Below are 72,089 nucleotides of genomic sequence, written 5' to 3'. Positions count from 1 at the left end.
AAAACGGAGAGCTGGCCCACAACCCTCTGGGGCAGTCGAGGTGCTCAGAGCATCCTTCCACCCCTGACAGCTGGGCAGAACGTAAAGGGGGACCTCGGGGCCTGGGCAGGAGGATAATTCTCACTGCATGCAAGTTGGAGGACCTCCAAGACAGGTCTTTTTATCACCAAATATCTATCATTCTGTAATATCTCTTCATCTGTCTTCCCCAAGCTCACATGCGCGTTCTAGGTCTTCCCTGGCAGTCCTGTGGTAAAGAATCCACCTGCCACATGGACACACTGCTGTATTTAAGATGGATAACCAGGGCCTTCCCTAGTGGTCCAGGGGTTAGAACTTCACCTTCCAATTCTGGGCTTCCCTTGTGGCTCAGCTGGTAAAGAATCTGCCTGCAGTGCGGGAGACCTGGGTTCAATCCCTGGGTTGGGAAGATTCCCCCGGAGAAGGGAATGGCTACCCACTCCAGTATTCTGGCCCATAGAATTCCCTGGACTGTATAGTCCATGGGGTCACAAAGTGTCAGACATGACTAAGCGACTTTCACTTCACTTCCAATGCAGGGGGTGCTGGTTCAATCCCTGATCGGGAAGCCAGGCTCCCATATACCTCAGGGCCAAATATCCAAAAAACATAAAACAAAGGACTATGGTAACAAATTTAATAAAGTCTTTAAAAACAAAAAAGATTTTAGAGAAGGAAATGGCAACCCACTCCAGTATTCTTGCCTGGGAAATCCCATGGAGAGAGGAGCCTGGTGGGCTACAGTGCGTGGGGTTGCAAAGGGGTAAAACACAGCTTAGCAACCAAACAACAAGGGAGCCACCATCTCATGAGCCAGTGAACACCCACATTGGAACCTGACATTTTGCAAGAGTTATCTCTTGAGAAATGTACAAGTTAATCCTTTTTGAGCTCTTTTGTTTTTTCCATTGACTCTTTATCCTGGTGTTTAATAAGATTTTGTTTTTATAAGATTTAACTTGAAGGCTAAAAAAAGAAGGCTTTAAAAAAATAAAAAAATGGATAACCAACAAGGACCTACTGTATAGCACAGAGAACTATGGGGCAGCCTAGATGGGAGGGGAGTTTGGGAGACATTGGATACATGTTTATGGATGGCTGAGTCTCTTTGCTCTCCATCTGAAACTATCACAACATTGTGAATACAAATAGAAAGTTTAAAACAAAAAAAGAATCCGCCTGCCAATGCAGGGGATATGGGTTCGATCCCTAGTCCGGGAAGATCCCACGTGCCACGGAGCAACTAAGCCATGAGCCACAACAACTTAGCCTGTGCTCTGGGGCCCATGCTTCATGACAAGAGAAACCTGTACCCAGAAACTAGGGGGGAACCGCCACTCGAGGCAACTAGGAAAAGCCTGTGCACAGCAACAAAGGCCCAGCCCTGCCAAAAATCAAATAAGCAAATGTTAATAAATGCAAAATGTGTGCTCCAGAGGGTGACCACTCAGCCTACCGTGCTCAGGACCTCGTTCCTGCGAGGACAGAACCGCAGCACCAAAGCAGGGTGGTGCACGGCACACATGGGACAGGCGGCCGTCCAGCTGCGGGAAAGCAGCGAGCTGGTCCGCTGTGTTCACGGCCGTATCCCCAGGGCTGCCGCGGCCGACACACAGCAGACCCTGAATCAGTATTAACTGAAAACACGAATGGGCACAGGAATGAATGAGATGATGAATGAATGAATTCCTCCCGAGCTCTAATCCCACAAAGAAAGCAATGCAAGAGCCTGGAACATATGGTTTCATGCTTGGTTTTCCCTTTATGCAGACACACACATATGAGCACACATACATTAATAACGGTAGTATTAAGGAACTGTTGATTGAAACCATCTGCCTCGGCCAGGCCCGCTTGCCTGAGTTGTCTCAATAAAGAACATGGTGTTGCAGCCAAAAACTAACCAGAAGTCAAGAGGGGCCAAAAGAGGGAGGAGACAACCAACCTCCCAGAGGCCTTCTCGCCGGAACTGATCTTGGCTGAGAGATGCGCCACCAGGAAGGACCCTGGGTCAGACTACGGGCCAAGCAAGGTGATTGGCCAGAGACAACCCAGAAACTAACTCCATCTCCATAAACCCTGAGTCTGTGAGCCACGAGGCAGAGCAGCTCTGGGTTTCCTTACCCTCCTGCCCTCTGCCCAGGTGCCCCTTCCCAGTAAAGTCTCTTGCTCTAACGTGTGTCTCCTTGGACAGTTCATTTCTGAGTGTTAGCCCCCGGCAGGGGTCCTCAAAAAAAAAAAAAGAATCACATCACAGGCACAAATCGGCAGTTTGCTTTTTCACTTAATAATATATAGTACCTCTCTCTCCAGATCAATACATATACACCTACTTCTTTTCAACGGTTTGTCATGTTCTGTAATATTGAATGTGCCGTAATTTATTCTATTATTCAATTATTGGAAAAGTTATGTTTCCAATTTTTTGCAGGCAAGCAATGCATCAGTAAATACCTTTGTGCACATATCCTGGTTTCCCAGGTGGCTCAGTGGTATAAAGAATCTGCTTAACAATGCAGGAGACGCAGGGGACTCGGGTTCGAGTCCCGGGCAGGGAAAATCCCACATCCAGTGTTCTTGCCTGGAAAAATCCTATGGACAGAGGAGCCTGGTGGGCAGCAGTCCATGGGGTCGCAGAGAGTCAGACATGACTGAACACACAGGCACACAGCACACACACGTCTTACGTGAAAGTGCAAGTCTCTCAGTGGTGTCCGACTCTTTGCAATCCCTCGGACTGTAGTCCATGGAATTCTCCAGGCCAGAATACTGGAGTGGGTAGCTTTTCCCTTCTCCAGGGGATTTTCCCAACCCAGGGATTGAACCCAGGTCTCCCACATTGCAGGCAGATTCTTTACCAGCTGAGCCACCAGGGAAGCCTTAACATGCTGGCAATATTTATTTATTTTTTTGGTATCATGATAGATTCCTACAGGTCAAGGGGACCTTTAAATTTAAACAGACATCAGGGCTGACCTAGCTTAAGACGAAGCAGAGAAAGGTCACCCCAGTCTGGCCCCAGCAAGACTGTGAGATAGGAAACCCAGTAAGTAAACCTCTTGGATGTTCTCTCCCTCAGCTCTCGCTCAGGGCTGAGGCATGTGTGAGGCACTGATAATGCCCTGTTGTCGCTGTTTGTTGTTTAGTTGCTCAGGCGTGTCCCACTCTTTGTGACCCCGTGGACTGTAGCCCGCCAGACTCCTCTGTCCACGGGATTCTCCAGGCAAGAATACTGGAGCGGGTTGCCATGCTCTCCTCCCAGGAATCTTCCCGACCCAGGGATCGAACCCACGTCTCTTATGTCTCCTGCACCAGGAGGCAGGTTCTAGCGCCACCTGGGAAGCCTGTGCATCAGTTTACACTTCAACAAAATTGGTTTTAAAAAACCCGCAGGTGCTGGTTTCAGCCCTAGGGGGCCTGATGTCATGGGTCTTGACTGTGGTTCCCAATTGCTGCTACTGCTGCTGCTGCTAAGTCGCTTCAGTCGTGTCTGACTCTGTGCGACCCCATAGATGGCAGCCCACCAGGCTCCCCCGTCCCTGAGATTCTCCTGGAAAGAACACTGGAGTGGGTTGCCATTTCCTTCTCCAATACATGAAAGTGAAAAGTGAAAGTGAAGTCACTCAGTCGTGTCCGACCCTCAGCGACCCCATGGACTGCAGCCTACGAGGCTCCTCCGTCCATGGGATTTTCCAGGCAAGAGTAATGGAGTGGGTTGCCATTGTCTTCTCCGGGGTCCCACTTGAAGGCTTTAAAAAGTCAGGTGATTGATTCCAACTTGCGGCCAAGGCTGAAAACAGCTACAGGACACCAATGGTTCGCACACTGGTGGGGCGTGCATCACACCCATCTGGAGTGCTGGTTAGAGGCCAATTGCAACCTCCAACCCCAGTGAATGATTCAGGGGTCGGGCCCCAGAATATGCATTTCTTAGAAGCCCCCAGGCGATGCTGCTAGTCTGAGGCCCATGGATGGAAACACTGCCCTCCACCATGGACCAATCTGTGATGTTTCTCCATCCCAGCTTCACAGATGGAATCACCACCGACCAGGACACCACAGGTAGCCGCTGGAGGCTGCCATACAGTCTCACCTCGAAGCTTTCTTTGTGGTTTTAAAGGCGAAGAGAGTGTCATTTGTAGGTCCTTGGTGCCCAGTCCCGGCTCTATCTTAACCATTTTCCTTCTGCCTAGTGTTTGTCTTGTGCTTAATGAGCCCACTTTTAATTAAAGAGAGCCCTGACTTCTTCTTTGCCATTAACTCCTCTATAAGCGCATACGTTCTAACCGAAAGGAATGATAAAGTGAGCACGCTGAGACTCCAGGATGACAGCCACCCGCAACAAGAGGAAGATTTTCCTTTTATTCCATCTCCAGGGAAAGGGGGCTGCTGCCAGCTAGTTCCAGGCAGCTCATCTTTAAATGTCTCCCTCTGAAAAAAAAAGAGCTTGAGATTCGCTGGGCAGAAAAGATGTTCGGAGGTCATTCGGTCCATCTCTTGTCCATCTCTGGTCCATCTCCTGGAGGCCTCCACGGTACCGCTTCCCGCCGCCCAGACACCCAGAGGAAAGCGGTCCCCTTGCGCCCCCTGCTGGCTGAGCTGGGAATGGCTGCCCAGCCGAATTCAACAGAGACTTCCAAGGGTCTCGGTTACCCACACTCCGGCTCCCACTTCCTCGCGCCTCCTCTGCTGCTAAGTCACTTCAGTCGTGTCCGACTCTGTACGACCCCACAGACGGCAGCCCACGAGGCTCCACCATCCCTGGGATTCTCCAGGCAAGAACACTGGAGTGGGTTGCCATTTCTTTCCCCAGTGCATCCTCTGGTAGGATGCAAATTCCCATTGAAGGGGCTTCATTCTTTCCAAACTTGACTTGAGTACCTGCAATATGCATGCCTGATCACATACCTATTCACAGCCATTTCCCACAATTGTATCTCACTGGGGGCTGCACAGGTCCAGTAAAGCACAGAGAATATAGAGGAAACTACACACCCTTTGGAGACACTCACTGTCTAACACAGGGGTCGGCAAACCACAGCCAACTGCCCACATCCAGCCTGTTGTGTTTTTGTGCAATCCACAAGAAACAAAGGTTTTTATATCTTAAATTTGTTTTTTTTTAAAATCAAAAGAATATTTTGTGACGTGAAAATGATTGGAAACTCAGATTTCCCCAGTGGTCCAGAGGTTAAGAACCCACCTACCAACGCATGGGACATGGGTTCGATCCCTGGTCCAGGAAGATTCCAAGTGCCTTAGAGTAAGTCCATGCACCGCAACTAGAGAGTAGCCACCGCTCGCTGCAACTAGAGAAAGCCTGTGCACAGCAATGAAGGCCCAGCCCAGCCAAAAGCAAAATAAGAAAGTGATCAGAAATTCAACTCTCAAAGTGCACACTGTTGAATCGGATGAACACAGCACAGTCATTTGTTTGCACACTGTCTGTGGCTGCCTGCCTGCTGCAGGCGCAGAGCTGGACAGTTATGAAAGAGACTATATGGCCCGCAGAGCTTACAATATTTATTCTCTGTCCCTTTCCAGAAAAAGTGTGCTGATCCCTAGCACACTAGAAGGAAAGGAGCGTTAAGAGAGAACCAGGTTTAGGTGAACACGCGCTGTATGTCAATTTCTGGACAAGGCTCTCTACAGACATGATCTTCTGAATCCCCAGTATAACCAAGCAGGACTCTAAGAAGCCCTCCAAGAATAGAACTCCACCCAAGCCCTCTGCTTGCTTTTTCGTCTGTAGCAAAACTTTACTTAAAGAATAAATTTAATCGGAGAAGTAAGAAAACATAGAAAGGAGAACAGTCAAGCAAGACAAAATAATAATACTTCAGCCATTAAACAAAGTCAAGTCAAAGTCTTCAGTTCCTCCTCAAGGACTGCAGATAATATTCGGAGCCATATCCTTGAGCGGCCTTGCAGATACTGAAACCCCCACCAGGTGGGAGAAGTTGCATACTGCCCACAAGCACGTAGACCCCAGACCATTGAAACCAGAAGGTTGATGATGCTGACTCCTGATGACCTCGCCACCAACCAATCAGAAGCATGTCCACCAGCTGATCACAGCCTGAACATATAAGACTCCTCACTACCCCCTCCAGAGCGGGACAAGCAGCCTTGAAGGCATGAGCCCTCTGCAGCCCCCTTTGCCTGGCAAAGCAATAAAGCTATTTCTACCTCCCTCAGAATTCTGTCTCTGAGATTTAATCCGGCACCGTACAGAGGCTGAATTTCAGCCACACCAGGACAGCCCAAGGAGGCTGCCTTGATTTCCCCCACATGTTACAGGTAAGGAAACTGAATGAAGCTCAGAGAGGCTGCTCCAGGTACCCAGGGCCACACAGCTAAGAGGCGGGTGCATACACAGGTCTGTCTGACCCCTGAACTCACATTTATTCTACTCTGCTAAGCCGCCTCCCAGCTCACAAATCTTAACATCGATTCCCACGTTGCAGATGAGATTTCTGTGGCTCACAGAGGTCAGGGAACATGCTCACAGGACATTCAGCTTCTGGTGGAGGAGGACCTTGAACCCCGACATCTGACTACAATCCAGAGTTCCATCCTAGACTGCGTCTCCAAACATATGATTGGGAATCCGTGCAAGAGGCCAAGTCTCTGTAATAATGAAACCTTGAAACATATGAGTAGTTTACCAAAGGACTTCCCTGGCGGCCCAGTGGCTAAGACTCCATGCTCCCAATGTAGGGGGCCTGGGTCCGATCCCTGGTCAGGGAACGAGGTCCCACATGCTGCAACTAAGAGTTCACACGCCACAGCTAAAGCTCCCGAGTGCCACAACTGAGACCCGGGTCAGCCAAATAAACGATAAATATGTTTTAAATTTTTTAAAAAAAAAAATGAAGGGACAGATGGGATTGCAAAGTGTGGAAAAGGCCCAGAGTGTCCACGCAGCAGCCAGGGCTGCGAATGCCCAGAGCCAGGTCCAGCGTGGATGCCCTGATGCTCAGCTTGCCGGGGGCCCAGACTTAGGTGAACGGGATTTATCACCACAGTCAGCAAGGTAATTGGAGAGAAGCAGGCTGTCAGAAGCAGGTCCCCAAGACAGTATTTCAGCCGCAACTCCCCTGCCCAAGTCCTCCACGCTCCATGAGTTATTGCCCCTCACCCCGGCCCCCACCCTCCATCCGAGGTCGTGCAGAGGTGGGTGTTCATTTTTATGAAGGGTATTTCAAGGTCACATGTCTGAGCAGCCTGCCCTGGTCACTCTCTCCGGGGGACGCTGCTGCCGCTGGGGCCTCCGGCTCACCCACACCCCGGGCAGATCTGATTGAAAGGATTTGGGGGTGACACAGCTTTTCCCAGGACCCCAGCTCCAGATCTGCGCAAAGTCCTCTCCATCTCCCTTGCTAGGCTCCCCTCCACCCCGAACCCCCTCCCCAGCCCCCTCCTCTGACCTCTCCATTTTCCATCCTCTCCCTCCCCAGGGGAGAGCCCACCCCCTCAGGCCTCCAGTTTGCAACCCCGGGTCCCCAGCATCACTGGACTCGGACGGCCCCTCTGAGAAGCTTCTTCATCCGGGCCCTTTGCCCTGATGGGCCACTGAGTCGTGAGGCGGGGATCAGGAAGGGAGGGGGGCCCTCATGTCCACCTGGAACCTCAGAATCTGACCTTATTTGGAAACAGCATCTTTACCAATGCGATAGCTAAAGGAGGAGTCGTATCAGGTTGGGGAAGGGGGTGGCCCTCAACCCAAGGATTGGGTTTTTTATAAGAAGAAGGAAACGTGGACACGGAACCCAGGGAGAGAACCACGTGAAGACAGAGGCAGAAATGGAGCGAGACCGCTACCAGCCCAGGAGCACCCCGGGGACGGCACCCCCGGACGCCAGGCACTGCGAGCCAGGCGAAGGTCTGATGCTCCGTCGGAGACTCCGAAAAGAACCAACCCTGTGCGCACCCCGATCCGGGTTTTCTGGCCTCTAGAACTGTGAGAGAATGAATTCCTGTTGTGTTAAGCCCTGAGCTGTGTGGTCTGTTTTTTACAACAGTCCCAGGAAACTGATACAGGGCCCAAGACCTCAAACAAAGCCGACCTCAGTCTTTGACAACCGAGGGGTGGGAAGAGGCCGGGACAAACTGCCTGCGCGGTACCAAGTGGGAGGTACTAGGGCCCCCCACCCGTTCAAAGACATAATTCAGGGGAGTCCTGAGGTCCAAACGTGGGGCCCAGAAGGACGTGGCAGCTGCTGGGGTCACGGGGGGCGGGGGGGGGGGGCGGTTGCATGAGATCCAGACGCTCACTCAGCCTCAGGTGTTCCTCCCTGAATCGGGGCGTGGGCATCGGCCCCCCAGGCTCTGGCGAGGACGGCAGGCAGTTGAGCACAAATATGACGCCTGGCACCCGGAGCATGATGTTAGATGCAGCTCTGGGACCAGGGAGGAGGAGCTGAGAGGACAGTGTCAGAATTTCATTCAGTATTAAATTACTCCAGGACACAGGAGCCCTGTGCACCCAGAGCGTCACCCCAGCCCATCTTTAAATACCCAACGGTTCCATTACTGTCTGTAGCAGGCAGAGGTGGAATTTACTTTGAGGATTTTAATAAAAAGGGGATCGTACATGAGCTTCCACTGATATCCCCAAAGCAGAAGGCTCAGAGCAACATGGATTACTCGGAAAATTGCATAGAAAAAGAGTATCAAGTTTTGTCCTTCAGTCACTCAGTCATGTCTGACTCTTTGTGACCCAGTGGACTGCAGCACGCCAGGCTTCCCTGTCCTTCACTGTCCATCGAGTCGGTGATGCCATCCAACCATCTCATCTTCTGTTGACCCCTTCTCCTCCCACCTTCAATCTTTCCCAGCATCAGGGTCTTTTCAAATGAGTCAGTTCTTTGCAAGTATTGGAGTTTCAGCTTTAGCATCAGTCCTTCCAATGAATATTCAGGACTGATTTCCTTTAGAATTGAAGTTTGATTGCTGACAATTCCATATTACTTGGCCCTTTGGAGAAGAGTTTCAGAGAAGACACAGTGATTTATGCCTGAATGAGGTCAAAGCCCAAGATTAAAAAAATTCCTAAGTGGGAGGAGGAGACCTGTCAGCAGAAAGAGAGCATCGGCCCAGATCAATCATCAGCTGGGGCATCAGTTGTGTATCAGAGCCTGTGACGGAGCTGGAGAGCATGCTGGGTTCTTCCCATATTTGAACTCTGATCCTCATCCACAGCCCGGGGGGCGGTGGGAGCGGCCGCCCTGGAGCCGTCAGTAAGAGGCTCCATCTCATCAATACAGAACTGAAGCCAGGAATGAAATCGACCACAAGTTGGGCTGTTTTTCATCCTCACCATCAAAATACTCTCCCCCCAAAAGTATATTCCATTGGTCTAAGTTCTGAACAGTTGCTGCAGGGACTTTCCTGGTGGTCCAGGGGTTCGGACTCCATGCATCCACTTCAGGAGACATGAGTTCACTCCCTGGTCAGGGAACTGAGATTCCACAAGTTGTACAGGACGGCCAAAAAAAAAAAAAAATTACCATTGAGTTTTCATAATATATGGGCTTCTCAGATAGCACAGCGGAGAAGAATCTGCCTGCCATTGCAGGAGACCCAGGTTCGATTTCTGGGTCAGGAAGATCCCCTGGAGGAGGAAATGGCAACCCATTCCAGTATTCTTCCCTGGAGAATCCCATGGACAGAGGAGCCTGCGGGTCACAAGGAGTTGGACACAATTGAGCGCACACACACTTTCATAATATACACATCAACTTCAAATCAGCACGTTTTCTTTATTCCTTATCCCTTAATAAACATTGTGTTCTAGACAACAGTTCGTTCTGAGAACACCTGGCCACAGAGCCTAACAGACTCAGCTCCCCAAGTTTGTTTTGGGAGCAAATTCCTAGATGCTGGGCATCACCCTTGCCAGGTGCAAGCTGAGTTGCCCACGCCCTCTGGTGCTTAGCACCCCTGGGTGCACAGAGTCCATGCATCAAGGGGGACTGTGACGAGGACAACGAGCTGGAGTTACCACCTACAATTCTACCATTTTGATCCGTGTAGACTGCTGTGTTTTGTCTTTGTTTTCAGCCGCGTGGCGCAGCAATGTGGGTTCCAGCGATGGAACCCAGGCCCCCACATTGGGAGCTCAGAGCCTTAACCACTGGGCAACCAGGGCAGTCCCTGTGCAGACACTTTAGGACAGTGTAACAGAGAAATCCTCACGATGTCCTATTTTTGTTCGAGCAAGTGCAAATTCTGTTCACACATGAAACCTCTTCCTGAATTCAGATAACATATTTAAAAATGAAACATGGTTCTCTTTTAGTCATTAATAGCTTGTTTTAAAATGAAAACTTGACCCTGAAGACGATGATTGTTAACAACATCATAGAAGATCATCATTCTGTCATAAAGAGGAGGTGCTAATGTCATTAAGGCCAGTTAAAAATGATGAAAACGGTGCATTTTGTGCAATATATATTTTACCACAATTTTTGAAATTAATATGCCAAAAAACATTGAATTGTCCTTCCAGCAGGTGAGTTACATGGGATGTGAATTACATCCAAATAAAGGTATCTCTAAAAAGGTAGGGGGAAGGAGTGTTTGGTTTTTTAATGACCTGCTCTAGGCATCATCTACTGGCGGAGGGCGTGGCAACCCACTCCAGTATTCTTGCCTGGAGAATCCTATGGATAGAGAAGTCTGGGAGGCTACAGTCCAAGGGGTCACAAAGAGTTGGACACCACTGAAGCGACTTACCACGCACACACGCACAGCCATCATGTAAGCTAAATTCGCCACTAGGTGGTGCTATTGCTATTTTATACAAGAGGAAACAGCGGCTCAGAGAGGTCAAGCGACTTGCTCAAAGACACAAAGCTATAGAGGTCCGCAGCAGCCGGATTCCAGTTCATGCAGGTGGCCGAAGGTTTTCCTTTGCAACAAGGTGGCCGTGGGGCCTCCCAGGCAAAGCCAGGATCTTGCTCTGTCCCTGGACCTGGGCAGGTTCCTTGCCATGGGCCTGCTCACCTGGAAAGAGGGCCGTCTGGACTCTTCAAAAATCCTTTGACGGGACTTCCCTTGTGGTCCCGTGGCTAAGACTCCACACTCCCAATGCAGGGGGCCTGAGTTCTATCCCTGGTCAGGGAACTAGGTCCCACACGTCACAACTGAGAGTTTGCATGCCACAAATAAAGATCCCAAGTGCCTCAACTAAGACCTGGAGCAGCCAAATAGATGAATAAATGTAAATAAATGTTTTTTAAAAAAGATGCAAGCCAAGGTGTCTGATCACAAGCGCCCTGCAGATCATAACTTATTAGATTTTATTCTTGCCTCATCAAGCACATTAAAAGGATTTGGTACCTGTCCTTCAGGGAAGGGCCACTAAATCCATAGATTGGCCTAAAGAAAAATAATCAGACATAATTTAACAAGAATAAGAGAGATGACAAATAGGAATGTACCTTCACGCAACTTAATTTTAAGAAAAGAATGGTTATCTCAATAAATGAAGCTAAATTTTCTTCTGGACCCCAGAACTCAATCCATGTTTATACGTATCAGCTATCCTTTAGGTTAAATGGACCTGTTAGGCGAGCTTGGGAAATGTTAACATTTTACTATTTTCTATAGAGAAAATAGCTTCAAATTTGCCTACCAAACAACTGATGAGCTGTTAAAGTACAACCAACGCTTTTTTAAATTGAAATTAAATGCAACTATACAGCAGTTTTATTAAAGTTCTATATAAAATATTTTCTCTTTCTGTAAAATTCAGTTAATATATAAAATACTGCTTTATGCCATTATAAAAATATTAGTACTTAATTTTTTTATTATATCAGTGTAAAGTAGTAACTGTAGTAAAGTAGAGAAGAGTGACACTGTAGAGCAGATAGTTAGCAGCATCACCAACTCAACGGACATGAGTTTGAGCAAACTCCAGGAGACACTGAAGGACAGGGAAGCCTGTCGTGTTGCAGTCCATGGGGCTGCAAAGAGTCACACATGACTGAGGGATGGAAAAACAGAGTAGTAACAGGCTTTATCTCACCCCTAAATGTTATATTAAATTTTATATTTATTTATATTTAATAAGTCAATATTGTTAATTTTGAGGGTTTTTTTACATTAAAGAGCAACCATCTTGATATTTATCTTTTCTCTCCTTTCATCCATTGATAACAAACCTTGTAACAATTTTCTTTCTTCAATTTTACTCTCCTTGAACTCTGTGATTCAGTGGTTAAGAATCTGCCTGCCAATATTGGGGACACATGTTCGGTCCCTGGTCTGAGAAGATCCTGTATGCTTTGGACAACTAAGCCTGTGGGCCAAAACCACTGAGTCCACGTGCTCCAGAGCCCACGCTCTGCAACAAGAGAGGCCACCACGATGAGAAGCCCAGGCGCAGCAACTGGAGAAAGCCCGCTCGCCGCAACCGGAGAAAGCCCCCTCTCACTGCAACCAGAGAAAGCCCCCTCTCACTGCAACCAGAGAAAGCCCGCTCGCCGCAACCACAGAAAGCCTACTCACTGAAACCAGAGAAAGCCCGCTCACTACAAGAAAGACACAGTGCAGTCAAAAATAAATAAATGAATAAAAATTTTACTGTCCTTGTGCTTTTTCCCTTGGGATTCCTTAGGAATCACTATTTTGCAGAATCAAAGAATGTGAAAGCCAAACGGGATCTCAGAAGCAACTAAGTCAAACAAATGCTCATTGGACACAGAAGTAGCTATCACTGAATATTTGATACATAGGCCACCCATAGGTTACAAAGGACAAAGTTGAAATAGGGTCACTGACTCTGGGAAAGCATTCCAACATGTTGTCTAAAACAGAGAAAGCCAACAAGAAGAATGCATCTAAATTATTTTGAAAGGCTGGGTTTCAAATGTGGGAACAACTGAGCTATATGCTTGTAAACAGCTATTTCAAAGAATGTATGACTTATCTTCCAACTGAAATGCCATGCAAAATGGTCAAGCTGAGCTTTGTCAGCTAGAACAGTTAAACAAAAGAGCTCAACTGAAATCCTTTCTAGTTGAATTTGTTTTTTTACGATGATACTGTTGTTTTGGTTTTTGTTTTTTTTGGTGGATCTTAATTCCCTGAGCCAGGATCGAGAACAATAGTGAAAGTACAGTGTCCTAACCCCTGGACCACCAGGGAATTCCCAGATACTGTTTATTGTTTGGAACTAACACAATCTTGATCATGTTTCTTTCCAGGACTTTAGAGCTCTTGCTGGGACTAAGGGACTGCTATTACAGTTAGAAGTAGAGAGCCTACAATAAGCGGCAGCCATTTACTGAGTGTTGTAATGTGCTAGCTCTTGCAACAGGCAAGTTGTGCATAATAACTCATTCCGTCTCTCCAAGAACTCTACGTGGTCATGCATTTCTTAGGGCTAAGTTCAGTTACAAGTAACAGATCCAAAATGTCAATGACCTAAATAAGATAGAAGTTAGAATCCGCCTGCAGTGCAGGAGCCCCGGGTTTGATCCCTGAGTCGAGAAGATCCCCTGGAGAAGGAAACGGCAATCCACTCCAGTATTCTTGCCCGAAAAATCCCATGGACAGAGGAGCCTGGCAGGCTACACTTCATGAGGTAACAAAAAGTCTGACACTATAACTGAGCAACTATCAGTAACACTTACTTTTCCATGACGTAAAAATCTGTGATGAAGTGGTCCAGGGCTGAGGTGGCAATTCCACACTGTCCATTCTCCATTCCTAAAACGATCTCATGTTCCAGAAGGCTGCTCCATCTCCAGCCATTACACCTGCTCAGGGTAAGGAGAAAGGGGCGGAGAAGGGCAACAGCCCCTCCCAGAAGTTCCCCGCATCATTTTTATCTATGCCCTATAGGCCAGAACTCGGTCACATGACTACACATAGCTGCAAAGGAAGCTGGGGAAAGTAGGCTTCATTTGGCATTGCCATTGTTTGTTTAGTCGATTAGTGTCTGACTCTTTTCGACCCTGCGGACTGTAGTCCACCAGGTTCCATCCTTGGGATTTTCCAGGCAAGAATACTGGCGTGGGTAACCATTCCCTTCTCCAGGGGATCTTCCCAACCCAGGGATCAAACCCTTGTCTCCTGCATTGGCAGGCGGATTCTTTATCACTGAGCTGCCAAGGAAGCCCCTCATTTGGCACAGCCCCAGCTAAAATTCAGGGGAGATAGGATCTTGGGGGGAAATGAGGAGTCTTTGCCACAGCTAAGATACTACTGTTAATCCTCTTTCACAAAGGAGAAAGCTTAGAAGTTAGTATCTTGACCAAGGTCACAGCCTTAATAGGTGAGGAGCTAGAATTTGCAAAATGCTATTTTGTGACACTTTTTCTCATGTACCTGGCAATGGTAAGGTATTGGCTACTAATTCTCCTATGTTGCTCAGAAGAGAAAAATTATACAAAAACAATATATTTATAATTTTACTCTATTATACTCAAACCGGAGAAGGCAATGGCACCCCACTCCAGTACTCTTGCCTGGAAAATTCCATGGACAGAGGACCTGGAAGGCTGCAGTTCATGGGGTCGCTGAGTGTCAGACACGACTTCACTTTGACTTTTCACTTTCATGCATTGGAGAAGGAAATGGCAACCCACTCCAGTGTTCTTGCCTGGAGAATCCCAGGGACGGGGGAGCCTGGTGGGCTGCCATCTCTGGGGTCGCACAGAGTCGGACACGACTGAAGCGACTTAGCAGCAGCACACTCAAATTGCTATTTTATCAACCAGAAATATTTCAGAGTGCAGCTATCCCTGTGACAGAGAATACTGAGTAGATGAACAGAAAACAGGGTTTCCCCTTTGCCAGGGAATGTGGGCAAATGAGCCAGCACCGCTCATGTCCCAGATGGCTTTGAGCAGCAGGTCAGCCTTCTCCCTCTCCAGGACTCACTGTGGCTATGGTTGCAGCATCTTACACCCTTCACAGAGATTAACCCCAAATGGATTACACCCCTAAATGTAAAATGTGAAACTATAAAACCCCTAGAAACTAACACAGGAGAAAACCCAAGTCCATGATGTTGGGCATAGTAATGACTTTTTAGATATAACACCCAAGGCACAATCCATTTAAGAAATATTTGATGAGCTGGACTTCGTTAAAATTAAAAAAAAAAAAAAACTTCTGCTCTATGAAAGACAATGTCAATAGAATCTGAAGACTGGCAAACGATACATGTGATGAAGGTCCGCTACCCAAAACATACCAAGAACTCTTAAAACTCAACGAAAAGGATATAAACAATCTGATTTAAAAATGGGTCAACACCTCCCAGAATATTGGAAATAAAAGCAAAAATAAACAAATGGGGCCTAATTAAAAGCTTCTGCACAACAAAGGAAACTATAAGCAAGGTGAAAAGACAGGCTTCAGAATGGGAGAAAATTATAGCAAATGAAGCAACTGACAAAGAACTAATCTCAAAAATGGACAAGCAACTCCTGCAGCTCAATTCCAGAAAAATAAATGACCCAATCAAAAAATGGGCAAAAGAACTAAACAGACATTTCTCCAAAGAAGACAGATGGCTAACAAACACATGAAAAGATGCTCAACATCACTCATTATCAGAGAAATGCAAATCAAAACCACAGTGAGGTACCATTTCACGCCAGTCAGAATGGCTGCGATCCAAAAGTCTACAAGCAATAAGTGCTGGAGAGGGTGTGGAGAAAAGGGAACTCTCTTACACTGTTGGTGGGAATGCAAACTAGTACAGCCACTATGGAGAACAGTGTGGAGATTCCTTAAAAAACTGGAAATAGAACTGCCATATGACCCAGCAATCCCACTGGTGGGCATACACACAGAGAAAACCAGAATTGGAAGAGACACATGTACCCCAATGTTCATCACAGCACTGTTTATAATAGCCAGGACATGGAAGCAACCTAGATGTCCATCAGCAGATGAATGGATAAGAAAGCTGTGGTACGTATACACAATGGAGTATTACTCAGCCATCAAAAAGAATACATTTGAATCAGTTCTAATGAGGTGGATGAAACTGGAGCCGATTATACAGAGTGAAGTAAGCCAGAAAGAAAAACACCAATACAGTATACTAACACATATATATGCAATTTAAAAAGATGGTAATGATAACCCTGTATGTGAGACAGCAAAAGAGACATAGATGTATAGAACAGTCTTTTGGACCCTGTGGGAGAGGGAGAGGGTCGGATGATTAGGCAGAATGCCATTGAAACATGTATAATATCATATGTGAAACAAATCGCCAGTCCAGGTTCGATGCAGGATACAGGATGCTCGGGGCTGGTGCACTGGGACGACCCAGAGGGATGGTACAGGGAGGGAGGAGGGAGGGGGGTTCAGGATGGGGAATACATGTACACCCGTGGCGGATTCATTTTGATGTACGGCAAAACCAATACAATACTGTAAAGTAATTAGCCTCCAATTAAAATAAATAAATTTAAATTTTTAAAAACTATTAAAATAAATAAATAAAGGGGTCAAAGACCTTAAGAGACACCTCACCCAAGAAGATACACAGATGGCAAATCAGCATATGGAAACATGCTCTGCATCATATGTTATCCGGGAAATGCCAATTACAACAACAGTGAATAGCATTACATGCTTATTTAAAAGGCCAGGATGTGAAACAGCATCATCAATTGTCGGTGAGGACGTGGAACAACAGGAACTCTGATGCACCGTTGGTGGGAATGTGAAATGGTCTAGCTACTTTGGAAGACAGTCTGGTGGTTTCTTTTCTTTAATATTTTATTTATTTATGTACTTATTTGTCTGCACCAGGTCTTAGCCGCAGCCTGTGGGATCTAGTTCCCCAACCAGGATGGAACCCAGGCCCCCTGCATTGGGAGCGTGGAGTCAGCCGCTGGGCCACCAGGAAGTCCTAGTCTGGCGGTTTCTTACAAAACTAAACACATTCTTACCATAGGATCCAGCAAGCTCACTCCTTGGTGTTTACCCAAAGGAGTTGAACACTTTGGTCCCCGCAAAATACCTGCACGTGGATGTTTACAGTAGCTTTATTCATAAGCCGTGGTACATCCAGACAACAGAATATTATTCAACACTAAAAAGAAATGAGCTATCAAACCATGAAAAGGATGGAGACATCTTAAACACACATTATTAGGTGAAAAGAGCCAGTGTGGGAAAGCTATGTACTTTTCACACTATGTGGTGAGATGAGCCTAACTGTATGACATTTTAGAAAAATCAACAGTAGAGTCACACTAAGATCAGTGGTTTCCAGGGGTTGGGGTTGTGGTCGGGGGCTAAGAATCAATAGGAGGAGCACAGGGGGGTTGGGGGAGGCGCAGCGAATCACTGTGTGATACCTAATGACGGATCCATGTCATGATATTAATACTATGTCCAAACCCGCAGCATGTACACCACCAGATGAGCCTTGACACAGACTTCAGGTGATTTAGGATGTGTCAGGATAAGTTCATCACACGTACCACTCCGGGGGGGATGTTGACCATGGGAAAGGCTCTGGTAAGGAGGTGGGGGCGGAAGGTATATGAGAAACCCCTGTACCTCCTCTCAATCTTGCTTTGAACCTGAAACTGCCCTTTTTGTCCTATTTAGCTTATTTATTTATTTTGCTGCACGGATCTTAGCTGTCGCATGCAGGAGGTTCACTTATGGCATGTGAACTAGGTTCAGCAATCAGGATCTGGTTTCTCAACCAGGGACCGAACCCAGGCCCACTGCATTGGGAGTGTGGAGTCTTACCCACTGGACCACCAGGGAAGTCCCTAAAACTGTTCTTTAAAAAAAAAATCTTACATTGGAGTCAAGGAACCTCCTAAAATAGATCTAGATGTATGTTACTAGGGAAAAGGCTAAAGGCTCTGTGCCAAGCCCCCCACTCCCATTAAATTATAAAATATTAGCAGTCTGGATCAATGGCTCTCAAACTCCAACATGTATCAGAATCACCCAGCGAGCATGTTAAAATTCGAGATTTTCAGCAGCCTTGCCCACCCCACCTCCAGCAAAGTCTGATTCAGGGAAGTTGGGGTGTACCCTGAATCTTTACTATTAAGTCTCCCAGCAGCGGCCAGCGGTGCAGGTTCAAGAACCACAGTTTAAGAAACATGGGCCCAAAGGATCTCTGTAAAGATCTTGACATAAAGAGTCTTGCAGGGTCTTTTCCAGCTCTGACCAAGCAGCGCCCCCAGCAGACAAGAGAGAACACCAGACACTGGAGCCCCATTGTTGGGTGGCTGCGGGGGTGGCGGTGAGCTGCACGGACCGCTGCGCTGTGGGCCAGGAGCCTCTAGATGGCAGTGCTCAGCCAGAAACAGAGCCCTCGGTTGGTCTGGGGCCCTGCCCAGGGGGAAGGCGCCGGGGCGCCCCCCACAACCTTCCCCAGCTGGTTCACAGAGGGTGGGCCAGGCAAGGAGCCTTGGGAACACACACGTATGCAACTGAGGCAGGAATGAATGCTCATTTGGGCATTTGACATTATCAATAATGATAGTAGCTCACATCAGCTGCCAGGCACTGTTCTAGCCAAATTATCATGCTGTGTGTATTTCCTACTATATTATGAGCATTTCCTCATTTCTTGAAATAGTGTTCAAGAGCATGCTTTCTAAAGGCTTCATAATTTCCTACCTAAGTTAACTAATAAGATTCATTTAATCAATGCCCTATCACTGGGCTTTTATGTTATTTCTTGGTGTCTTCTATTCCAAGTAAGATACTGTTGCCTAAGAAGGAGTTGCCACAATTCTGACTATTTCCCTCTTGGGGTAAATGTTTAGAAGTAGAATTACAGGATCAAAATCTAGGGCCATTTGTAAAGATCTTGATATATATGGCAAACTTATTTTTTGGAATATTGGAAGTTTGCCCTCAGGAGCAGCATGTATGAATGTACATCAGCCTGGATTTCCCAGCGCTGAGTAGTATCCACTTATCTTTCCAAAACTGTATCCAAGGGAATTCCCTGGCAGTCCAGTGGTTAGGATTCCGTGGTCTCGCTGCTAAGGGTCTGGGTTTGATCCCTGGTCAGGGAACTAAAATTCCACAAGCCAAACAGCATGGCCAGGGGCAAGGGGGAAAAAAACTGTACACAAAGCACAGCATCTCTTTCTAAAATGTGAATTTCACAAAGTAGGGTTGAGCTTCCTATTCATATATTGATCGGTTGTTTGTATTTCTGCCTCTGAATTCTCTGTTCATATCTTTTCATTTTTCCTTTCTAGTGTATTACTCGTCACAGTCCCATTTTCCTTTCAATTTTGTTTATATTGGTGATGAACAAAAGTTTAAATTTACGCTATAATCAATCTTTTATTTTTAATAAAAATGTTGCCCATTTTTATGCTTGTAAGGTTAAATATTCATGAATATTTTCCTTGTTTATGTTTTACGTTTAGCTTTCTAAACTTATTAAATATTAGCTACTTATTCAAATATTTTTTTTTTAATATTTATCTATTTGACTACCAGGTCTTAGTTGCAGCATGTACTTTCCTGACCAGGGAATGAACGTGGACCCTCTACATTGGGAACATGAAGTCTTAGCAACTGGAGCACCAAGGAAGTCCCTCAAATGTTTTTAATATTTATTGCTACTTTTATTTTTATTTATTTGGCTGCACTGGGTCTTTGTTGCAGCGTGTGAGACCTTTAGTTCTGGCATGTGGCTCTGGTTCCCTGTTGTGGTTGTTCAGTCGCTCAGTCGTGTGTGACATTTTGCAACGAATGGACGGCAGCACGCCAGGCCTTCCTGTCCATCACCAACTCCTGGAGCTTGCTCAGACTCAAATCCATTGAGTCGGTGATGCCATCCAACCATCTCATCCTCTGTTGTCCACTTCTCCTCCCGCCTTCAATCTTTCCCAGCATCAGGGTCTTTTCTAATGAGTCAGCTCTTCACATCAGCTGGCCAAAGGATTGGAGCTTCAGTTTCAGCATCAGTCCTTCCAATGAATATCTAGGGTTGACTTCCTTTAGGAGGGACTGGTTTGATCTCCTTGCAGTCCAAGGCATTCTCAAGAGTCCTCTCCAACACCCCAGTCCACAAGGGTCAATTCTTTGGTGCTCAGCTTTATGATCCAACTCTCATATCCACGGATTTCCCTTGTGACTCAGCTGGTAAAGAATCCACCTATGATGCCAGAGACCTGGGTTTGATCCCTGGGTTGGGAAGATTCCCTGGAGAAGGGAAAGGCTAGGCACTCTAGTATTCTGGCCTGGAGAATTCCATGGACAATATACTCCATGGGGTCACAAAGAGTCAGACACGACTGAGTGACTTTCACTTTTCTCACATCCGTAAATGACTACTGGGCTACTAGACCCTGACCAGGGATCAAACCTGGGCCCCTTCATTGGGAGCTCAGAGTCTTAGCCACTGGACCACCAGCGAAGTTTCTACATTTAACTTGTTAATGTCTCAATATACCTGGGAGCATGAAATGATGGGCTAACAAATTTTCCCCCAAATATTCAGCTTTCCCCATACCACTTATTGACTAACCCATCATTAATGACTTCCATCATTTTTGTGCTATTTTCTGATAGAATATCATGTATATTTTCTGGAGTATCTATCCTGTTTCATTGTTCTTGCCAACACCTAGCTTTTAATTATTACCATTTTATATATGTTTTAAAGTCTTTTATTTCCAAATTTCCTTAGCTAATCTCAGCTGGGAATTCTTTCAGCTGAACTAAAATACTTCTGATCCATTTCCAAAAATCCCTTGGGACTTTTAATGAAACCATAAATTCAACTTTGAATGGTAAATTCAAAATTAATTTGGAAGGCGTTCCCTGATGGCCTAATGATTAGGATTTGGGGCATTCACTGCTCTGGCCCAGGTTCAATCCCTGGGAACTGGGATCTCACATGCCCCCCCCAAAAAAAAGTTAACTTGGAAAGATTCAACACTCAACTGTGAAGACAATATGGGGAAATGGGTGCTTGTAGACACTGCTGGAGGCAGTATAAACTGGTCTTTCAGAAAGAGGATTTGAGTGTCTCCCAAATGGCACCCCACTCCAGTATTCTTGCCTGGAGAATCCCATGGACAGAGGAGACTGGTGAGCTACAGTCCACGGGGTCACAAATAGTTGGACATGACTGAGCAACTTCACTTTCTTTATCAAACTCTTAAAAGTATCTGCGCTTTGACCCAGACCTTCTATGTCTTGGTATCTAGAAATTTCACACATATGCACAAAACGTTCAACACAGCACTTTCTGCAATAGACTACAGGAGATAAACTATATATCACAGAGGCTGGTTAATAAATTATGGGATGGCCAAACTCTGAAATACTACTAGCAGCAGGCTGGTCTGCATACACAGAGGAGGTTCTTGATTTAACGTGAAGAAAAGCAAACTGCTAAACAAATGCCTACAGCAGAATTCCATTTATTATTCTTTATAATAATATAAATGTATAAAAATACATAATGATAGGAAATAGTCTAGAGCAGGGGTCAGCCTTCTGTCAAGCACTAGACAGTAAACATTTTGGGCTTTGTGAACAAGGTCACAACTATTCAACTCTGCAAATGTAGCCCTAGACTGAAGTATGTAAACAAACAAGTGCAAATAAAACTTTATTCACAAAACCAGGCAGGGGACAGAATTTGACCCTCAGATTCTAGGCTATGGTTTGCCGACTCATGGTTCAGAAAGATAGGTACCAAAATGATGTTAAAAATTATTGCTTCTGTAGTAAAAATGGGAGGAGGTAGAAGGGAATTCTCAGGGGAAAAGAGGAGGATTGTGAGATCTGACAGCAGATTCCCCAGGCCCAAATCCTGACTCCAAAGTTGCGGGGCCCATTCATCAGCACCTACTCAGCATCAGGAATCCCCAGGACAAATCCTGCCCTGGGGGTTTGAGGGACCAAGGGGGCTATTAGCCCTATTATGGGCGAGGACCCTTCCATATTATATTTATCCACTCTACCATATTAAATAAACTAAATGGCAAATGCTATTATAAGAACTTTATGATGTTAACTCATTAATATCTGTATTAATTTTTGCAGAAACTAACACCTGTGCCTGGTGATTTGTTCTGTAAATGATATTGAAAATAACATTTGGGTAACAAAGGAAAGGTGGCTCAGCGATAAAATATCCGCCTGCCGATGCGGAAGACTCAGGTTCCATTCCTGGAAGATCCCCTGAAGGAGGGAAGATTCTCTGGAGTAGGAAATGGCAACCCACTCCAGTATTCTTGCCTGGAGAATCCCATGGGTAGAAGAGCCTGGCGGACTGCGTCCATGAGGCTGCAAAGAGTCGGACACAATTTAGTGACTAAGCACACACACACACACACACACACGACAAAAGACATATTAATACGCCTCTGGTCAATAGTGTGTTAAGTCATTAAATTTACTTAAGCTTAGTAGGCAACTCATCCATGCAGTAGATGAGGGAACTGAGGCACAGAACAGTTAAGTGGGTTTGCTCAAGGTCACACAGCTCATCAGTGATGGAGCCAGGTTATTTGAATTCAGGCAGCCTGTGTCCAGAGATTGCACATCAGCATTTTTTTTCTTTTTTTAGTCCTGCTGTGTTGTTCTGTTTCTTTAAATAGTGTGCCAGCCATTCTAATAAAGAATTCCATTTATGCTAAAGAAAAGGCATGATTGAGGGGGAAAGAAGCTATTCTCTCTCTTTATGCTGAGACCATGAAACATCATCATTTAACTGGAGTGAATAAAAAGCAAAATTAAACACTTAAAATGATACCAAATGACACACTCCCGACTGGATCACAAGTTTCAGCGAAAGGAGGATTTGATCCAGTAAAGTCACACAGCAAGAGAGTCTGGATTTGAGAGAGATGAAATTCCAAGTTTGAGTCCCAGCTGGGGATCCTCAGACAAGGCACTCAACCGCTCTGAGCAGCAGCTTCTCCACCGATCAACAGGCACACAGGCATGCCTCGGGGGTCACAATAAACTTACAGTGGAATATGTGCATGTAAAGTACCCAAGATGGCATCACCGACTCATGGACATGAGTTTGAGCAAGCTCCGGGAGTTGGTGATGGACAGGGAAGCCTGGCGTGCTGCAGTCCATGGGATCACAAAGAGTCGGACACAACTAAGCTACTGAATTGAACTGAACCGAGAGGGTTATCAGCAACACTGGCCGTCCATCTCCCTGAGGGCATAGCACAAATTCCTGCAGGATTGGCGGATTTCCTGTTTGTTTTGGCGCATCCTCCTCCACGCCGAGAAGCCCAAGCCTGCTCTGCCCACAGCCACGGGTGTCTCCTGCCAAAGGCTAATGGAAGGATTACAGCCACAACTGGAGTCTGGAAGGACTTCAGAGGCAAAGCCCTGGAGGGCAGACCCGAGGCACCTTCAGTACCCTGATGCAGTCTGGGAATGGGAGGGAATTTGGGGGTGTCGGGGTGTCCAGGAACAGGAACTAAACCCTGAGAATAACTAACTGCAAGTTATGGTTCATAGATTCCCGAGTATCCCAAGCCAGGACCTCAAATCCTGGGCCAGTGAGAGGGCCCATTTTAGAGGTAGGCAACGTGAGGCACAGGCTTCCCTGATAGCTCAGTTGGTAAAGAAGCCGCCTGCAATGCAGAAGACCCCGGCTTGATTTCTGGGTTGGGAAGATCTGCTGGCGAAGAGATAGGCTATCCACTCCAGTATTCTTGGGCTTCCCTTGTGGTTCAGCTGGTAGAGAATCTGCCTGCAATGTGGGAAACCTGGGTTCAATCCCTGGGTTGGAAAGATCCCCTGGAGAAGGGAAATGCTACCCACTCCAGTATTCTGGCTTGGAGAATTCCATGGACTGTATAGTCCATGGGGTTGCAAAGAGTCAGACACAACTGAGAGGTGAGGCCCAGTAGGCTAGACGGCAGTTCCTGAAGGAGCCTGGAAAGACATCCAACCGTTCTCCCAGAGGCCCTGACTCAAGGGAGGCCAAAGCCAGCCCCACCCACAAAAGGTGCTCAGTTGGGCCAACAGTGTGTGTTGAACTTAAGCTTTCTTAACCAGCTGTGCCCTCTACAATTCACCTTCACCCTGGGGATGGCAGCATCACTCACAGATCTGATCTGAATGGACCACCCCCAACAAACAGGGCTTCATGGAATTTTCGCAGTATGCCTAGGCTCCTGTTACCCAGTTTGACAATGAAGGCCTAGACCAAGCAGCAAATTCAACAGAATTATTTAGGGGGTGAGGTCCAGAATGGTCCAGCAATGGGGTTGGGCACTGGGAAGTGGTGCAGGGTGGGAGGGCATAGAGAGGTCCTTAGTGGAATAGAAAAGGACTATGCCATCTGGCGACAGACTCTGTGGACTCAAACCCTGACGCCAGGGTTCCTGGGCCCATTCATCAAGCACCCACTCAGCGCCGGGAATCACCTGGACAAGCCCTGCCCTAGGAGGACTGTCCCTTTAAGGCTCTGGTGGGCGGGCCCAGCCGTTTCCATGGAGCCGAGTCTAGGCTGTTTCTCAAGTCTTCCCCACACCAGGCCCAGACAGGAAGTGAGTCCCCACCGGAGAATGAGGGGCGCCCAGCCTTAGCGGGATACTCAAGGCAACGGAGGTCCCACCCCACCCCACCCCCATCCCGTGCGGGTGCCTGGCTTTGCCTGCGCAGACACACGGTTTCAGCATCTGCTCGCATCAGCGAATGCTGCGCGCCTGAGGGCGGTTCTCAAACCCAATCCAAGTTCAGCCAGCTGACCAGGTCATTCAGGTCACACTGGCATCTTTCAATCCCCAACCAGGCCCCCAACCCCAGGAGGCAGTTAACCAGTGTCACCCCTACTTTCCATGAGGAAACTGAGGCTCAAGTCAAAAAACCTATCCAAGCTCCCAATTCTCTCGAATTTGAACCCAAGCTCTAGCTCGACAGGGAATGCTCACATAGTATCTTCTAGACAAGGCAGAGGTAGACAGATACTTGTTCAGATCCTGGTTTGGGCACCCCCTTAACCTTTCGGTGCCTCTGTCTTCTCATCTGTAAAATGGGCATCCCTTCAGCCCATCAGGATGTGTTTACCCGATGTCCACTCAGTGACAGGCCCAAGGAGCGTGAACACAAGTGGCCTCCAGGAAACGCAGGAATTTCCCATGCAAAAGTAAAGCCATAAATAAAATCGCAATAGGATGAGAAACAAGGAGCAGAGAGCATGACTGGGGAAGGGGGAGGTCCATGAGAGGACATGGAAGACAAACCCCAAAAAGAATAACGGGAGAGCTTTCTCAAAGAGGGGGTGAACCCCTCAGCATCGGCAACTGCCGAAAACCAAGCACGGTGGGGGCGGGGGCCGGGCAGGCGGTGGACAGGTCCCCAGGCTGTTAGGACCAGCCCCACACACACACGGCCTGGAAGTAACTCCCACGGCCTCCAAGCGCCCCGACCCCCGCTGGCCACCTACCAGAGCCAGGACATCTGGAAGAGAGGCTCTGGTGTGGGGTTACTGGCAGGCGCCAGGCAAGCCGACTTAAACAGGGTTTCATTGAGCAGCTTCATCTTCTGACGTCGGGGTCCCACGATGAGGGGTGTCTCTGGTGGCCCCGCTGGACCCACCAGCTGCGCTCTGCTCGTGGGCTGAAGCCGAGGGCACGTGGGCTGAAGCCGAGGGCACGAGCCCCAGGTACAGCCGGCCCTTCCCCTTCCGGGCGGGCCCCTGGTCCTGGTGCCGCTCGCCACCGACGGAGACCACCTGCTCCCCCAGAGAGCCCTCCTGCAGCCTGGGGGGGCCTCAGTGGCCCCCCTTCACCACTTAACACCCTCAGGACGGCCACCTCCTCTCTGGAGAAACGGATCCAGTCTTTCCTGTAGCCCCAGGGCCAGGATGAAGAACTCAGTGCTCACCCGGAGGCGAGTACCCTTCCGAGAGAGACATCACCTCTCATCCTCATGAACACCCTTCTTTACAGACGGGGAGAGCAAAGCAGGGTGGCCAACACTTGCCCGCTGGGTGGCTGACTGTCCCCACTGGGCTCCACACCCTCTGAGCACAGCAGCGCAGTCACAAAGTCAGACACCCAAGCCTCACTCTCTTCAAGAAAATGGAGCTGACAGACCTGTCCCACGAGCCCGCAGGTATTCTCACCCTCTGAACAATACAAGGTACACATCTGAACAGGCTGGCAAGGGAAGAGTTCCCTTATGTTATCTGAAAATGGTGCAGTTAAGAGTGTTAAGTAACCCTTTTTGTATAGTTTTTCAGGAATACATTTATCAAGATCAAACCAGTTCAGTTCTCGAGGAAATCAACCCTGAATATTTACTGGAAGGAGTGATGCTGAAGCTCCAATCCTTTGGCCACCTGATTCAAAGAGTTGACTCATTGGAAAAGACTCTGATGCTGGCAAAGACTGAAGGCAGGAGGAGAAGGGGGTGACAGAGGATGAGTTGGTTGGGTGGCATCACCGACTCAATGAACGTGAGTTCTGGACAAACTCCAGGATATAGTCAAGGACAGGGTCACAGAGGCATACACTACTTAGCAACTGAATAACAAATGTACCACCCCAGCCTTACCTTCTGCTCCTTCTAACAGGATTCCAAGCTGAGTGATCGCAATGGTCGGTGTGCCCCAGGATCAAGGTCCTTCGGTTCCTGCCGTGTCCATCAGCCCATCTTCCCTCACATTTGCAAGCCACAGAACCCCGGGGCTCAGCTCCACACAGGACATCCAAGAGGAGACAGCTCATGAGGGCTTGTCACCTGAGCCTTTCTGTACCATTTTCCCACATGCATGTATTATCAATGAAAAAATTTAAAAATAAGCAGGAGTAATAGATAGTAGGGCTCAGGATTTTTTTTTTTTTACCTTTTTAAGGTAGAAACTCTGTCCTCTCCCCCACACCTTTGGAATCAATGTATATGGGTGGGGAGTCCAGGAATCTGTATTTTTAAACCTCTCCCAAAGTGACACAGCCCTGCCAGGAGGGCTGTCTCCCGGGGCAGGGCTTCTGGTGAGCTCTGATTCACAGGGCCCTGGGACCTTGTGGGTACAAATTTCCTCCTGCCAAGCCCAGTGAAACAGCCTGCCCCAGAGGAAGGCACTGGTCACGTCCAGACTTCCTGAAAACTCAAGGGACCGAAGGTGGCTAGGCAAGCAGCCAAGGGGAGGGGCAGGGTCCTCTGACAGCACCAGCTGACCTCAGCCTCAGGGCTGAGAAGCCCGGGGCCACTGGCTCAATTAACAATCTGGAAAGGGCCTTCGCACCACCCCTCTGCATTCTCCTCAGAACGCACCGGAGGTGCTTCTCAAGAGGAGCTACAAAGATGCCGTGCCTGGGTCCCACCGCAAGGAGTCCCATCTGGTCTGTATGGGGTACGCCCTAACATGTTGCTTCAATAATATGGGGTGGGAGGTGGGAGGGGGGTTCAGCATTGGGAACTCATGTACACCAGTGGCAGATTCATGTCAATGTATGGCAAAACCAATACAGCATTGTAAAGCAAAATAAAGTGAAAATTAAAAAAATAAGTAACAAATGTGCAGGCTGGGTGAGAACCCCAGGACTGGAGGGAGAGGCAGGGAGAGGAGCTGAGCCACTGCAGAAGCCAGGAAGAGATCCTTCTCCCACGCTGCAAGGGGGTTTTTATCCAGCCACGTGGACTCACACTGAACAGCACTTGGGCCGCTTCCCACGTGCCAGCTGTGGTCCAGGCCTCTTCACCTCACCCTGCACCTGAGGCAGGGCTCAACTCCGTGACCAAGCCATCCTCTTAACCACCACACACTGGTTTCCGTCAGACTGTGAAGGCCCATCATGAAAAACAGGGACTTTTCATGAAAACCTGGAAAACTTCAAGTCACCTTTTATTTACTCATTCGTTCAAGAACATGTCCAAGTTCTACACTTTGTGTCAGGCACTGACATCCAGACAGCCCGGGTTTTCAAACTGGCTGTGAAATCGTGGTAGTTCACATACAGCATCCTGTTCAGGGAGATACCGGTGTGTGTGTCCACGCTAGGTCTTCATGGGAAAGGTTATTTCTTACCACTGATCACGGTCCAAAATGCTTGAGAAACACTTGAGAAGCGGCCCCAATAGCCCCTCAGAACTTCATGGTTGTTACAAATGTCTATAGATACACCTGGAAACCAACACTGCTTTTGTGGCCGTGAGGCTCACCAAAGGAGAGACGGATGAGAAAAGCCTTCAACCTCCTCCGTGGCTTGGTAATTGTTCCCCCACCCCACCCCAGAAATAGCCCAGCACCACTGCCACCCCTAAATAAATACCAATGGTCCGAGACTCTTTCCTCAAATGCCAAAGACATGGAGGCACCTACCTTGGTGGACTTACGGAGGATATCTGGATCCTAAGTTCACCAGGCCCCAAAAGGGGATGAGAGCAGCCCAGACAAAGCAATGGTGGCAAGCGGCCCCAGCGCCTCCAAACCCCTCTTCCCAGTCAGGCTGCACACCTGCTGAGCCCTCCTTGCAGCTCCCAGAGAACAAAGCCCAGGGCTCGTTTCCCACAGCAGCTGAGCGCACCCTCCACACCGGCAGCAGGACTCTCAGCGGCACTGGCACCAGGGCCTGCACCTGAACGCACAGACCTCACGCCCCCCCGGGCTCTGAAGGCCTGGCTCCCCAACCCGAGCATTAAGAACTCATAAAGGTCGGTCACTTGGACTTGCTGGACTGTGGCATCCCAGCAAGCATTCTACTTCAGTCTGGAAAGTAAGACCTTCACAAACATGTGGATTAGCTTTTGCCCTAAAACTATTACTTTACAGACCGCAGGCTTCACCCTGTTCTGGGTACCTATGCCTCTGGTTTTAGACTAGCCCAGGATAGTGAGACCCATCTTCAAGCCTGGAGCTTCCAAGTTCCAGCCTCTCACATCCCCCAAGTGTATGACTTGTGCGTGGCTCAATACTTACTGCTATACCGCCACACACATGAAGGGACGCAGAAACCTACAGAAAATCACGTGGCAGGTTACTCTCCAAAACAGTTGTTTTTAACTTTGAAGCATGAAAGAGAAGATAAGTTGAAAGGGCCTTTAGGTTGTCTGTCATTTTAATTTTCTTTATAAAAATGCACATTAAAAAAAAAAAAAAAGCCACAATCCAGAGTTAAGGACTCCACTGATAAGAAGCAAATTTTAAGTGTAGATGTAAATGGTATCCACAGAATTCAAGTCACTAAGTTTCGCATCGTTTTTTTTTTTTCATCCCATGTCACAAACGATGAAACAGAGCCCAGGGTGAACTTACCCAGGCTCCCACACCTAGTAAGTGGCGAAGTTGGCTTTCAAATCCACGTGGTTTCAAGCAAAGGCTCTTCCTTCATACAAGGGGGCAAAAGGCAAATGAAAATTGTGAGATCATTTCCATCTGCAAGTAGTACAAATATCCAGCAGCTAAGATGGAAAAGGCACGCTTACAACCACGTTGATGGAAGTTATTAACCGTTCCTACTTCGGTAGGACCTATCAACATTTTAAGTATGAATTCCTTTCAACCAGCAATTTTACCTGCAGAAATTTATCCCAGAGGAACCTAAAAAAAAAAAATAACTACAGACGGTTCACTGTTAACCATGATAAAACATGGGATCCCCGTAAAGTCCCAATGCGCAAGGAATTGTTTATTCATAAAATATTACCACATATATCTAATCTTATGCAGTAAGATCTGCATACACTATATGCTACTGTATGGCTGGATTTTTGCAGCTTTTTTTTTTAAAAATTAAGCATTAACTGAATACAAATAAAATGAGAGACCATCAGAAATTTGGAGTAAAATCGGCAAAAAGCCCGTTTTACTGAGAGCCACAAAATTTGTGTTTTGACTCTCAAAAACCCTCTTGCATCATGGGCTGGTGTGTGCTGGACTCCACAGAGAACATGCAGGTCCCGTCACAGGAAGTAAAACCCTGTCAAATGCATTATTACAACACACAGAGAGACCCCACTAAAACATCACATACCTCACCAAAACTCCAGGGCAGGGTCTGGAAGCTAGACAAAAGCAGTGTAAGGCCACCTGAGCTGATCAAAGTTGTAGCGGCTTCTGAGGAGGGTGCAGGGGCCACAGAAACATCTGCTCAGGATAACCTCCTAAATTTAACTAAACATATGAAATCTTAAGTTTCTTTTCACTTTGAAATTCATCCATATAATCTAGTGGATGAAGCGGCAGGCTATACGAAATAAAGTGCAATGAGATTCATCTGCTAAGTCACTACACCTCTCAGAACATTCCAGTAGTAACGGTGCCTTACACCTTCACCGCACTGAGGCTGGCTCGTCCTCTCAGCTGGGTCTTGGTGATCCCCTTAATACTCAACGAGATCAGGAACTTAGCCCAGCTTTCAACGTTGCATGGCAATCTTTAAGGCCAAAAGCCAAAGTGACCCAAGTTTAATGAGTTCCGAGAGCCCAGGGAAAAATATCTCAGCTAGTTATTTTATAAGCCTGAACTTCCATTTTATGTCAAAGTTACACGTGATGACCAAAAACAAAACTGCAGACAAGCCCCAGGGTTTTTTGTTTTTTTAAAATTTATTCATTGAATGATTTAAGGTGTGTACCACTACTCCGGTTGGGTAAACCACACTGAAGAATTTGACTGCAGGTCTTTAGGTTCAGCCAAATGCTTTCCATTCACTTTGCTCTATAAAATACTAAACATTCAATGTAAGTTTTTAATGCTCAGCCATGCTCGGAAGACTGCAGAAGGAGGGGAACCCAACCCACTCACGCCAAGTTAACGTGACAGGAGCAGAACTCATGAGCTGTGACGTCTAAAAGAATTCGAGAATCTAGCTTAAGATGAAAAGAGGTTCTGTTCCCCCAACATAAACTGTTTAAGTTTTAAAATTCTGCCTACACTGTTCTCAAAGAGACTGGAGGAAAAAAAGAAAAAAGAAAAAAATTCAACGTTATTAAAAAAGTATCACACAAATATGCAATCTTCCATGATTTGTTTTGCATCTGAAATGGCACAAAGAAAGGCTGCAAAAAACCTAGCAGTCAGAACTAAATTTTCCTAAGAGAAATTACCTCCCTTTCAACCTCCTGGGTCTCCGGCAATGGGGTGGAGATGGGGAAGGAGTTAACCAGTCTGGTGACAAAACGCATTTAGAATTGAATGCAATGGAAAAGAATAACAATGTTAAAGTTTTTCAAAAGTTTAATGGAGCCAATATATAAATTGTGTTCTGGCAGACGTGAAGACCTGCTTTCTCTTACCAAAGAAAATGGCACATGTTTTATCAAAATTTGACAATCCAGAGTAAAGGGTACTGAGATTCAGAGCACCAACTAAAACAAAAACCACCAAAAAAAATTTTTGTCACTAACTTGGAGAGAGGAACTACACCCAAGGCATGAAGAGGAGATTAAATATGTGTTCCTCAGCCTCAAAAACCTTTAGGAAGGAGTTCTGACCTCTTGTGAGCAACGCTTCACACTGTCAAACCCAATTCCAGAACCTAAATTTACAAAGATAGAAAAACAAAGATAACTCCAAATGCATTTCTTGGTATATTCCAAAAGGAAGTGTCAAGTATTGAGAATACATAAGCTTGCCCATTTCTGGTATAATGATAAACTGTTATAATTCTTCCTATCATATTAAAAAAAAAATCCACTGTTGCAAAAATTTAGAAATGCCTCACTTTCATTCCTAGGTTTAGCATGGAATTGACTTTCTTTAAATAAGGGCTGTATCTATAGTGAATACAGAACTCCAGCTCACACGTTTCCATTCACATCCCACCTGTCAATGAATATTATGGTGAACTTAGCAAAATTTCTTCAAAGATTATTAAATGGCCAGAGAAAACTGCAAACGTTAACAAAGTGCTGTGAGTAATTACTGGAAAAACCCTTATACTGATTTGCAATAGTCTTTAAAGGATAAAAAACAGGAAGTAACTGATACTGAACTATAAGTTTGCAAGGAAACGTTTTCACTGTCCTACTTGAGAGAGAGATATATATATAATGATATGGTAGAATAAATTACAGTACCTGGCAGGCTGACATCAGTTCTTCATCTAAAAAGACTACCATTCAGTTCAAGATATTAAAAATGAAGATGAAACATGCTCTAAAACATTGTAGCTACAAGAGGTCTTATATTTACTCAAAAGAGGAATCTATGAGAACTTTTATTTAGGTCTAACCTAACATCTAGAGGACTTCCATGCGATTCCATCTTTTCCCAGAATGAGATTCCAAACTGCACTTTCTAGGAGAGGGATGTGGAGTTGGGTTTTGCTATTTAAATTGGGATCACATTAATTTTTAGCAGACAAAAGACCTTTCTCTTTCACCCATTCCAATGGAAACTGCACAAAGCAGAACATTCATGAAAAACATAAAACAGAATGTGAAAGACTGCAATGCCTAGCCTCCCCCACCACCCATCTCCCTCTCACTAACACTGAACCAAAAAGGAAGCCCGTTCTCAAGAATTCGTGACCTCTCTACTTCAGGTCTCCATCAATGCAGTCATCGTGTTTACATTTACCATAAGGATAGTACCCTGCTTGGGAAGTAGTACTTGTCTTAAAGATGAATTATTTTAAGCCTACAGGGTTGATGGGGGGGGCGGGGGGGGGGGCAATTTAATATTGCTACTTTTAGAGCACTAACACACACAAAGTGAATCCAATAAACTTCTGTGTATTGATTCAGTATTGAGTATTAATTGCATGACCATCATAGCACCTCTTTACATCACACAATCACCAGAATTATAGACTGCTTCAAAAACTAAAAAATAGGGCACAGTTCAATAATAATTCAAAGTTGCACGCTGTTACTAGAGAGAAATCAGGTGCGTGGTACAGTGCTGCTGCAGAAATGGAAGCCTGGAGATCTGACGAGGAAGCCAGATCTTGTGTTTTAGACAATTTTAGAAACCTGGCAATACTGTTGGAGCAAAATACTCAACACAGCAGGAAATGGACCCTCCCCCCCACCCCAAAAAAACCATTCTATAACCAAATAAACATCTGATATTTCCTTTCCCTTTGAGAATAAATACAGTTAAGGTCACTTTTAGCCTTGAAACGGATATATGTTTGCCTATGAGGATCCTACTACACGGTATCTGATGTCCTCTGCTAGGATTATAGTTTTAAGAAAGCCATAGTTACAAGAGGCATCTACTATAAATACCTAGAACTTTCTTTTTATGGCAACCACTATAGGATTCACTTGTCTTAAACAGTGAACAATGGAAGATGGCCTCATATGTTTCCTTTGCAATAATAGTAATATGTTGAGGATCAAGTGGCTTTCAAGCAGCATGGTGGGTGTGAAAAATGTTTGCAGTTTAGATCATTCTGTTGCGTTTATGGGTTGGTGAGTCTGTAATGACATCGCCACACTGGGCTGAGGTACGCTTTCTAGTTCCACCATTGTCCAAGTGGAGTGCCATTTCTTCTGATATGAAAGTGTTCAAATCGACATCATGGAGTCCATTTCTCCTTCGACTAGCATTCGATCCACTGCTTACATGTGTAGGAGAGCCTGGGGTACTCGAGCGCACGCTTATACTAGCCATTGCACCACTAAGACCTAGGAAGAAGAAAAAAGGTTTTAAGAGTTGCTCGATTATTCCACCCTCTAGAAAGCAACCCACTTTTACTTTCAACGTCGTCATCGCGAAAAAGGAGGTCTGCCTATTTTCCTCACAAAGGGGTTCACCGGGGGAGAGGTTTTTCTCCTGAAGGAATGAATCATCTGGCTCTGACACAGGCGATGTTCATGGGTAATACTAATCAATATTTACAATCCAGATAACTACCAATTACTGGAAGCTTATGATACATGGCAGGTACCCTCCTAGGTGTACAAATCCATCAGGAAATCCTGCCATCTACTCTACGAGGTAAGCACAATCTGTAACAAGAGCTGAGGGAAGAGGTGCTGGCTTTAAACAGAATGTCTTCCTTGTCCTCTCTCTGTGCCAACAGATCCCTGTGCTGTGCTCACGCGCACAGGGGAAGCCTGCAGGCATTTCCAGCCCTGACTGGACTCAACTCTGACATCTCTATAAAGTCACTTTATAATTTAGCATCTAAAACAATACACTATTGAGCCTTAAAAGCAGTCCCTAACTATTAAGAATGATCCTTGGACATCGGATACAAAGTGGTTCTGCCCTGGACAAATCAACCTACATGCTCACCCCAAGGTCTGGACTGTACTCGGGACAGCCTAACAACATCATCTCTAATCCTTCAGAGAAGCGGGGAGAGCAAGGGTGGTATAAAAATTCCTGCTGCCTTGCATTCAAGGTTAAGAGTTACTAAATCCAAAGCATTTCAGCACACATGGTTGGACACTCATTCCTTAGACCCCTGAACAGTTAAAGGAGGCAAATGGATGTTCTGCTTCTAAATGCTCGGGATACACCTGTGAAAGGCATGAGAGGGGCCAGGAGACATGCCACAGCCTTGAATTCAATAACCTGACTTCACTGGATTTTCCTTCTCATGAACTTCCCCTTGGGCTATCTGAGTCTCATAATGGATTTCTTCTTTGCTTGACTGAACTGATACGATCTAGTATAATCAACATTCGCAAAGAACAGGACTCCTATCTCAACAAGTCAGCTTAAAGGTTGATTTCCTAGGGACCCATTCTAATTTACTCTGTAAATGTACTTTAAATTTGATCATTAGGGAACAGAGAATCCTTTTTCCACTTACCATACCAAAGCGTTTAAATTCCCTTTGACACCGTTGTCACTCTACAAATAGCCCGTGAACATCCACCCATCTTTGGTAGGCCCCAACCGCCTCCCAGGTACTCTATGAAGCCCATACCTCCCTTTCTAAGCTGCTCTTAACTCCATCCTGCAGGAACCAACCAGACCTCTGGCAGCAGCAGCACCTTCTCACCCTTCCGCTAGTGGCCAGGGGAAATCTGACCTCATCTCTCATTGGCTCTAAGCCTTTCCAAGGCCAGTGCCCATTAAAAATAAACAAATGCACTAATATTGGAGTATTTCCTGGGTCAGGCACTTTTTTGTTTCATCCTTGGAATAACCCTGAGATCCGTATCCTCTCGCTTTTGCAGATGAAAAACCAAGGTTAAAAGGTTAATAAGTAAGCCACTCGAGGTCACACAGCTAGCAAGCAAAAGCCGGGACCCAAGACGCAAGCACAATCTAAATTCCTAACTCTATCCACCTCCTCAAATCTCAATTCATTCAGCACGGAAGTAGCCTCAGGAACTTAGGGTTCCAGCCTACCTCGTAGTGTCTCTGTGGCTCCTCTCCCTTCTGCTCTCTTCAATCCCATCCTAACACTCAATCCTTCACTCCCAGCATCAACTCATCTGCGTTTCCTAAAAACGGCCTGGTCTGCACCTGCCTTCCGACATCTGCTCCCCACTGCGTGAAGCCCAAGTCCCTCCCACCTCCGTCTCCCATCCTGGGCAACTTGCCCGGTTCTCCTATCTCTCCTCTGAAACTCTTTCCTGTTCTCAGCCTGCCCACTCCTTCCTCAGTGGCCTTCTCTTCTGTCCGTCTGGCTGACGTCAGCCAGCTACACGCCTTGGCCCCTGAAGCTTACCTACAGGAGTCATTTCCCACATCAGTGCCACAGGAACAGACCTTTTTCCTGAGCTCAAGGGCCCATCCGAATTTCTAGCTGCCTGTTGGTCCTCCAAACCTAACACCTTTGGGGAAAAAACCCACACTGCTTCTTCCCTAGCTCACACAACTTTATTAAAGAAAAGTAAAACAGGAAAGGAGCACCCTGGGCTGATGTCACATAGCACAGCACCACTGCTCCTCTCTCCCCAGACAGTACCTGTTCATCTGTCTCTCGTGAGCGTAACACAGTGTCTGGCACGTAACAGAATGCTTCAAGGCTTTACCCCTCACTCTGAAATCCAAAGCTGTTGATGTTTATTCACCTCTCCAATGTCAGGAAACACACCCACGTGGCTCTCTTATATGTCTTTGTCATGAAGATAACACTCAATTATTCCCAGCTTGCTGGGTTTGGTCTTTTGTCTTTAAGTTCTCCATCAAGACTAAACCCCTTGAGGGGGACAGCTGTGCCTTTTTCCTAATCTCGCATCCTGTAACATATTACTGAAAGTGTCCACATACTTGAGACCACCTTTTCATACCTGTTTCATAACGCAGGAGGTTCTAAGGTAATTATGCTGCAAAATATAGGCCCTCGGCAATAAACTGGGCTATTTCAGTAATTAAACTCGGGATCCCCTGAGCATTTGAGACCCCAGAAAGAACAAACTCCGGTCCAATGACCTTCCTGTTAATGTAGGAGCCACGTGGCTGTATGTTTAACATTCAAGGCTCATAAAACGCTCCATCAGAAGTGAAGAGTCACCTCAAACAAATGCTTCAACTGCTATCCTCCATGAAGAAAGAAGAGAGATTTTAAAACATCAATTCGGTCCTTTTGAAAATTCCCCCAGTAACTTCCAGAAAACCACAATCTTTTTTCTGTTGGGTGTATGACCCTGGGCTTAGTTTGACAGCTAAAGCAGAAGTCACAATGTGCAACATTACCTATTGTATTTTCTACTCTCAGCAGTGAAAATTCTTTTCAAGGTTTAACTTAACTAATCTTCCCCAAAAGAAGACTTTTCATCACAAGGGTCAAACAAAAAAATTAAGATTAACAACCAAAAATATATGTATTTTAAACAACCCAAATTTTATTTTATAAACCAGTGACAGCTACTAGGAGATGCTTTAGGAAACCTTAGCTAAGCCACATAAACAATCACAGGCCTATACAAGTACAGAGAATCTAAACATGCTTCAGAACTAAAAACTAAGTTGTATGGCCCAAGGGCATACGACTTAATTTCTACCAAAACACACTTTTCAAAGGGGCTGTGGGAATATCAATTGACAAAAAGCAGTAGAACAAGCAGTATCATTAGACAGAAAAGTCCCCATTGCTTAATACAAGATAAACTTAATCGTTTTAAAAAGTGTCTGCATTCCTTTTAAATTATTAGTGCAGGAGTGGGGGTAAAAAAAAAAAAACAATTAGGAGGATTTAATCATACTCTGAAAGCTCCCACAGGAGCAAAAACAAAAGTTACAGTCCAGGTTATAGGAATCTAGGTTACATGGTAAATTGTTAAAAGCACATAACTATAATTTTCATACCAAGGTCATGCTCAGGATCATAAGAAAATCCTGTTTTCAGAATTAATTACATGTAATTCCAGTTTACCAGCACATAGTTAGGTCACACAGAGGCACAAAAAGCAAACGCAGAACCCAGCCAGCTTCCCTTCCTCCGACCCGCAGCCCTGGAAGTGGCCTCGAGGCGGCCTCTACCCTTTCCGCTGGCCGCCCAGCCTCCTGCAGCACCTGCACGCCTCGCCCTGGAGGAGACAAGGCCGACCGTTCACTGTTTACTGCGGATCCACTCAGCGCAGCTCCAGGACCCTCGGGCTCTCTCATCTCGGGCAGAAGGGGGATGTGAAATCCCCGCGACTTGGACCAACTGATTAACATCCTGACTGGAAGCCCTAAGAAGCTGGCATTCTTGCATTTGAAATAACTTGCACTATTCAAATGGCAACAACTCCCTTTGCACACAGTTGTATTCTGAGGTTTCAGGCAAGCAATGTGAGTGAATGTCGTGTTTTAAGTGCACAGGGGGGAGAAGTTCAAGCAGGGAAAAGTGCATTCTACTAGGAAGACTTAGGTAATTTGAAGTAGATACCACTCCCCACCCCAATCTGTGAATTGTAATTCTGAACTTTTATTGAAGTAAAGCACACTAAATCAAACCAATTACAAAGATACATGTGTCACACCAAGAAAACATTTTCAGTTATGCTGACAGCCCAAAATGCTTTCAATTTTTCAGACAGTTTTAATGCCATGGGAAAAATGCTCACGACGTTAAAATGAAAAAAGCAAGATACAGTACCATATATGCAGTATGATCTCAGCTATGAAATAATTTTAATATTTATACATTGAAAAAAAAAAGACTGGAAGAAAATGCACCAAACATTTAACTGCAGTTATCTCTGTAAAGTGGGACAGCAAGATACTGAATTTTTCACTTTTTGGAAATTTTCAAATCTTCCAAGAAATCAGTATTATTAAATCAGAAAACTAGTGAAAAAAATTAAATATTAAAACTGTTTCACAACTACCAACGGATTATTAAGGAAGTACTAGGTGAGTAAACTGGCTTTAAGGCCTGGCTACATGGACTCCTTTTTCACCTCAATGAAAAAAGTGTCCAAGAAAATTTTACTGCAAGTTTTGTATCATTAACGCTGGCAGCTTTAGTTAAGCCCTATCTCCAAGAAACTTCAGTAGCTAATATCTAAATCTTAATAAACAGAAAATGCCAACTTTTCATCAAAAATTTAATGCTATCTTAATTGCCTTGATTGTTTTTCTTCTCAGAGGCTGGTCTGAACAAAGGCTATAATTAAAAAATTCCAGCCTTCAGAAGAGTTTCAATTAAAGATTATTTTAAATAATCAATTTAAAGCAATTAAGAGATGAGATTTGCTTTTGGTGCATTAATCTCTTACATCTTAATTCCCAAATAAGTTTTGCAAACATTTACTGTGAAATAACTACTGACAGTTCTCTGTTATTTCAGGAAGATGCAGAATGTAACATTCAACAAGCATTTATTAAGAACCTACTGTGTTCCACACATTGTGCTAGGAGTGTGGGCAAGATGTGGAAAAGGGATTCTGAAAGACTGGATATAAATCCCCCCACAAGCCAGTTCTAGTCTATTCTCTGCAACTGAAACGGCCAAGAAGCTTCTTTCATATTGTACCATCAATTTAAAAGAACTTAACCTAAGTATTTGTGTGACTATCAACATTTGTTTCTATGTACTTAACTTTATCAATGGAAGAAATAAAAAGTGATAGAAAAAGAGACAGGAACCAAGCATCAATACTCAAATTTCTTCTTAAATGTACAGATCTCAAGGTTACCAGGAAGACACAGGCCAAATGTTGTGACAAAAATAACAAAAGCAACAGAACCTGTGCTCAAAGGAGAAAGAAAATCCTACTGGTCCATACTGCCTAAAATCACAGCTTTCCAAAACACCAGAGGAAGCAGGGAACCATTTTATGACAAATTAGGAATCTGCCTTACATTTTTTTTCTAGGTAAAGATGTCTACCTAACCTTATATCCCTGAATACGATTTCAAATGAATGCCTTTTTCTTCTAAGGCCCTACACTCAGTCTCTCCAGATCCAAGAATCTTGTCAAGCACCTTAATGATCTAAGAGACTAAGGATCACCACATACGCCAGAAAGACTTTGTTAGACATAAGATAGAAACCAGATATGGAGGCTATTAACTCCTAAAATGACGGATCTGTGCCTCAATCTGATTGGGATTACATGCCTCAAATTGACTAATAATACAATTCTATTAGGCTAGAAACTCCTTGAGAGATTATGTGATTCATCTTTGTATCATCTGCTCCTATCACTAGCCTCTGAAAATCAGAATGCCTGGCTATTTACTGTGCTCAGTAAATGCTGGGCAATAGGAAAGACTACAGAATGACAATATACATTTTTAAATGACCACACCTTTCACAAAAGGATTTTAATTGCATACCACAGTCAGCCAGCCAAACACACTCAAAGACACATGCACACACGCACAAGGGTTTCCAAACCAAAACTGCTTGACTTCAACCCACACTAAATACTATGTCTTCTTCTTAAACGAACAACACATTATCTCAGAACGAAACAAAAAACGTCAAATTTAAAAACACTTTCCCTTTTGGCAAGGGAGGGAATTCTCCAGTATCATATCAAAGGCCAGATTGCCTGCACTTGCCTAAGACCCTTTCAGTACTTACAAACATAGTAGTCCACTGATGTTTAAACAACATGGAAGTAACTTGAACTTGAGCAAGGAGGCATCTTAAAGCCAAATGCCAGTGACAGCAATGGTTCCCCCACCAGTTACCCACTCTTTTAACAGCACACCCTGTGTGAACTAAATAACTTTACAAAGTCAAACCAGGCCCAATGGGATTAGTTCCCTGTACTGCAGTTAAGAATGTTATCAAAATGATTTTTGGAACTAAACCCAAGTGTCTCAGATTTCTATGGAACAGTCTGAACCAGGGCTCAAAACGTACAAAGACCACCTCTAAGATGATCTGAGCAAGAGCAAGGTTTAGCAAGGAGTTAGCAAATGAGTGAGGTCTGACTTGCAGCATCCTCTCCCATCCAGGTCTCTTCCACACCTGGGCCCCATTCTAACTCTGGATCTTTCTCATCTAATCCCCATGATGACCAACAGAACTCCTCTGAGGAGACTATACTTCAATCTAAGGCTTTCTAGACCCAGCACAAGTCAAGTCAGCTCAGAATCTTTCCACCACCAACCTCCCCAGCTTATACCAACATGAAACAAGCTCAAGATCTTAGTAAGTAATAATATAAATAGGTAGTTAACACTAAATTTTAAATTGTCCCTTCCTTTTGAGTAACTGCACATTTAAAAGGCCACCCTTACTAAAAGGAGAGGCAAAGGACCCTCAAAGGTCACCTAAGCTCCAGGCCTGTTTTTGGAGTATCGCCATCAGGGCGCTCACAGGACTTGGAACTAACCGGAAGTCCTCTCCTCTCAACGCAAATAACTCTTTACCTGTGTAAAGGCTAGGTGCTGCGCTTGGCTTCTCACTCTATGTATCGCCTTACAAACAAAACACGTCACCTTTTCAGAGGTAACTGCCCTGGAGAGGTTGGTCACCCTGCCCAAGGTCATACTGGGAACGCAACCTAGGTACAAAGCCTGAATACTCTTCCTGCTGAAACAAACCAGAAATAGAGGTCACAAGCCATTCATCTTCAAGCCTATGTACCCAGATTCACTTATGGGGAAAACCCCAAGGAAGAAATACCAAACTTAAGCATGTTCTAACGTGTTTAGGGAAGAAAAATAAGCTTAGAGACCTGCTGGGGGGCGGGGGACAGCAAGGTATAAGGAACCCTAAATGTACAAATAGAGGTAACTGAATTTGGGAGCCAGATAGATCTGGAATATCTATTCAAACGTTTACTGACCTGGTCAATTTTAGTCAAATAAGCCTTTCTTCTTCAATAAGATAGCAATAACCCTGGGTAAATGTGGACAGCCCTCCCCCAGCAGGATGCTGACATGACCTAACACTGAAAGGACTGCTTTAATGGTGCCTCATCACCCTCAGGCCCCACTCCAAGCCTCAGCTGTTCAGGGTGAAGAGCTGACTGTGCAAGAGTCCTAAGATACACCTGCTCTGTTCTCCATTCTCCTCACCCTCATACTGCAGTCACCCAGGAAATCTGTGAGCCTCAACTCTCTGTAAAAGTTCTCTGCTCTGTTGACTTAACAGACCTCTGAACCCTGTGTCAGGCTCAGGACATATCTATCCCAGGTTCTGTCACAGCCAGCAGCTCTGAGACACAGCCCTGCCCCACCACACCCCCACTCTACGGACAAGGAGAACAGATGCCCCGCTCAGGGAAGACCAGAGAACAGGGAGACTGAAGGCAAGCTTCATCCCGGAGGAGACGTTCCATCAGTCTGAAGGGATCAACAGGCAGAAGAGATAGCTTAGAAAAAAACCATGAAGGTATTCAGATGATGATACAATACGGCTAAGAAACCTGACCCAAGGTCAGATCAACTGACAAGGGCCTTACAATGTCATGCTGAGTTCTAACTTCATCCTACAGACCACAGGGAAATGAACGTTATTTTTCAGTGAAGCAACAAGATCAGAGATCACTCCAGTGGTCCCAGGAAGATGGACTGGAGAATGGGTCAACTCGGACTGGGAAGCAAGAACAGGCAGGAGATGATTCCAAGAGCCCAGGGCTCCCCTCCTCCAGAAAAGCCTTCTCTGAACTTATCGCTATGGCACACTATGGAACTTTCTTTTCTGACCCCAGAACACCCTTACATATGAGATTAAAATCAATTATCCAAGTGTGCACTGGCCTCAACAGAAAAGGAAGCACCCTATTCAATCATATATTCCCTAGAGACTACACAGTATCTGCCACATACACATCTGCTGAGTGCAGAAATGAGGGAAAAAACATGTTTCTGCTGTAGTTGGGGATACCCTGGTGGAGATGTAGGCCAGGGCACAACAGGGTATACATGTTTAAGCAGTCTGGAGAGAGGATCTAAACTGTAAGGACAAAGTTTAGAAATTAAGACTAAAAATCCCTTAAAGGGACTGCAGGAGGTAGCTAACAGCTAAATCCAGGGGAATGTAACCTATTCCCCTAAGTCACTGAAAGGTCAGAGGTCAAAGAAGCCTACTGAGAAGACCAGAAAAGGAAAATTTCTAGAAGAGAAAGGATGGCTAAGAGAAGGCTAATCAGAAGACAGGCAGGGAACCACAAAATGATCCAGATGATCTTTGGTCTATCTGCAATCTGTTTACATAAAAACAAGATGCCAGCTATGAATCCAGTTCCCAATAAATTTTAGATAATATTCTTTAAGACAAGCATGATTAAGAAAAGGAGTCATCAACACAGCAAACACATACGCATTTCTCTGATTTCCATGAGTTTAGCATCCAGATGAGGACATATCATGTACACAGAAAATGAACAACATATGCTGCAAACAAGTGCCAAAATAAAGCACTAGATTATATTCCTTAAATTTCAGTAACCATTAGCTGACAGTTTTGATTGAAATTGTTTGGTAACTATTAACTGATATATTGGGTTCATTTAAAGATTCATTTAAAGAACCTATGGCTGACCCAATACTTTTAATTGCAATTGCATATTTAAGTCTAAGGTCATGAGGGGTATTTATCAAAGGACCTTATCATTAGACCCTCACTGTCTAACATGAAATACTCAACAATTATGTCTTGGCCATTTTTATTCAAATAATTTTAAGCATATATGGGAGCATTGGTGGAAATGAGAATTTAGAAGCTGATTTAAAAAAAAAATACAAGAGTAACTGTCCTCTTTTGTGAGGACATGAGGTCATCTGTAGAGAAGAATAAACAAACATGACCTCCTACAATGTTTGCTTTGATTAGAAACTTAAAGTCGGACTCAAATTCTTTTCCTACTTCCCCCTAGGACCCCAAAACTTCATAAATGTAGCCTCTCCCTCCAAAGAACCCCAAGAACTTCAATCTGACCTCACATTTGGTAGATCTGGCAATGTAAATTATATGCAAAGCCAAATTCTGACAAGCATGCACCCTAATTAGGATATTTCCAAGTATATTTCAAAATATCTGAATAGTTTAGACTTCAATTTAGAAACTATTCAATAAATCAGATCATCAGGACACCAGGTTACAAAGTTAGCCATTAATCTAATTTACAATTTAGTTAATAATGTCCTATTATTAGAAATCATTTAAATTACTCAAAATACTCAATTCAGACTAGCATTCTCAATTCATGGATGTTCTTTAAAACCAGAAGAGCACAAAACTCCATAACTTATTTCTGTATACTCTTTACAAGTTCCTCTATTACTGCACTGCAACTTCACGTTTTAACTACGTGAATTCAGTGCATGAACCCTAGGAATCCAATATACGTTTTAACTATGTGAATTCAGTGCATGAACCCTAGGAATCCAATATATTCTGTACTGGCACTACTTCAAAAATCTATCAAAGTGGAAGGTTATTTTTTTAGATAGCTTTAAAATTAAACTTTTTAAAACCCTCACAATTCAAACACAAATCAAAATTTTAAATAGTACCTTCCTAAAATTACACCAACACTAAAACTCCCAAAGTTCAGTATAATAATAAATCACAAAAGTTGAACGAACTCAATTTAAGAAAACAGAATGGGAGCTGGAGAATATAGTAGTTGTGGGGGGTGGGCTCCTGGCTTGTCCTCCTTACAATGTGTACAACTGCACTAAAGGTTTTATAGCAAGGGTGGCATTTATGTATGTTTCTCAAAATTGTTTTCTCTAAGCATATAATACAGGAAAAAAGAGACTCTTAAAAGAGAAATGGAATGAATCGTATATCCACTGGATGACAAAGAAAATCAAAATGTTTAAGGAAACACAACTACATCAAATACTAACATGCACTACAATTAATCTGACAAACTGTACATGCCTAGTAATTTTTTCCAAACTTAGTGGTAAAAGATGTGAAACTTTTAATTCAATAGAACAGATCAATCTCTATTTTGCCTGAGTTTCAAAAATTCCACTATGTTAGGAACAGCAAGCAGTCTTAAGTACTGCATCCATACATCATGAACTTTCTTGCAATAAAATGTTTTTGTGTTTTTAACTAATCATAAACTCACAATCAGGACAGGGAAAAATAACAACACTTTTCCCAAATCCATGTTCTGAATGGGGTTTTAGGTATAAAGAAGCAATGCTTGCCAAAGAGAAAAAGAATCTCTGTAAGCATTAAAGCTTCGATGATACAGAAGCTCTTTGTATATATCCCACTTCTTATTACCAGGTTCCTTTATTTTAGATGACCTCCACAGCGGTCCAGAAATGTTAACTTTTAACAAGGCTCATGACCTAACTCACTAATGACTGCTATCTGCGTAGTCACTTGCACAATCCATGTTTTCATCTTGGCTTCAACACCAAGTCTTGCTATTCTGTGGTTGTATTTTTACAGCAGTATTGAATGACCTATAGAATACCTCTCCCACTTCTATCTGGAAGCCTGCATTAGAGAACAATCAACAACAGACTTACTGACTACATTCCCCAGGCTTCTCCAGTAGGACTTAAACCCATCAGCCAAGAAGGCCCTCTGACAGCAGGTCTGGCCGCTGGGGAGATGGAGATGGAATTGGCCTCTGACAGGCCTGACTATCAAGCAAGGCCCTCCGGACAACAGACATAAGGAAAGCTAACCTAACTATTCTCACATCTGTCCTCTCCTTCTCAGGCCCATCAACACTCACCCTCTGCAGGCACACTCAATAACCTAAGCTAACAAAGGGAGTTCCCAAGGGAACTCCCCAGACAGTTACCTGCCTTACTTGCCTGTCATTGACTAGGCTCTCCAGGCAATTATATAGGCAACAGAATTCTTACGGCACAAGAACTTCCTCTTTGACTCAGAAGAGTGAGAGAGTATGTACAACAGAAGTGTAAAGCAATAAATTCTAATCAATGTTGCAAAAGATGCAGTTATTATAACACCAATCAGCTCAAACTAACTTCCAAAAACAGTTTTTAGGATAGGCTGGCTAACATTCAAAAACTGCCCATGTAAGTTCTTAGCTTACATTCTATTTAAAACATTTCTAGAGCAAGTAGGTACTATTATAGACAAAAAACAGTATATCTGGATCTAAACCTAAATGTGAAATTGGGTCCACAGACACACTCTTAACCATTTTTCCAAAGAAATATGTTTAAACGGCTTTACCATGCAGAGCTATGGCTTCCCGGAAGGGTTGCAAATCAGTCTCTACAGATGAGCTAGTTTCCGTTGAAGTAGCTCGGTTAGGGGACACTACAGTCAGTCTTGGGGGAGCTCTAGAATTTCGTGGTGGAGGAACCTTTCCACACAGGAAGCTGATCAAATCTTCTCTACGAATAGTTCTTCTGCGCTTTTTAACCCAAGCCAACACATCCTTATTGCGTCGCTGATAGCCAATCTGAATTCCAATATCAAAACTTCTCTGATGAGTATCCACGCTTTCTGTTAGAAAAAAAGAAGAAAAAGATACATGATCATCAGTAGAGCCAAGGCGCCTTCCCTCCTACAGAAAACCATTTTACAAATTCACCAAAATGAGTATCATTAAGTAGGGGGCTCCACTGAACTTCATTCATGTTTATAATGTTATACATGACATCTAATCACAACTGCCTAAATTCAGTCAACACATCACACAATCCTGGAACTTCTGTCTTGTTCTTTTAAAAAAAAATCAGATAAAAAGGCCTAATTATTAGCCAAATTATTAGCATTTTAATAATGTTTCTTAAAAAGCTAACTACCTAAGCAACCTAGCTTATTTAACAATGCTGCTGCTGCTGCTGCTGCTACTAAGTCGCTTCAGTCTGTGCAACCCCAGAGACGGCAGCCCACCAGGCTCCCCCGTCCCTGGGATTCTCCAGGCAAGAACACTGGAGTGGGTTGCCATTTCCTTCTCCAATGCATGAAAGTAAAGAGAGAAAGTGAAGTCACTCAGTCATGTCCAACTGTTAGCGACCCCATGGACTGCAGCCCACCAGGCTCCTCCGTCCATGGATTTTCCAGGCAAGAGTACTGAAGTGGGGTGCCATTGCCTTCTCCAGTATTTAACAATGCTAACAATGGGTAAATCACTAAACGTTTATTAGTACTTTGCCCAGCTTCACCTGAGAAAAAAGGTACATGAATACCTTGCACTACCGTCCCCTCAGTGCAACTGAGGCAACAGGCCCTGGGTGACCATCACAGGATTCAAGAGCTACAATTTTTGGTCCAGAGTCTGTGGGCCTTAACCACTAAGCTATGTTGTCATCTCAGAAAAACGAGCTCTCAGGAATTCTACCCAGGAGCATTCACATCCTTCAACAGATGACTGAACACTGCCACAAGTCACTCAGGTTGTGCTCTCCTTGCAAGTACCGTGTCACTTCAGACAGGTACTCCTACTGACAGGTTCAGCATCAAGAACTGGACGCTAAAAGCAGGAGCAGGGCTTCCAGGTGGTGCAGTGGTCAAGAATCCACCTGCCAATGCAGGAGATGCAGAAGACATGGGTTCAATCCCCGAGTTAAAAGATCCCCTAGAGGAGGAAATGGTAACCCGCTCCAGCATTCTGGCCAGAGGAAATCCCACGTGACAGACAAGGGTCACAAAGAGCCGGACATGACTGAACACACATACACAGACACACACACTGTAGCAAATATTTTAAAAATTTAAGGGAAAACTAATACTGACTGACTAGTCACCAAAACCAAATAGCACTGCGGAAACAAAAAGCCACACTCATTTCCCTAGGAATGTTTTCATTCTGCTTCCAGTTCCCAACAGTTTTCTGTAACTTCTAACCATTCCCAAAAGACCCTGTCCTAAAACCTATGACTGGTCTCCTCGCCTCCCAGTAGATACTGCCCCCTGTACATACTGAACCCAAATTTTCAGAGGAAAACCATGATGCCTGCCCTTTAGCGGCTTTACAGTTGAAAGAAAAATACCTGGGAATTTAAGTTACTGCAATTTTTAGTTGAGCTGTTATGTTAGCAGGAAAATCATTAATACATCTTTAACGACATTAGAGAAGATGGTTCCTTTCCCCAAGTACGAATTCTCATTTAACACACAGAATCATTTCTCTATTACTTTTCCTGGCTTTGATTTTAATTCTATCTGCTACATCTAAAGTAGATGCTGAAAGGATAAGCAAACCAGTGACTAAAGAAAGAGCTGTGTCCAAGAAAGGTAACAATCCAAACATCACAGAGGCTCCCAAGCTACTTGAATTTGCATTATTAAAAAACATGGGGACTTCCCTGGTGGTCCAGGGGGTTAAATCCTCTGGGTTCCCAATGCAAGGGGCCTGGAGTTCAATCCCTGGTTGGAGAACTAGATAGATCCCACATGCCACAACTAAGACCCTGCACAGCCAAATATTTTTTTAAAAAAGCACAGGGTAGCACAAACAGAACTTTATAATAAGGCCTATTCTTTAGCAGATGATCAGTTCTTGATGCTAAGAAGAAAAACGGAACAAGTTGGTCATGCGAGTACTCTAGAATAGATTCCATCACAGCTTTCTAATTTTACAGATATAAATGCTACTCCTGAATGATTTCTCCAGTGTCTCACTACTAGTATGCCCAAGTTACAGTGTGAATCAATGCATTCTGATTTCTCATTTTATCATCAACAAAACAAAGCATGAACCCCATTTAAAAAGTGAATAGCATTTAAGAGGGTAAGTGCCTTCCCATCTCTTAAAGACTTAGATTAAGCCAACCTTAGATAAAGGGTGGATAATCTCTAAGATGACCTTGTAAGGCTGCAGGGTGTAGACCCTAAGTGACTTTTAAGAGAAATTAAGTTATGGAGTAAACTAACCCCACCCCCATGCGACCACAAAAATGAGGGTAGCTGTCCAGTGTGATGCTTCTACAAGAAAGCAGGTTTCTACAAACCTGCCCGACCTGAGAGCATCGTTGTAATCAAGCTCTTAACCAGAGAAGTTTCTGTTTCCACAAAGAATGACCTGAGAAATTTTAATTTTTCGAGAACCAAATGGGGGTAAGCCCAGAACTGGAAGTACATAGGGAAAAAGTTGAAAGCATGAAAGGGGTACAAGAAACAAGTCTGAAGCAAGCACGGGCAGTACAAAGTAAGATGAACCAGGCATGGAAATGTACACCTGACAAAACAGACAGCAAGGCTGAACCTGATACGAAACTCAAGGGCCAAAAGAAGGAACCACGGGAGGTGGCTTCAGAAAAAGAAAACAAAAACCTGACAATCCTGGGAATAAAGAGCTGTGATTTGTTTTGATTTGAACACATGAGGAAATCCTGAAAGTCAGATCTGCAAAGGGCTGATGCTTTAATCACAGAGCTGAACAAAGCTGAAAAACTCAATATTCATAGTTTTAAAAGCAGTTATGTAACAAGCTGTGAACCTCTTAAAATACTGACCAATCGTTTCATCTTCAAAAGTTCTGCACAAGTCTCAACATCAGAACCAACCAAGAACACACTAAGCACATTGTAAGCAGACTCTTAACAGACGAAGAGGTACAAGAGCAGAAAAGCAGACTGAACATTCATGTCTTCAGGTACATGCTTTTGCACTGTCATGGGCATAAATTTGCTCTTATACCATTACAGCATATCCTGAAAGCCAAAGCCAAACACTGCCACATAAATTAACCCAATCTCCATCATTTCCTTAAACCAAGAATATCATGCTGACACTGTAGTTCTTTACAGTTCTTTAACACCATAAAGAAGGCTGAGCGTTAGAGAATTCGAACTGTGGTGCTGGAGAAGACACTTGAAAAGTCCCGTGGACTGCAAGGAGATCAAACCAGTCAATACTAAAGGAAATCAACCCTGAATATTCGTTGGAAGGACTGATGTTGAAGCTACAATACTTTGGTCACCTAATGCAAAGAGCCAACTCATTGGAAAAGACCCTGATGCTGGGAAAGAGTGAAGGCAAAAGGTGAGAAGAGGACAGCAGAGATGAGATGGTTGGATGGCATCACTGACTCAATGGACATGAATCTGCACAGAGTCCAAGAATAGTGGGAGGAGAGAGGAGCCTGGATTCTTGCAGTCCATGGGATGAAACAGTCAGACAGGACTTAGCAACTGAACAAATGTTGAAGAATTCTGAAGAGTTATTTGGTTGAAAATGAAACGTTCCTATCACATTCTGAACTAAGCGGAAGAGATAAAATGCTTATTGGAGAATCTTAGGAATAACTAGACTAGATTTTTAATCACAGGTTACTTTAGGATCTAGTAGCATAATAAATACTCAAAGATGGCCTCCAGAAAGCTCTCGGCCAAAGACTGCTTTGAATGCATCTGAACTGTGTCAACTAGACCACCAAGTTCTAGAAGGGCAGAGCACAGAAAGCTGTGGGACAGAGTCTTGTGTCCAACACTATTTTACTGATGCCAAAGCCACTGCAGCAAACAGCCATAAGCGTGAAGGTTAGGAAAAGCCCAAGGGCATCAAAATGTCAATCTAACCTCTAATCACAACACATTCATTTCCTTAGTCAAAACAAACTGATTCATACAAGAAACAGTAGACATCTTTGCTTCGTATTGAAAAAAAAAGTTTTTATATTAAGTAGCTGAAGTAATAGCTAAAGTAATAGTGGAAGAGAGGGAAGCCTGGCATGCTACCGTCCATGGGGTCGGAAAGAGTCGAACACAACTTACCGACTAAACAACAACGCAAGTAGCTGACACTGAACTCAAAGAATTTTTATTAGTCTCATTTTTCCACCACTGGCAAGGGATAGCCAGGCAAAGGATCCGTGATTTCTGAGACGAAGACCAAATGCAAAACTTTGTTACATGAAACAGACATAACCAGATTTCATGTATGAGTTAACCAAAGCAGATATCCCAATTTCATAAACAAGGAATTGGAACTGAGGCTCAAAGGGCCTTGCCCAAAGTTAGACAGCGAAAGCTCTTTCTACAATAGATTTCTTCCTCAACAACAGAGAAGCCATCTTCCATATCTTTAGGGGACCTACAAACCAGAAAACCAGATAGACCAAAGTGCATTTCCAAGGAATACTAACAACTACAAACATTTGAACTTAGAATTAAATCTGCACTAACCAACTACTCTGCCCTAGAAAAAAAAAAAATATATATATATATATATACAATGTTTCATTAGAAATAATTTGAGTCATGTCAAAAAAAGTTTTTCAGTTGTTTTAAGGAAGTAGTTTCTATACATTCTGTAACATAGTATCCAAAATAAACAACTTCTAGGTAACTTATGCACTGACTTAAATCCTCCCCTAGCATGAATGGCAGGACTCAGGGAGGATGCAAGCAGCCCCCTGCCTGCCATCCAGTCTGTGTCCTCCCTCTCCTAAAGGTATTCCAAGTCTCTGGCTAGCTCTGGGGAAAGCTTCCTCCACATTTGCTCAAATGATGAAAGTTTGGTTTAGTCTCAAACCTGTACAACCCCAAACCCATGTGATTTTTCAGGCCAGAATACTGGAGTGGGTTACCGTTTCCTCCTCCAGGGGCTAATATACTGAAACTAGACTAATGATAAAGCCCAGAGGGGTAGACCCACACATGGGAGGAAAAGCGCTGCAGAGGAGGGAGGGCTGAGCCACTGGGCTCAGTCAATCCCACCCTCAGGCTTCAAGCTAGAGAGCAGCCAATCCATGTCCAGCCTGAATTTTATCTTCTGGTCTCTGCAGCCAAAACCTTTTACAGAGAAGATACACATAAGAAACCGATTATTCTTCTGTAACTCTTCACAGATAAACAATAATGGTAATGACTGAGGCTGCTGCCTAGTGAGACTCTGGGTATTTAATCTTAATCCATACTAAGATGTTTTGAACACTCTCAAAGTAAAAGTGAAGTCACTCAGTTTGGTCAGATTATTTGCAATCCCATGGACTGTAGTCTGGCAGGCTCCTCCAGGCCAGAATACTGGAGTGGGTTGCCATTTCCTTCTTCAGGGGGTCTTCCTGACCCAGGGATCACACCCAGGTCTCCCGCATTGCAGGCACTCTTTAGCATCTGAGCCAACAGGGAAGCCCCAACAGTCTCAAAACTCAATGGTTTTCTCTAGCAGGAGAGTTACAAACCAACTCCAAGGTCAAAACATAAGCTCAAACTTCAGTATCTGCCTGCAGGTAGATTATACTTCCTCTGACCAGTTATTTAAACACCCCTCATCCACAAATTTTTAGTACGTGCTGTTCACTTTAGTTCACATACAAACCCAAGAGGGCCACACTGAAGTGAGAACAACATACCACAGAGGATCTGGCATCAAGATGTCTCAAAACTAAGGACATTAAAGGGCATCCTACCGTTTTTCTTCCCTGTCAATTCTATTTACATTTAGCCCTCTTAGGGAAAGATGAAAACACGCCACAAGTTATTCCAACAGAAGGAAATTTCTTCCCTTCATGTTAAGCACAGTCCACAGCCAGAAACATTATCTGAAAAACAGGACCAACTCGTAGTCTGTGACCACCAACACAGTCCTCACTTGAAGACTCACTACATGCCACACTAAGAGCTTGGTTGCTAAGTTGTGGGTACTTAAACCTATTTCCAGTTGAGAAAATGAAGGCACATTATAGTCAAATAGTTTTTGTTACATTATCTGTCTCCAGGGTCATATAACTAAGTAGAAAGAACAATCTCAACTCTGAACTGGAGGCATCATGGGGAAGACTCCATGATAATGATGCCCTGGCCTTCTGCAAGCGCTGCTAGATTCACACCTTGAGGACAAAAGCTGTGCAAGGAGAAAACCACAAACCTCTTTAATATAAACTATATCGTAAGATCTCAACATATAAGGTAGAAGTCAGTATGCAACTCAAGTTTCAGACACAGTTTTAAAATGCAGACAGCTTAACATAAGACAAAAATCAGGAAAGACATGACAAAGCTGAGAGCAATAAGACAGAGAGAAGGGTGAGAAGCGGTGCAGGCAAGCACTGGCTCGCAGGTGACTGCTGCAGAGCCAGCGGAGCACAGTGCCCATCTCCGATGACCAGGAGGCTCCACAGGACAGCTCTGTCCTCCAGGAAATGGCCACTACCATAAGCCTCTGACAGTAGAAGCAATTTCGAACTAATGAGTCAGGAGAGAGATCGAAACCAGTCAGCCAAGGAAACGGGAGGTGGATTTAAGAGGCAGACAGGCTTGACCAAGCAGTTCTCAGATAAGCATCAAGCCGGACTAAATTAAAAACCTTAACTCTCTTTTAGTTGTAGGGATCAAAAAAATGTACTAAGCCAGGGACACAACCCCACTGAATATTTAACAAACAGCACTTCCTTTAAATTTACCAAGTCAAAGTAGAAACCACCACCAGTCATCAGAATGTTCTTCCCTTTTCATCCTTCCAAGGATGCCCATGTCTGACCCAACTTAGTATGTGAAGTGGGAGGAAACCATGCACTCCATTTCACTGAGTTCCATCCACACTGAGACGCCCCAACTCACTCTCCTCCAAGTCTCCAGCCACATGTAACCAAACCAACTGAACGTTCCATGTTTTAAAACCCCACAGGCAATCAAAAGGGGCCCTCTGCTAGACTTTTACCTCACTCTGACTTTCCTAAGCACTCACTGTAGCTGTTATCAAGAAGCTAGTAAAAGTGCCAACCTCTCTCCAGGCTGGGTGAGGCAAAATGAGCCATTTTTAGCTTGTAAGATAAGTGCTTAATCATACAAAGTACAAGAGCACTGTCCATTTACAGGGATCCCTCAAAACCATCTCCCCACCCACCCCCCTCCTGGAAATTACATTTAGATACTGAATCAGAACTGTGACTAAATTTACCACTACTTACAGCTCCATGTACTGTGACACTACCTTGCTAATTTTATTGATTCTATTTAAAGTGCTCAATTATTAATACAGCTGCATTCTTGTTCTCTGAAGACCACACCCTGAAAAGGAGGAAGAATGTGAGGATCTGCAGAGCTCATCCACACTTTCCTTGAATCAACTAAACAAAGAAAAATACTGCTACACAACCAAATTCCACAAACCACAATTAACCACTCCTCAGGTAAAAAGAGGATAGTAAAAGGGGATGTATTTCATTTTACAGAAATAGGATAAAAAATAAAACTAAGGCTGGATTGACAATCTAGCATATGCAATTAATGCAAGAATTTCATGTTTGTTTAAAAAGGAATTCAATGTCTTTCTTCAAGTTTTCTGAACAAAGAAAAACACCGTTAAGAAGCATTTTCGAATCAAGTAAATTAGGGATTATTTCAGAGTTCAGCTTCTGAATCCATTTTTTTAATATGAAGAATTAACACTAAAGAAAACTGTCAGCTATAGTCCTAAGGAGATACATTCCAGGAGCACACCAACAGCACCAAAATCGTAGAACATTCATTATCTGTGTATGTCCTCCCTAGTCAAAGAGCCTGGCACATAAAAAGGACTTAAACTAAAAAATAACTGCTAAAACTGAGTGGATACACTGTGACACCTCCACACAACAGAAGCCCGTCAGGAAGGTGGGGGGGAGGGGGGGTTACTGAACTGTTTGTTATTACCAACAATGTGAACTAAATGGAGCATCTCAGAAACATGGAAAGTGGAAGAAGCCAGTCACAGAAGACTCCACACTACACAGTTCTATTTGCTAAATTAAAGAAACGCAAAAACCATACATACAACAATCAAATCAGTACTTGCCAGGGGCAAGGGTGAGGGGATAGATATATCCTATTTACTAACAAAGTGGTTGTCAAATTCAACTTAAAAGAATGATCTTTACTGTATGTAAATTATACTTCCAGAAACTGGAATTTTTCAAAAAATGAGCTCCAACGATTATTTCAAAATTTCCTGTTTGGGTGAAACCTAGAGCAATTCCAGAGAACGTTCAAAACCCTCAAGTAGTAATGGATGCTAAAAGTCAAATTTCAAGCAAATCAGCTACATAAAATCAAAGCTGACCACTGGGACACCATTTAATCATTTCCCTTTTTTCAGTAAGCCTGCACTATTAGTTCATTATTCCCTGAAATTAACATTCCATTCACCAGTTTAATCTTACATTCTCAAATTATCATCCCCAAAAACTGCAAGATCAACCCAGGAAATCCAAAATAAAGGACGTTTTCCCCTAAAGAGTACTATTTTAATTTGCTCATTCTTACACAAGAATGAAAATCTGAATCAAGTCTGCTCCACAGCCTGTTTCAACCTATTTTGATAATTCTGAAATGCACAAAGCTCTATTGCAAGTATCAGCAATTTCTAGCCGTTTAAAAGCATTTAATTACATTTTTACTAAGATTAACACTCAAATTCAATTCCTTTTTCCACAGAAACCTTGCCAAAAACCAAACCCAAATTTCCAAATCTTCAAAAATCGAGTAATACACAAAAATCTAAACCCACTGTTACTGAGAGTGCAATGGGCAAGAATATTCAGGCACATATGGTGGAGGGGGCGGGATTAACTGCATAAAGGCACTACCAAAAAACACCAATCAACTCAAACTGATCAGATTTCCTACCTACAATGAGATGTCAAATAGAAGGTAGCTCTGAAAGCAAATATCTGATGCAGTTGCTAGGAAATAACAGCATGTTCAGGTGAGCACAGATTATTCCAACTGGCTAGTTTCCAATGCACCTAAATGCAGGGCCTGCAGGAAACTGCCTTCCACGAGATCCTTTTCCAAAAGCAAGTGTCCCTCCCACTTCTGTCCTTGAGACAAACTCTTCTTCCCCAGATGCCCAAAGAGCACGTCTGGCCGGCTGGAGTGCTGGGCCTCTCAACTTGGGCACTACTACCATCTGGGACCTGGGGTAGGGACTGGTAGGCGGTCTCACGCGCAGCAAGCCTATCAATGATGACATTAGCGTGCTCCTTGCAGGCGTGTTCAGTCGTGTCCGACTCTCTGCGGCTCTATGGCTCCTGCCAGGGTCTTCTGTGCATGAGGATTTTCCAGGCAAGAATACTGGAGTGGCTTGCCATTTCCTTGTCCAGATCTTCCTTACCCAGGGACTGAAGCCGAGTCTCCTACGTCTCCTGCATCTAACCACTAAGCCATCGGGGAAGCCCCCTAGAGTACCCCAGACACCGCCAAATGCGGGCGAGAGGGCCAAACGACCCCAGATGAGACTCCCGTTATCTGGAGATGACATCACACCAGCGGAACCCTCCAGTTGCAAGCTACTGAGACTTAAGTGGCTGGATTCCGGGGCAGGAAACACTCCGGCGATCGAGATCGAGGCGGCCCTTGCACTCAGAACACCCGACCGAAACCCGGACGCAGGCTGCCCTCCTCCCGCCCCCGCCAGCGGCAAGGCTGCAGGTTCTCTTTACCTTTGTAGAGATTCGTGACGGCGGTGGCTGCGTTTTGGAAGGGAACCCACAGAGAAAGTCCTGGCTGCTGACACACCCGGTCTGAAAAACGACGAAAGGAATAGGGAAGACAAAAAAAGAGAGAGACACACACACAGAAACACACAAAGACACAGAGAGAAAGAGAACAAGCGATGAAACTTGGGCGTCGATCATTCGGCAACGGCCATATTAGGTTTCGCCATTTTGTTCAAGTTTCGTGATCCCGCGCGGGGTGGTGGGCCCGACGAGAAGAGGGGGTCGGCGGCGGGGCGGCCCGGGGAGCCGCCGGAGCTCGGGGCGGAGGGCGAGGGGGGCACAGCCAAGGGCCGAGGCGCGGCGGAGGGAGGCGGCCCCTCGCAGTCCCCGCCCCGAGGCCGGCTGCGGCACAATAGGGCCCCGGGGCCTCCTCCCTTCGCCATTTTGTGACCGGGGGCTCCTCCCTCGCCCTCCCCGGCCCCGGGGAGGCGCCGGCGACCCGGCCTCAGAAGCGGGCAGGGGACCCCCTAACCTGAGCCCCGCCGGGGGTGCGGCCCCCAAACCGGGCGCCCCCCAACCCCGCCCCGAGCCGGGCCCCCGCCGCCCCCCCACCCCGAGCCCCTCCCGAGGGCCCGCCTCCCGCGGCGCCATCTTGCGGGGAGGGGGCGGCGGGGACGCGGCACGGCGGCCGAAGCCCCCGACCCCGGGGCTGTCCCCCCGCCGACGGCCGGCCAGCCCCGCGGGGGCGCAAGATGGCGGCGGCGGCGGCCCTCACCTTTGTAGAGCTGGGCCACGGCGGTGGCCGAGTTCTGGAAGAGGTGCCACAGCTTCTGTTGCTTGTGTTCGGGCTGCGCGGCGGCCGCCGCCTCCTCCTGCAACTCCGGGGGCAGCTGCTCGTCCTGCTCGGCCTCGGCCAGGCACTGCCGCTCCCACTTGGAGAACCAGTGCTCGGGCCCGTGCTCCTGGATCTCGGCCTCGCCCTCCTCCTTCCGCTCCTCCATCCTCCGCGGCCTCCCGCGGCCTCGCCGCCGCCGCGGCCGCGTCCTCCTCAGGCGGGACCCCCGCGGGAGCGTCGTCGTCGAGCGGCCCGGCGGCGTGGCCCAGCTACCGGCGGCGGCGACGGCTCCTCGCGGCGGCCCAGGCCTCCTGCACCCCGACGGCCTACGAGCCCCGCCCCGCGGCCCCGCGCTGCCCGGGACGACCCCCGCCCCGGGCCTCCCCACCCCCGGGCCCTGCCGAAGGTCGCCGCGGGCCGGATCAACGCCGATTCCCCTTGCCTCGCCGGCCCGAGCCGGTCTACCGCCCCGCCATGGCGCCGCGGCCTCCCTAGGGCCGCTGCCGCCGCAAACCGCCTAGCCCTGCGCGCAGCCCGGCTTGCGCCGCCGAGCCCACCCCGAAGACTGAGGAACGTCGTCGTCGCCGCGGCTGTCGACGCCTCTGCGGCTTCTGGTCTCCGCCCTCCCCCGCCCACATGCTGACTGGGGGAAGCACCGCCCACTTGGCCCCGGCTCCCCCCCCCGGTTGGGGCGCGCCCGCTCCAAGGGCCTCCATTGGTCCAATCCGACCGGTTCCGCGTGCCAGCCTATGATTTCAGCGCCGTGATTGGCTAGTCGGCCTGTCCGCCTGACGTAACCAAAGGGCGGGGGGAAGGGAGTGAATGTCAGGAAGGATGGAGGAGGAGGAGTTAACAGTGGTGGCGTCCGAGCCTACCAAAAAAAAAAAAGGGGGGATAAGTGCGCATGCGCACAGGCCCGCTGCCAGGAGCCAGCGGACATGGGTCACGTGACCCGGCTCCACGACCGCACCCCGCGGGGGCTTTTCCGGCGCTTCCAGGCCCCAGGGGATGCAAAGTCAATTCTAGTGATCGCGCGGCGGGGACGGAGGGGTGTGGTGGGGTGGTGGCCCGCTACTCCAGCCCTTTGGGCTTCCAGACGGAGGAGAGAAATGAAGGTGAATTAGACGCCCAGCTCGAGGCCAGATTTGCAAGTGCTTTGCCAGCTGTTTATTTCAAACACCCATTTCTTAGATAGACAAGCTGAGCCTCAGCGTCCTTAAGGAAAAAAAAAAACTTCCCGAGTCGCGAGGCCCGCGGGCCCTCCCACCAGCCTGCCGGGCGCCCCGGAGGCCTGCTGCTCGCTCTGCGTAGCGCCTGGGGGACCCTCCGGGCCGCCCCCAACCAAAGTGCGCCCCTCTCCACGAAGGCGCCAGCCCCCATGCCACCCCCGGGGACACTGTCCCAAGACCAGACCGCAGCGGCCAGGAAGCCGAGAAGAACCCGGGGCGGGAGCCTGGGTGCCGAGGTGGCGGCCCCGCACCTGTCCCGAGCGGCACACTCCTAGGCCACATGCGGCTGCCTGCGTCACGCGCCAGTTCCCCCGCCGCCCCCGGCCGGAATCCGTGTAGCCGCGCCGAGTGGGAGGCCCCGCTTCCAGGGGGAAAGTTATGCGCAGGCTTCTGGTTCCGCCGTGTGCCATCGCCCTAGGCACCCTCCGCCGAGCCAGGCTGCGCGCGCCACCTGCGCGCTGCTGTCACCGGGCCGGGGGTGGGGGGCATACCCGGGGGACTCAGGATTTAGGGGAGAAGCAACGCTATCAAGGGGCGATGACGGCACAGAGGCAAAGCTGGCCGTCACACGCTGGCGGCGCGGGAGCATGAGCCACTGGGGCTTGGAGAAGTCCTGCGAGCTGCCAGAGCACCCTTCTACAAAGCAAATTTGGCTGTAAAGCCATCACCTTGGGAATAAAATCTGACCTCACTGTGGGCTACAAATCCCTGCAGGATCCGGCCCCGCCTCCTCTGTGTTCATCTCCGCGCTCTTCGCTTGGCTTGAGCCGCCCAGCCACATTGACCTTTCGGTTTCCTCGGAAACTGCTTTTGCCCTCTTAGTTCTCTGTCTTTCTGGAATCTCCTTCCTCGTCATTTCTCAAGGCTTCTCTCAAATGGCCTTTGGAAGCAGAGAGCCCTCGATAGACCGGCCTCGTTAAAGTACCATCCCCTTCACTCTCCTGTTGCCTGGTTTTGTTTTTTCATAGCCTGAATCAGTATCTGAAATGACTTATGTATGTGTCTCTTTTCACTGAAAAGAAAGTTCTTAGAGGGCAGGGATCTTGGCAGTCTTGTTCCTGATTGAATCTTAAAAGATAAGTAGAGTTCAGAAAGAGGGAGGGGTGGAGGTCAGGGCGGAAAAGACCTGCCCTGCAAAAGTAAGGATTATAGAGGAATCCCAGGTTTCTTTAGGTCAACTAGAAGGGGAGGGAGCTGCAGCTAGGGCACTTTGTCCGTTCAGTATTAGAGGCACACAGCCTAGGGTCTGTTTTGTACAAGCACTACAAAAACAATTTATTGATTCTATAGTGTTAAATTTTTTTAATGCAATAGGAAGAATTTTCCGTTATATCTACAGCAAGTTATCATTGTCTTTATCATCTGAACGCATTGTAGTGTTTTCTGTGATAATTGAGATTTTTCTGGGACCTACCAAGATCTTAGGTGTATCTCTCTTAACTCTGGAGACCAGAATACTGGCAAATGATTCTTTTCAGTCTAAACTGTCTTTTTAAAAACCTAAGCAACATAATTATGCATCAACACCTGGTGGCGTACAGGCTTCCCAGGTGGCTCAGGGGTAAAGAATCTGCCTGCGGATGCAGGAGACTTGGTAAGATCCCTGGGTAGGGAAGATCCCCTGGAGCAGGAAATGGCAATCCATTCCAGTATTCTTGTACTTAAGAGTAGCTCGGTTGGGCAAGAATCTGCCTGCAATGCAGGGTTCAATCCCTGGGTCGGGAAGTACACTGGAGAAGGAAATGGCAGCTCACTCCAGTACTCTTGCCTGGAGAATTCCTTGGACAGAGGAGCCTGGCGGGCTATCCAGTCCATGGAATCCCAAAGAGTTGGACAAGACTGTGTGACTAACTTTTCCAGTATTCTTGCCTGGATAATCGCATGGACAGAGGAGTCTGGCAGGCTACATGTTCCATGGAGTTGAAGAGTCAGACCCAACTGAGCATGCTCACACAACTTGGTGGGTGCTCCTAGTCAATCTGCAAAAGCTGTAGGGCGAGGCTCAGAAGCGACCACTGTGAAAAACAGCATGTGCCAAATGCTGTTTGCCAATGATGAGAATCATGGAGGGCTTCCTGGGGTTGGGGCGGGGGCGGGGGGGGGGGTAGCGGGGGACGAGGGGGTGCGGGGGGGCGCGGGGGGTGGGTGGAGCATTTTTAGCTAAGCTATGTAGCACAGGCAAGGCTTGGAAAGGAGGGGCCCCTGGGGGGGGGGGGGCGGGGCGGGGACCCATAGCTTCAGAGGCGCAGAGGTGGAAAGGGCTCCAGGAACCGGGAATGATGTAATTTAACTTGAATCACTTTGTCTGATGATGGTGAGATGGCGCCATCTCATTTGGCTTTCTAAATAATTGTACAGGCACTTCCTAGCTGAGTATCCTTGGGAAAATTAAGTGTCTCCGAGCGTGATAAATGGCGACGATCTCAGAAAGTCGTAGGGTTAAGAAAAAACGGTTAGGTAAGAAAGTCTCAGGATTAAAGGATAATAAGTGGAGAAAGTACTGAGTCCATGATCCCAACACACGAAATTACTCAACAAAAACTAGCACTCAAGGGGCCTGGAAGAATGCTCCTGGATTAGCCTCAATCCTTGGTATTAGGAGACTGTGTGAGCCACAAAGAATGTGACATCTTTCAACTAAGATCTGGTAACTTCACATACATTTAATGAACTAATACCTACAAGAAATTCCCTGGTGGTTCAGTAGTTAAGACTTGGTCCTTTCACTGCCAGGGCCCTGGATTCCATCCCTCCGTGGGGAACTAAGATCCACCCAAAGCACATGGCAAGGACAAAAAAAAAGTAATATTTAGAACTGGATGGCTCAAGAAAATATGGATTAATGTATACTTTCATTTTTAACACCCAGATTTTGAAGTATGTGTATAGAAACTTTTTGATATAAAAGTTATATTTTGCAACTTGTGAAACCTGTCTTTTGTTTCCCATTTTGTATCTTGGACTTCTCTCAATACAGCCACCGCATTCCTCTTATTGACATTCCCATGGTACCATAGCATCACATGGTAATACATGTAACAGTTCTCTGCAAAGGACATATACTTTTTGGTGTTTTCAAACTAACATTTACTCAGCACACATTCAATGACTTTCTTCGTATAAATTTTCTAAAATAAAATCACTTGGTGAAAGCAGTGTATTTTTCTGTATTCACTGGTTTTGTCATTACAATTTTTAACAGGTTTCCTAATGTTGGAGATTGTGACAGTCTTTAGCTATTGTAAACAATGCTGCAGGAAACATCCTTCCATGTGTGTATACATATGTCTATATAAATATAAATCTTCAGAAATATCATTTTGGGGCCAAAGGTGTATGAATTAAAAACTTTATAAGAAACTTCAAAAATGCCCTTTGGAAAAGTAGAGTAGTTGGCACTGCCTTCCATAGTATATGTGTGCTGTGTTTATATAGTACTATCTATAGTATTATAGATAGTACTATCTATAGCATTATAAAAAATGTTTTACTTTATCAAATAAGTGAAAAAAGGGTGTCCCTTTGTAGTTGTACTTTGATTAGCCCAATTTCCCAGTTTGTTAGTGGCGTTTTTTAATTTTGTCTATGCTTTTCTACTTTTCATGTGTTGCAAATATTTTTAAATAGGCAAATCTTTTAAATCTTCTGAGTTTTGGGAATTCCCTGGCAGTCCAGTGGTTAGAACTCTGTACTTTCACTGCTAAGGACTTGGGTTCAATCCCTGGTTGGGAAACTAAGATCCCAAAGCCTCACTGCATGGCCAAAAATATTAAAAATAGAATAAAGCGTCTGTGTTTTGCATAAGGCTTTCTACATTCCAAGATTGTTAACATGGTTAAACTAAAACTGCAGCAGCAATCCATCTTTTTCCTCACGTGTTTTGACTACCGAACAATCAGAAGTGTCAAGAGAATATGATACTAATAGCTTCTTACACTATATAATGCCTGCATTCATCACAGTGAGCAGCAAAAGTGGTCTCATGGATTAATTACTGCCAGAAAGGTCACAGTTAGACTCGAGGACATGAGTCAAAAAAACATAAGAAAAGTCAAATAATATTCTAAGCACAAAAAGGGAATACTAATAGCAAGATAAAATAAAGTATCTTTTATTTAACATTTAACAGCATACAAATCAGCAAGCCATTTAAATAAAGGCAATTATTTTGTGTCTTTTAATATAGAATAAAGTTTAGGACCATTGTCAGACCCCATGGGCGAACTGATGGGTTTTACTAAGGATCTCTCAAAACTGAATATAGAATGGGATAATGCATACATAACACAGTCTGCTAGCTCTCTGCCCAATTACCATTTCACAGTTATTCTTTGCTAACAAAGCCTAAATTTTATTCAAGTGGGCGAGGTGCCCTTTTTTTTTCCCCTTAGATATGAGCACACATTTTATTGAGATAATGGCTCAAATAGCTTCTTTTGAGGCACGAGAATGTTGAAGGCCAGTTCATTTTGCAGGAGAGCTTTTTTAATCAGAGACATATTGTGTTCAAGAAGAACAGGCTTTATTGGCCATCACTGAAGCCTTTTTGGGTGAATTTAGCAAGGACTATCATGTCCTCCAGGCCAATGGAGGGAAAAAAGATGGCAGCCAAATGATCATACCAGTGGGAAACAGACGGTGCCCACTTGGCCTTGAGGAAAAGAAAGGTTGGCACCTTTGGGAACTCAAGGTGCCCATCTTAAGAACTACATTTCCCAGCATCCCTTGCAACTAAGAGGCTGATGAAATAAGAGGAAGTCATTGGGTAGGGCTTCCAGGAAAGCTATTTAGAGGGAACTGACTTAGCTTGCCCTCTTGCCACTTCCTCCTTCCTTCTATCTGGAATACAAACAAGATTGCAAGAGTAGCAGCAGCCATCTTTGACCATGAGGTAATCTTAAGGAAGGAAGCTATATGCCAAGGATGGTAGAGCAGAAAGGAGGAAGTCACTGATTAATTTTTGGATGTCCCTGGGCTAGCTATCACTAGACTTTTTATCTAAGTAAAAAAAAAAAAAACAAACAAAACACTGTAGTTGGTATAAGCAACTGTAATCAGGATCTCTGTGCTAACAGCTAAACAGAATCCATAATTCATTACAGTATTGAAGCTCATGGCAATTTGCACAGTGCTAAATAAATGATATTTGAGGATGTTTTTGCTTTGCTTTCCTTTTAGCCACTGTTTATGCCACTTTTCCCCATTACAGGAGCATGTTCCTTCTATGGCTGTTGCAGGAAGGGGGACCTCTTCCAGGGCCTGAACCTGGGCTCTTGTCGAACACTCAGAAATGAATTGTCCGAGGAGACACATGTGCTGACAAAGCAAGAGACTTTACTGGGAATGGGGCTCCCTGGGTGGAGAGCAGGAGGGTCAGGGAACCCAGGAGGACTCCTCTGCCACGTGGCTCACAGTCTCGGGTTTTATGGTGATGGGATTAGCTTCTGGGTTGTCTTTAGCGAATTATTCTGACTCAGAGTCCTTCCTGGTGGTGCATGCCTTGTTCAGCCAAGATGGATGCCAGAGAGGAGGATTCTGGGAGGTGGTCGCACATGTGATGTCTCCTTTTGACCTTTCCTGAACTCTTCCGGTTGGTGGTGGCTTATTAGTTCCCTGTTCCTTACCAGGACCTCCTGTTGTAAAACAACTCAGGAAAACGGTTAGTATGGTGCCTGGCCAGGGTAGGCGGTTTCAATCAGCGTGCTTCCCCTAACATGGCTAATCCTCAGTCTAGATTCCCTGGTGGCTCAGACGGTAAATCATCTGCCCAAAATTCGGGAGACCCAGGTTCGATCTCTGGGTTGGGGAGATCCCCTGGAGAAGGAAATGGCAACCCACTCCAGTACTCTTGCCTAGAAAATCCCATGGATGGAGGAGCCTGGTGGGCTCCAGTCCATGGGGTCGCAAAGAGTTGGACACAACTGAGCAACTTCACTTTTCAGCCTGGATGTGTAGCTGCAAGTTGCTGCCAGTTATGAGATAGTAAATAGGTTAAGAATGTGATCCCTCATTCTGACTGCTATCCAATGGGAGCGTCACAGGCAATTAAACGAATTTTCAGCCTGTGGCCTTCCCAACTAGCCACAACTTTGCAGGCAGTACCCTGCTGAATGATTCCTTGGTTGTCCTGAAAACTGTGACACTGTTCTCTAAAAACAGAAACAAAGGCTTAGGTCCCTTTGCCAATGTGGGTCTCACCAGAGAACCAGCTTCTCACTGAGATAAGATGTTTACACATCAGGCATGCTGCCTGACCACCGTTTGCATCCTCAAACGTCCTCTTATGAAATCGACCACTCCACACACACCACCTGGCAATCGCATTCAAATGCAGAGTTCGGTTCTGGGCAGCTGGGCTAGCGGGTGGCAGGTGGGGGGCACTGAGAATCTGCATCATTTCTTTCTTTTCTCTTTTTTTAATGTATTTTTATTTTTGGTTGCGCTGGGTCTTTGTTGCCGCCCTCGGGCCTTCTCTAGTTGCAGCAAGCAGGGCCTACTCTTCATTTCGGTGGATGAGCTTCTCATTGAAGTAGCTTCTCTTCTAGTGGAATACAGACTCTAGGGTGCAAGGGCTTCAGTAGTTGTAGCGCCAGGCTTAATTGCTCTGCGGCAAGTGGGGTCTTCCTGGACCAGGGAATGAACCTGTGTCCTCTGCGCTGGCAGGAGGATTCTTATCCACTGTACCACAAGGGAGGTCCAAGTCTGCAATTCTAACAAGCTCCCAGGTGATGCTGCTGCTGATTTTAAAATATGCTTTGCTTATTAAACGTTAATTTTAAAATGCTTATTTATCTTTTCTAGTGAGGAAAATATTGTCTTCTAGAAAAATATTTTTTCAAATAGAAGAGAATTACTTCGTTGAGCTCTCCCAGAAGCAGAAACTGTCATGAGGCTGAGAGAGCAAGCTGTTGATCTGGGAGGTGAACCCAGAATGGGAAAGGAAAGCAGAGATACAGAGGAGCCAACTTGGGGTGCATTAATGAATGGGTTCATGGTTTGCATATTGCTGAAGCCTGGCTTGGAGAATTTTGAGCATTACTTTACTAGCATGTGAGATGAGTGCAATTGTGCAGTAGTTTGAGCATTCTTTGGCATTGCCTTTCTTTGGGATTGGAATGAAAACTGACCTTTTCCAGTCCTGTGGCCACTGCTGAGTTTTACAAATTCGCTGGCATATTGAGTGCAGCACTTTCACAACATCATCTTTCAGGATTTGAAATAGCTCAACTGGAATTCCATCATCTCCACTAGCTTTGTTTGTAGTGATGCTTCCTAAGGCCCACTTGACTTCACATTCTAGGATGTCTGGCTCTAGGTGAGTGATCACACCATTGTGATTATCTGGGTTGTGAAGATCTTTTTTGTACAGTTCTTCTGTGTATTCTTGCCACCTCTTCTTAATATCTTCTGCTTCTGTTAGGTCCATACCATTTCTGTCCTTTATCGAGCCCATCTTTGCATGAAATGTTCCCTTGGTATCTCTAATTTTCTTGAAGAGATCTCTAGTCTTTCCCATTCTGTTGTTTTCCTCTATTTCTTTGCATTGATCACTGAGGAAGGCTTTCTTATCTCTTCTTGCTATTCTTTGTAACTCTGCATTCAGATGCTTATATCTTTCCTTTTCTTCTTTGCTTTTCACTTCTCTTCTTTTCACAGCTATTTGTAAGGCCTCCCCAGACAGCCATTTTGCTTTTTTGCATTTCTTTTCCATGGGGATGGTCTTGATCCCTGTCTCCTGTACAATGTCACGAACCTCAGTCCATAGTTCATCAGTAAAGTAATGCTCAAAATTCTCCAAGCCAGGCTTCAGCAATACACAAACCGTGAACTTCCAGATGTTCAAGCTGGTTTTAGAAAAGGCAGAGGAACCAGAGATCAAATTGCCAACATCTGCTGGATCATGAAAAAAGCAAGAGACTTCCAGAAAAACATCTATTTCTGCTTTATTGACTATGCCAAAGCCTTTGACTGTGTGGATCACAATAAACTGGAAAATTCTGAAAGAGATGGGAATACAGACCACCTGACCTGCCTCTGGAGAAACCTATATGCAGGTCAGGAAGCAACAGTTAGAACTGGACATGGAACAACAGACTGGTTCCAAATAGGAAAAGGAGTAAGTCAAGGCTGTATATTGTCACCCTGCTTATTTAACTCCTGTGCAGAGTACATCATGAGAAACGCTGGGCTGGAAGAAGCACAAGCTGGAATCAAGGTTGCCGGGAGAAATATCAATAACCTCAAATATACAGATGACACCGCCCTTATGGCGGAAAGTGAAGAGGAACTAAAAAGCCTCTTGATGAAAGTGAAAGTGGAGAGTGAGAAAGTTGGCTTAAAGTTCAACATCCAGAAAATGAAGATCATGGCATCTGGTCCCATCACTTCATGGGAAATAGATGGCAAAACAGTGGAAACAGTGTCAGACTTTATTTCTGGGGGCTCCAAAATCACTGCAGATGGTGATTGCAGCTATGAAATTCAAAGACACTTACTCCTTGGAAGAAAAGTTAGACCAACCTAGATAGCATATTGAAAAGCAGAGACATTACTTTGCCAACAAAGGTACGTCTAGTCAAGGCCATGGTTTTTCCTGTGGTCATGTATGGATGTGAGAATTGGACTGTGAAGAAAGCTGAGCGCCGAAGAATTGATGCTTTTGAACTGTAGTGTTGGAGAAGACCTTTGAGAATCCCTTGGACTGCAAGGAGATCCAACCAGTCCATTCTGAAGGAGATCAGCCCTGGGTGTTCTTTGGAAGGAATGATGCTAAAGCTGAAACACCAGTACTTGGCCACCTCATGCGAAGAGTTGACTCATTGGAAAAGACTCTGATGCTTGGAGGGATTGGGGGCAGGAGGGAAAGGGGACAACAGAGGATGAGATGGCTGGATGGCATCACCGACTCGATGGACATGAGTTTGAGTGAACTCCAGGAGTTGGTGATGGACAGGGAGGCCTGGCGTGCTACGATTCATGGGGTTGCAAAGAGTCGGACACGACTGAGTGACTGAACTGAACTGAATGAATCGGTTACTGCTGTGAGTCCCTTGGGGACCTCCGGGAGTGAGGAAGCTGGAGTCCCTGACATTGGTTGAGGTTGATTGGGTAGCAGTCATATCATCCACTGGGTCAAGCCCACTTCCACAAGAACAAGGGCTCACCAGAGAATCACGTGTCCTAGCAGAGAGATGATGGGCAAAGTGTAAGTCAAGGAGATAGAGGCAGGTGCCAGTGGGGTCTGCCACTCCAAGGGTGTATCCTGTATAGAAACTTCTGGTCTTTTCCAGGAACCACCTGCCTCCCACCCCAACTCCAGGTCACCAAGATGAAACCCTACAAGCCTTGTTTTGCAGACCTCGGCCAGCCCATACATTTCCAGCCTATAGGCAGGCTAGGACAAAAGGCACCTTCTGAAAATTAATTTTTTATTGAGATCTAATTCATGGACCATTAAATCTACCATTTTAAAGTGTACAGTTCAGTGGTTCTACATTCACTATATTGTACAACCATCACCACCATCTGATTCCAGAACATTTTCATGACCCTTATAAGAAACACAATGCTCATGAGCACTCACTTCCAATCCACTCCCTCCCCACACACACCCCCCGCCAGCCCCCGACCACCACCAATCTACTTTCTGTCTCTGGATTTGCCTATTCTGGACATCTCACAGAAAAAGGATCATCGTACAATATGTGACCTTTTGTGTCTGGTTTCTTTCTTTACCTTAATGTTTCCAGTGGTTCCCCAGGTTGCGCTCATGGTAAAGAACCCGCCTGCCAATGCAAGAGACACGAGAGACTAGGGTTTGATCCCTGGGTCGGAAAGATGCCCTGGAGGAGGGCATGGCAACTAACTCCAGTATTCTTGCCTGGAGAATCCCTTGGGCAGAGGAGCCTGGCAGGCTGTAGTGCATGGGGTCACAAAGAGTCACACAATCAACTTAGCACACAATGTTTCCAAGATTCATCCATGTTATATAATGTATCACTCCTTCAAGCTTTTATGGCTGAATAATATTCCATTGTCTGGAGAGCCCACATTTTATTTACCCCTTCATCCATTGGCGGACATTTGGATTGTTTCCACTTTTTGGTTATTATGAATAAGGCTGCTGCTATGAATATTTGCGTACAAGTTTTTGTGTGAACATATGATTTCAATTCTACTGAATGTCTCAATTCTATTGAGTGTCTCATGTTAAATTATTTAGGGGGAGGGTGCGCCTGTGTAGCCACCACGTGGCATGTGAGATCTTAGTTCCCTGCCTAGGGAGTGGACCCACGCCCCTTGAAGTGGAAGCGTGGAGTCTTAACCACTGGACTGCTGGGGGTGCCCTCAGATGACTTTTTTTTAGCAGCTCTAAGTAAGTTCAATGGCTGGGTTGGTAAGTTCCCCTGGATGAGGGCATGGCAACTCACTCCAGTATTCTTACCTGGAGAATCTGTCCAGAGGAGTCCATGGGGCTGCAGAGTCGGACACGATTGAGCAACCAAGCACACAAGTACATTCCGTAGTTGCAGCGCACGGGGGCTTAGTAGAAGGATTCTTAATGGCCGCATAATATTTATCCCTTGTGTGTTTTTTCTAATTTATTTGAGCATTCTCCTATGCAGTTCAGGGTTTCTCAGCCTTGGCACTATTAACACTGGGGCTCAAATCATTATTTGTAATTGATTTCTAAGAATTTAGGGCTGTGCAATGTATTATAGGATATTGAGCTTCCCTGGCTTCTACCCCTGGATGTCAAGCAATGCCATCCCCACCCCAGTTAGTTATGACAACCAAGAATCTCTCTGGATTTTGGTCTCCTGGCGTGGGGCGGGGGGAGGGACGGGACACGGAAATCACTTTGGTTGAAAATCACTGCCATGGCTGGACTTCCCATTGACCCCAAAAAAGGGTTTCAGTCGGGAGCGTGAGCCCTGCAGCAGCAGCAGCACTACCTGAGAACTTGTCAGAAATGAAAACTCTCAGGCACCACTTCAGACATAAGAAATCAGACCTGCAAGGGGTGGACCAGGCCAATCTATGCCTTAAAGAGCCTTCAGGGGATTCTGAGGCCCTCTCCAGTGTGGTAGGGGGGCTGGAGGTGAAGGTTTCAGAAATGAGAATAGTGTTTGAGATGGGAGCAATACGTGTTTGTGGTTGCATCATCTGATGTTTTTCCCCTCTGGCTGATCCGTGGCTGGTGTAGGCGATTAGTACAAATTAGCTGAGTTCTGGTGTGCTTTTGACTTAAATACCACCTTTCAGCTCAGGATTACCAAACACCATTTATTTTTACCCCAGGGAGGCTCTGAGAGGCTCCAGGGCCAAAGACAAAAATTATGAACAGGAAACAAGTGGGTCAGCTGACTTTAGGCTCTAATCACCGCTTGGGCTTCTCCACTGCGTGTCAACCTTAGTTGTTTAAACAAAGAGCATCTCTTGTCTTTTCAGATACTGAAGAACCACAGAAGGTGAGGCCAAGCCAAGATGTGTTGCTGGCAATTACCTCTCTCTCGTTATCATCTTGGACCTCAGCTACCATGAGTGCAGCTCAGAAGTATGGGGGTTCACAACTTTCCTTTCCCGGCTCCTAAATGGTGGCAGATCCTTGCCTTCCCCTGGAACCAAAGAGCCTCTCGTCCAATGGGTCTCAATGGTGACAGTACTGCCCCATCCCAGGGGGCATTTGTAAAGGGGGCTGGTGGCTGCGTTATCACAATGATAGGGACCTTTGGCATTGAGTGTATTCATGTGCGCTGGTTGTTAACCATCCTGTTAGAGTGCTCACGGGGCTGTAAACCGAGGAGGGCATGCGACCCAGTCCAGCATTCTTGCTCGGGAAATCCCATGAACAGAGGAGCCGGGAGGGCTACAGTCCGTGGGATCGCAGAGTCTGACACGACTGAAGCGACTTGGCATGCACGGGGATGTAAACCGGTGCAATCCCTTTAAAAAACAATTCAAGAGTTTCCTCTAAAACTCAGCATACGCTTAGGATTAAGACTCATGCACTGTACTCCCAGATATTTATCAGAAAAGAAAGTCTGCATGCACATTTATACACGCAAGTTCATACCAGGTCTATGTGTAACAGACAAAAACTGGAGGCAACCTGAATGTCCATCAACAGGTGAAAGATACACGGACTGGGATACATTCATACCATGGACCCAGTGGTCCCCTGCGATAAGGGTGGACTATTGTTGCACAATATGGCGCAGATGAATCTCAGAATAATTGTGTTGAGTGAAAGAAACCAGACACAAAGAGTACGTGTTTTATGATTCATTTCCTTGACATAAAGTTATAAAAAAAAAAATGCAAGCTAATCTATAGTCATAGAAAACAGATCAAAGGTTGCTGGGAATGTGGGGGAGGGTGGGGAGAGATATGAAGGGAGGAATTACCAAGAGTATCCCATTGTAATTCCCTTTGGGAAAGGAAGCAGTTTGGGTGATAATTAAGTTAATTAACTCCCCCCACCCAACCCCGTGGGGTGGCTTGCATCCTGGCAGCTGGTTTCTTTCAGCGGAGGGAGGGAAAGAGGGAGGGAAACCATTCAAAACTTTTGATAGAGCTGAAGTCTTCAGTCCCCTCCCCCCACCCCTTTTTAGAGGTCAGTGGTTGAAGCTGAGTGCTAACCCTCCTGTCACATGATCATCTGGTGACCAGCCCTATACCAAGGCTGTCCAGGGGTCCCGACACTAAAGCAACGCTTTATACTGCTCATCAGCATAAACTCAGGTGTGACTGAAAGGGGCTTCTTGTGAATTCCCTGGCTCAGACGGTAAAGAATCCGCCTGCAATACAGGAGAGGCATGTTCAATCCCTGGGTGGAGAAGATCCCCTGGAGGAGGGGATGACAACCCACTCCAGTATCCTTGCCTGGAAAAGTCCCATGGACAGAGGAGCCTGAAGGGCTATACAGTGCATAGGGTCACAAAGAGTTGGACGCGACTGAGCAACTAACATTTTCTTGTGAATAGCAGAAGACCGCCCCCTCCGCCCCTTCACTCAGGAAATTCCAAGGGTTTTAGAAGCTTTGTGCTTGGAAGCAGGGAAGAAGACCAGATATTTTCATTCTGCAGAGGTTAAACAACTCATCCAAGCTCATGTGGCTGTCCTCTGGCCACCCCTCCTGGTCCACTCTGCCGCTTCTCTCAGCTCCTAGCCCCTGGAAGTTTGACGAGTTGAGCGCGTGTGCACACATTGATGGGTGCCGCGCATCTGCAACAGTTTAGCCAACGGGAGCCCAAGAAAGAGAGCAGAGGGCGGGACACGAGCTCCGGCACTTAGTCTCCCATTTCCTTACCTGCGGGGTTGCAGCAGCCTGGGATTGCAGTCCTGCCGGGACCCACGCTTTCTCCCTAGGGCTACCCAGTCTGACTGCTGGTAACCACTCCCTCTGCTCGCCTTTTCCAGCACAGGAGAGAGAGCTTAGCTGTCCTTGGCCCCAGAGTACATGATCCCCTGTGCTGCTCTCTCCTCAAATTATCCAACTTGAGAGGTCACCTGTCTGGTGCAGGGACCCTGGCTGATACAGAAAAGAAGCAGTAGCCTGGGACTGGTGGTGTGATGATACGATTATGTATCAGATGTCTTTCTAAAGTTCACTTGAATGGCTCTCTCTGCCCGTGCTTAATTGCTCAGTTTTGTCTGACTCTCTGCGACCCTATAGATTCTAGCCTGCCAGGTTCCTTCTGTCCATAGGATTTCTCACACAAGAATACTGGAGCAGGTCGCTATTTCCTTCTCCAGGCGATCTTCCCGCCCCAGGGACTGAACTCACGTCTTCTGTGACTTCTGCATTGCAGGCAGATTCTTTACCACTGAGCTATGAAGGAAGCCATGCTTTAATGACTAAATACACAGAAATTACATCATTTAATGGAGTAAATAAAAAATAACTTTTAAAATTAAACTAAATTTTCTTATCAAAAAATAAAAGATATTCATTGTAGGGAGATATAAAAATACAAATAAATGGAAAGAAATCATACTCTTGGCCCACAACTCGAACGTAACATCTTCATATATATCCTTCCATCATTTTTTGTATGCATAAACATATATACATTGGTTTTACAAAATTAGAATTTTCCTATTTTCATCCACTCAACATAAATTGTGATTAACTTCTCACACTGTTACACCCTTTTCAAAAATTTTAAGTGCGTATGTATTAATTTATTTTAGCCACACTATTTGGTGTGTGAGATCTTAGTTTCCTGACCAAGGATTGAACTTGTGTCCCTTGCAGTGGAAGCTTAGAGTTTTAACCACTGGTGTTTGCTTGGTGTTGGGTTGTGGCATTACATCATTGGTTTTAAAGCTAATTTCCAGAATCTGCCTGCAATTCAGGAGACCCTGGTTCGATTCCTGGGTCAGGAAGATCTCCTGGAGAAGGGATAGGCTACCCACTCCAATGTTCTTGGGCTTCCCTGGTGGCTCAGCTGGTAAAGAATCCACCT

General features: G+C 45.6%; 1 protein-coding gene across 1 annotated transcript; it reads right to left on the bottom strand.

Moving 5' to 3' along the window:
* Window positions 1–31,150: 31,150 nt before the first annotated feature.
* Window positions 31,151–56,956, bottom strand: HAPSTR1 (HUWE1 associated protein modifying stress responses). Its single transcript, XM_015104074.3, has 4 exons — window positions 56,330–56,956; window positions 55,558–55,638; window positions 45,417–45,692; window positions 31,151–33,567 (listed from the first exon to the last, which is right to left on the bottom strand). Exons 1-4 carry the CDS (start codon window positions 56,553–56,555, stop codon window positions 33,323–33,325), a joined length of 828 nt encoding a protein of 275 aa, XP_014959560.2. The 5' UTR covers window positions 56,556–56,956; the 3' UTR covers window positions 31,151–33,322.
* Between the last annotated feature and the right edge of the window lie 15,133 nt (window positions 56,957–72,089).

Source organism: Ovis aries, chromosome 24, assembly GCF_016772045.2.
Source record: "Ovis aries strain OAR_USU_Benz2616 breed Rambouillet chromosome 24, ARS-UI_Ramb_v3.0, whole genome shotgun sequence".
Taxonomy (NCBI): domain Eukaryota; kingdom Metazoa; phylum Chordata; class Mammalia; order Artiodactyla; family Bovidae; genus Ovis; species Ovis aries.
This window is presented reverse-complemented; position numbering and strand designations above follow the sequence as displayed.

Bases quoted from the DNA above. Each gene is read 5' to 3' on its own strand.
- HAPSTR1 (XM_015104074.3), bottom strand. From the start codon at position 56,555: ATGGAGGAGCGGAAGGAGGAGGGCGAGGCCGAGATCCAGGAGCACGGG. The intron at 45,693-55,557 runs GTAAAGAGAACC...TTTTTCTAACAG, and splicing joins CGTCACGAATCTCTACAAAG to AAAGCGTGGATACTCATCAG. The intron at 33,568-45,416 runs GTAAAGCCGTTT...TCTTCTTCCTAG, and splicing joins GGAAGCCATAGCTCTGCATG to GTCTTAGTGGTGCAATGGCT.